This window comes from Vitis riparia, chromosome 15 (assembly GCF_004353265.1).
Source record: "Vitis riparia cultivar Riparia Gloire de Montpellier isolate 1030 chromosome 15, EGFV_Vit.rip_1.0, whole genome shotgun sequence".
In the NCBI taxonomy this organism is placed as follows: Eukaryota; Viridiplantae; Streptophyta; class Magnoliopsida; order Vitales; family Vitaceae; genus Vitis; species Vitis riparia.
In genome coordinates, this window is record NC_048445.1 from 6097622 (window position 1) to 6163013 (window position 65392).

The following is a 65392-nucleotide window of genomic DNA, read 5'->3' on the forward strand; positions in this document are numbered from 1 at the left end:
GCATATCTGTGCTAGACGGTTGAGGTGTCCGAGTTGAAAAAGGGATACGTGGAGGGGAACCCCCCACAATTAAAAAGCAATACTTGAAAAAAAAATTCATACTTTTAATAAAAAATAATTAATATATATATTAATTATTTTTATGTAATTATTTGAATTTTTATTTTTATGAGAGTATATTACAAATAGTATAGAGAATGAAGATAAATGAACCATAGTCCAACAGTAAAGTGCTTGCATGTTATTCATGAATCCCATAGAAAATATGCAATTCATCAACTTCCCCACTCAATCGGGCTGGGGCATATATGGTGCTATGGTTTACTTATGGTCAAAGGCAATAACGATGTTTCAAAAGGCCTGTTTGTTTTCCCAGAAAATATGGCCATGGGGTTGGTGTTTGTGCAGACAAATGGAAACAAAAATAACAAGAAAAGCAAAAGTGAATCAAAAGAGAACCAACGGAATCAATTAAATAAGTACTACCAAAAAACAAATATATGGCTAGTGGATCTGTGTTTCCATCCCAACTCTAGGATTATGGGTCTATTCTACATCCTAATAATTGTTTGTCCACCTCCTCCTTTTTTTTTTTTTTATTAAAAAAAAATATTCTCTGATTTAGAAGGGATTTAAATAGCAAATAAATATACTTAAATATAACACATTTTCAACAAATATTGCTATTAAACATGCCTTTGATTTCATTTTTTTTTTTTTTTTTATGTTTTTAAAAATAAAACATTTGTTGTTTTTATTATCAAATGACTTAAAAAAAATTCTTATTTTTTTATTATATTTATTTAACATATCTCGATTAGAGTTATGTTTATTTTTTTTACTAACTAAAGAAGTTAAAATATTTGATTTTTTTCTATTCAGTTAAAAGTTATTAGTTAATATCAATTAATAAAGTTAAAGTAAACTTATTATCAATAAGTTTAATTTAATTATATTGATTGATATTAATAAATTACTTTTCAATTTAATAAAAATTTGACTTTTTATATTCAGTTAAAAAAAACTAATAGATTTTTAAAATAAATCATTTTCTTACAATTTTTTTCCTATTTCTTTCTTTGTTCCAAGGTAGTAGAAAAGTTTATAATTTAAAATAAACTAAATTTGACTTCATTTAACAAACCCCTAACCTACCCTCTTAATAATGCCACTGAACTTCACCAACCAAATATTTTGAGTTTGGCCTCTTCCTTGGAGTCAACTCCCTTGATCTCATATGATTCCTCTTTTACATTCCATTTACCTCTCCAGATTAATTTCAACTCTCACCTAACCTATTACTGAGATTTTTGTATCTACTAGTATCACCACCCTTCAAACCTTACATGCTTCAAAATTGTATTTTAAAAATATATTTTTAAAAGGAAAAACCGATAAATAAATAAATAAATAAATAAATAAATAAATAAAAATAAAAATAATTAAAGGAAAAAGAAAAAGAAGAAGAAGAGAAGTTGGAGAGGTGGAAAGGCATGAAAAGGTAATTAGAGAAGCATACTTGATTGTAGTGCATCACAAGAAGGATGAAATTATTGAGATTGCAGATATTGCTATCTCAATGATTGGAAAACAAGGCATGCCTCTCAAGTTGCAGCTTCCTTCTATTGCTTGGTTCACCCAAAAGGCAAATTACCAGCAATTTTATTTTCAATCAAAATCTTATTTTAGGGATCAAAAATTGGCAAAAAAAAAAAAAAAAAAAAAAAACCCTTTAATCCTTTCCTTTTCTTCACATGCTTAGCTCTCAATTTTATGAATGATGGGCCTCTACTAACTTTGATAAGACCCCAATTAAAACCCTTAAACTACAAAAATGAATAATAAATGAGAAAAAAATAATAATCTGGGCCTTATTTGAGGTGGGTTTTTTATTTTTATTTTTAATAAAAAAATTAAAACTGAAGTGAAAGTAATAATTTTTAAAAATAATATTAATATTAATTATTTTTGAGTAAATATGAAAATACCTTTAAAAAATGGATGGAAAATGTTAGTGGGATGCCAGTTTTGGAATGCTTAGTTGTCCAAATATTATTGGTCTGTCAGGTTGAACGACAATCAAGCTGTCAAACTGGCGGTATCCTTTATTACCGTTAATGAGAAATCAGAAATCCCTCAAAAAGTCCACCATCGATAAATAAATAAGGAAGGGGAAGCTTAAAAAAAAAAAAAAGAAAGATAGAAAAGAAAAAAAAAAACAAAGGAAAAGTCCACCGAGCCAAACACTCATACCTTCCTTCCAAGACATCCAAAGCCTCTCTCTCTCTCTCTAGAACGCTCTGCATATCACACCGAGCAGTATAGTTCAAGTATTCTCTCTCTACCTCCCTTCTCTTTACACAGCAATTCTTTCTTTCCAATCGTCTCTCTTCTCTTCTCTTCTCTCTCTAATCCGGTCTTATCATAAGAGAGGATATAGATAGATTACAGAGAGCTAACGTTTCGAGAAAGAAGGAAAAGAATGCCTGAGATGGATGGGTCTTCCAAACCTCCACAGATTTCCGAAATGTTTCAGAAATTTGCCCTTGCTTTCAAGTCTAAAACCTTTGAATTCTTTGCCGATGAAGACCCCGCTGGCGCCGGAGCGGCTGCCGACAGCTACGACTCCGACGGGTTTTCCCTCCTTGACTCCGCCGAGGAAGTCATCACCGGTCAGAAAGTAGTCGTCATCAAGCCCGACCAGCCCGCGTTCCCCAAACCCTCTCCGCCGGTTGCGATGGAGAAAACACCTTCGAACCCGGAGACCCAGATCAGACCCATTAATGCCCACTTCTCAGAACCGTTGATTTCGTCGCTGTTCGCTACCATTTCCTCTTTTGAAGCTTCGTATCTCCAATTCCAAACAGCCCATGTCCCTTTTGTCGAAGAAAGCATAAGCGCCGCTGACAGGGCCGCGGTGTCGCACCTCCGGAAACTGTCGGATTTCAAGCAATTGTATAGAGAATTTCGCCAGAATCCGAATTCCAACCTTGATTTTCCAATTGGGTCTTCCTTGGAAGCTCAGGTGGAGGAGAACCAAAGCAAGCTTCGAGCTCTGGAAACAGTCTCTAATCGACTACAGTTGGAAATTGACGATAAAGCTGCTGAGGTTTTGATTCTAAGACACAATTTGGATAAGATTCGAAAACTTAATTTGAAGTTGTCGAAAAGGTTATCTGATTATGAAAATCCATCATCTGAGGTCTTTTTGTCTATTACAGTTTTTGATTCTATATTGCATGATGCTTGTAGATCAATGCATGTTTTTACTAAGATTTTGATTGATTTGATGAAGAAAGCGAAGTGGGACTTGGATTTGGCTGCAAATTCGGTTCATCCTAATATTGATTATGTGAAAAAAGGGCATTATAGGTATGCGTTTCTGTCATATGTTTGTTTGGGGATGTTTCGAGGTTTTGATTCAGAAGGGTTTGGATTGGGTGGGAATGAAGTCACGTGTAATGGCGATGGTGCTAATTTGGTTAAGAATCGTTCTTTGAAGCAATTAATCGAGCATGTATCTGATGGTCCTTTAGAGATCCTTAAGAATCCCAATTCTGAGTTTTCAAAGTTTTGTGAGACAAAATATCAAGAGCTTATTCACCCTACAATGGAATCATCGATTTTTAGCAATTTGGATAAAAATGAAGTTGTATTGAATTCATGGAGGTCCTTGAGCGTATTCTATGAGTCGTTTGTTAACATGGCAAGTTCGATATGGATGCTTCATAAACTGGCCTTTTCATTCAATCCCGTGGTTGAGATCTTTCAAGTTGAGCGAGGCGTAGAATTCTCCATGGTGTATATGGAAGATGTTACGAGGAAGTCTATGTTGCCTGGAAAAGCTAGGGGAAAAGTGGGGTTCACAGTAGTTCCGGGATTTAAAATTGGGAGGACGGTTGTCCAGGCTCAGGTTTATCTAACCAGCATGAAGTGTACAGAGTAGTAATTTGTGTTTCCATGTGTAGAAAACAGAGGAAATGACTACACTCAAGGCTACTCTATTTGGGGATCAGCAAACAACACGGAAAACGGATGAGGATTGTAATGACATCTGGAGAGCTTTGTTTGTTGGTTGATTATACTGATACAAAATAAATATTGAAGTTGGAGTTTCCTAATCCAAAGATGCCTGGTTACCATATTGAAGAAGGAAACTTGGCAAAACGCATGTTAAAAAGTTCAAGTTCCTTGCTGTGGTATGGCAGCTCTGTGATCATCTTGTCATATTACCTATCAATCTATCTGGTTGTGAATTTACTTTCTCTCCTTTTTCTTAGGATTCTCTGTTGAGTTCCATGTAGAGAAATCTGTAAAGCAGTTCTTCAAACTGTCTGTTTTTGGGTTATCTGACACTAAAATAGTGTACCAAATTGTGTATCTAAACCAAGTGTTTGAATATTACAATAGTGTTAACTTCCAATTGAAATAGTTCAATGATTGATTTTGTTATATTTGTGATTCTGTTCATGGTTTCTTGCCGGGTACCATCTTGGAGATTTCTCTGTAAAATGCTTGGAAATGTTGTGTGCCCACTAGTTTATCAATGTACCTATCAACAAAGTTGAAGTGTGAGCTTTTAGTGGTTCTGGGGGTGTGGTTAAAGGGATTCCTTATTGCATTTTATCATCCTTTTGATTATGGAGACCTCATCCATTATATTTGATCGTGAAGTCAGCTCAGAGAATGAATCCATCTTTTGTAGCTCTTGTATGAATCAATTACATTGTGTTTTTCCTCTGCTGATAGTCTGTTTTTAGTCAGGTTGATTTGTGCTCCAACTATACCCTTGACTCCAACTGGTGCTTGTATTTTCCTGGCTTCTACTCTTTGATTTTGTACACTAGGATTCCCTTCTGTACAAGCTCACTCTGATTCAAGGACCAGCATTCATGGAAAAGGATTCTCTGGAGGGAAGTTCCTGGGGGGTCTCCATATCCATCTTGATGAAGGATCCTGAAGTGATGCTTTCCTGCAAACAACGAAATCATCATCATGGAAAAAGCAGACTACTCCTTTATGGTGACTCTAGGCTCTCATCCGGGATTCAATTCTGTTCCAAATAAGTAAAATGTTGTTCGCTCACCAGGCAAAATGATTACTAGGACCTGCACTGTTGGTGGTTTTTTATGCATATGGCATATTTGATGTCTAGAAGGGAATGAGTGAGCCTGCAGAGAGATCATTATACAGCTTGAAAGGTAACTCTTTTAACTTGTATACAGCTTTGAAACAGATCATTATAAAATGGTCTCCTCCTATAAGCTCCTGGGTTGGTTGGCCTGTGATAAAGTGGTTCATTTACTTTGTTTTTCTTTTCCTTATTATTATTCTCATTGGTAACATGGTATCAGAAAACACTCCATGGTGTGTCCTGAGACTCTGTTTTGTGCTCTTGGGCCTTACCAATACTTCCCAGCCATTGTTCCATTGTTTTGCACCCTTTTGGTTCAGCTGATACGGTCTACTTTGCGCTCATAATGTTCATTCAATGCAGATGGTTTGTGAATGCCAACTTCGTCTGAAACATCTGGTTTTAATTTAAGATTCTATATTCCATTTGACTCTTAATCTAACTTCTTACCATGGAGTACTATATCTTGACTTGTCCATCACCCATCTCAGTTTTGAATTGTTTGTACTTTGTTTGGCTTTGAGCTTGTCGTTCATGGGAAACCACCTTTGCATGTCCTACTCGTCTCTCCATCTGTCTTCTACTCTTCAACCTATTCTGGGGATCTTTCTTCCAGGCTTTTTCATGGATTTTTCCCTGTAAATTATCCCAGTTTGGTACTCTTTCTGAGAATGGTTTCAGGGTTATTATTTTTTAATGACTAAATTGGGAAAAATGTATGGGAATAAGTGCCAAAAGGGACGCAACCCAGAAGATATTTTATTGGATTACTGAAAGCTGAAATTTGTAAATTGAATGGGCCCAAAGAAGTTGAAGGTCTGTTAGATGTCAATCACTAGTAGACATATCCTGGAATCAAGCCTATCAAGGTCATGGAGAAGTTCCATTAGGATTTAAAGTGAGGAAATTGCCCCGAACCTAACAACTTGGTATCAAATTCCTTTCTTCAGGCTCTACCGTCACCCAAGATGCTTCGGAGGAAAATAATGTTATTCATAATATGAGTCTGTTTCTACCTGATATCTTTCCCGTTGACTCAATAATCTCATCATTTCCTTCATGTTTTGAGAAATTAAATAAATAAAAAAGGAAAAAAAATGGGGAGAAGATTTCATTTTATAGTAAAAAAAAAAAAAAAGTTCATCCATTCATGAAAAAAAAAAAAAGATGCCATGTGTTGAATTTCAAGTAGGTTTATTCATAGATAAAATATTAAAATTTTGTTTGGTTACTATTTTCAAAAATAGTTTTTTATTTTATAAAATTAAAAAAAAATGAAAATATATTTGACAACTAAAAAGTTGTTTTTTGTTTTTAAAAAACAAAAAACATGGTATTTTCAAATAATATTTTTCAATTGTTTTTCATTATTTTTCGATAATTGTTTTTTTTTAAAAAATTATATAAATGTGAAGAATGATTAAGATAAAACACCACATATAAAAATTATTTTTAAAATACATTTCAAGCCATTAAAGACAACTTAAAAATATTTTATGTTCTCAAATAAACTTCTGATCTACAAAATATTATAGAATAGTTTTAAAAACTTATTCTCAAAAAACGATTACCAAACAAGCTCTAAAATTTTCTTGAATTGCCCAATAACTATTTATAAAATGCTAGAAAATTGTTATTTTTCAAAGAAAATTAGAATAAGTTGTAAAGGCCTAATTCTGACTTTGGAGCCAAAAGGGTTTCTAAAGCCCAAAAAAGATCTTTTAAACACACCTTCCTAAACTTATTACCAAACTTGACTCTTTTGATACCATTTAAGACCCACGTAACTTCCCTTTTTTTTTTCTTTTTTCTTTTGTACTTTTTAAAATTAAGTTGAAACCGCATTTTGAAACTGCTATACTATCCATCAAATAAAATTAGAATAGAGTTCGGAGCCAAAATAGACTCTAAGCCCAAAAAAAGAATTGCGTCACTCCTCCGTACAATATTAAACAGACTAGCTTAATATATATAAACATATGTACATATTTGGGTTGGAGGGTACTTTGGCCCCAAACTCAACTGAGTCATCGGGTGAATATTGGGAGAGCAGTCTACTATATAGTACTGGACTTCACATTTCACCTATGGGGGAGACACATTTTCCCTTGAAGAAGGAGAATCGACTCATCCATCTTGTCATAGGTTTGCTTAGACCTATCAATCGAACTGGCACTTAGGTCCTTCACAACCAGTAGCTAGGCCAATGAGGAACTGATATACGTTTAGGGTATTAAGAAAGTAATTATTTTGGACCTATGAAAAATGAACATTTAAGTAATGCTCGCCGAGTCTGATGCATTATGCGTATGATGGAATGGGATGATATAGAGACGAAAATACATGAAATTTTATCAAGGGAGAAAAGGAAAATGTAAGGATAATGTGAACAACATGCATGCAGAAAGGCCACCAACAGAGAAGAGAGTTGCATCCATCTAAGATGGGGTTTAGGGAAATTAGTAGTTGAACCTCAAAATCATCTCCCACATTCATAACATAAGCAAAGGAAAGCATCCCAAAGTGTCAACACTCCTCTGGAAATTAAAAGAAAAGCTTAAAACAAAAGCCCTAATCACAGGAAAGGAAAGAAAAGAAAAGGAGAGAGAAGAAGAACAAAGAAACCCTAATAGTTTCAGTAGTTAGTAGGGGGAGACACCCACATTGGCAGGAGCAAAGAAACCATCTTTCATGAGCATGTCCTCTCCTTCCTACAAAAACCCAAAACACAGTTTCCAAAACTTATTAAACCCCACTAAGCACTATTCTATGCATTGCAAAATAGAGGAGGATCAGTGGTGAGAGGTCAGAGGTGAGAGGTGACCTAGGGTTTAGTGTACCTGTTGGCGCACGTTAGCTTTCTTCACGGGTTGATCAGGCATGAGACCAAAGTGAATGTGTGGAAAGTGGGCCCACTGAAGGGAAACAAAACAAAATGAACCCACCAAACAAAAAAATAAATAAAAATATCCAAGTTCTTTTAAACCAATAAACCCTAGAGAGCAAAGAAACCCTAGTAGTGAAAAAGGAGTAGAATTTTCTTGGATCTTACATTCTTTGCAGCAGCACTAAAGGCCTCTCTGTGACTTATGCCTGGATTTCCAGCTTTGATACGTTGGATCTCGTCCCTGCAGATTGAAAGATGTCAAGATCATTCATATATGCTTCATGGGTCTACAAAATCTATACAAAATTAATATTATATAGATAGAAAAAAGACACTTTTAATAAATGAGTTGTATGATTATTTAGTTTGGTTATATATATATATATTTACTTACTTGATGAATCGGTTGTAAGCAGATGGGACTCTCTGTCTCTTCTCCGGGGCTGGCAAGCGACAGAAACAGAACAGAAACAGACAGACAGACACATTAAAATCACTTCGCTGACTTTTTGTGGATTTTTCTGCTTTCATTTTTCTATCATCACTTCATCATCATATCTCATCTTTTAACTATCTATCTTTCTATCTATCCATGGATTCTTGCTATCTATATTTCCGGGGGAGAAAAAACTGCACTCTCTTTTTCACACACTCACAAACACACAGCATTTCACATGTTAGGAAGTGAGTTATAAACTTATAGTAAACAGTTAGGGCTAGACAGAGAAAGAAATGGGCCATTTTGAATAAAAATGGGAACTCTTTTCGCAATTATTATATGCTAAAAAAAAAAAAAAGGGTTTTGGGGTTCTTAAGAGGTATCTTGGGGAGGTCATGTTCGAAGGTTCTGGTAGCCTAAACTGGCCTAGTAGAGATCTACATTCTGCCAACCTCTGAAGCACGAAACAACAGTGGTTTTAACCCTTGGTTCTTCTCATTTGAATGCCAAAGTTCGAGACTTCTCAAGGGGAAAACAAAGAAATTGGTCCAATGCCTTTTCTCTCTCCTTGATTTTGATGCAAACGCTCAGATTTCAAGTCTTTCTTTCTGGGTAAGTTAGAGACTTAGAGTTGGGGACCTTTGGGTGTGAGCATAAGATATGGGATGGTGAGCAGTGGACACCAAACTTTACATGGTTCACTTCTTCTTTGAAGCTTATAAAGCTAGCATTTTCAAAAATACATTTCAAAAAAGTCCATGACAGGTTCATGTTAAAGACTGTTGAAAAATAATGCAAAGAAGACAACCGCAGAAACAAAGCTTTAGCTTTTTGGTACAACTTACAAGGAAGAATAAGGGTAGACATGAAAGGACTGATAAATGTTAGTCCCACTTGCAAAGGAACATGAAAACCTAAGACACTATTGAGAAGTAAACACAGGTATCATATGTTTGAACCTTTTTTCAAACTTCTTTCTTAATTGGCTAAGAGACTAATGCATACCCAAAAGGCTAGAGTGCATTTTTCTTCATTAAAACTTCACTTCCTGGGAAGAAAGTGGGTAATTGAAAAACTTAGACACCACACCCAGAAAGTTATGGAAGTTGCTACCAGTACCAGTAAATTAAACCAGAGAAAATAAGAAGACTAAATGTGAAGACTCTCACGTCTGTTAACTACAGGGGGTTTCGGTATCTCATCGACTCCTCGCACCGGCATGACCGCCTCATTCGGGTTGGGCTGATTGATTAACGTATTGGACGGTGGGCTGCGGATCTCCTCCTGATACATACATGTCATCATCGATATAAGAAGAAAATCAACACATAGCATAGAATCATATAAATTAAAGCTGAAAACACAAGAGAAGGCTATGGAAAATAGCATACACTTAAAACCCTAATTTTATCCCTCAGCAGGAAAGATAAAAAGAAAACCCTAATTGTGATGATGATATACCATAAGATTATGAGGAGAGAAGAGAGAGTGTCCCAGGTGAAGCTGATTAGCAGCAGGAAGAAGCAGTCCACGCATGTTGACGGACAAGAGGTTGGTGCAGTGACCGCATCGAACCGTAACAGTCTTGAACAAACTAGTGCAAGGAACGCTCACCTAAAACACCCAAAGGGAGAAAGCCATTACAGAAGATGAAGAAGAAAGGGGAGAAGAAGATGGAAAAGTGGAGGAAAAGAGATAATAGGGAGGAAGGAGGAGGGAGGGAGAGAAAAGTGAAGAAAATGATACCGCGAGGACAGTGTCACAAAAGTTGCAATGGACGTAACAGAGCTGGTCGGAGGTGGGGGAGAGGTGGTCCGGTGAAAAGGCAGATGAGGAGGACATCTTTTTGATTCCTTACTACTTTTGATTTGATTGATTGATTGACTGTTCGACGGAGATTAACCACCTTGGATCTGATCTTCTTTGATTTTTGAGTGAGAAAACCAATTTATAAAAGAGAGAAAGAGCTAGCTAGAGATCCCAGAAGCACAAAGAAACTGGTCACTTCTCCTTGGTCTCCTCTCTCTTTCTCAAACTTGTAAAATGTTTTAGTACTACTCCTCATACTAAGCCTTGTTGATGTATCATAGAGATAGGGGCTTAGTGCAGAGTCTAGAGAGTGTGTGTGTGTGAAAGAGAGAGAGAGAATGAGAAAGAGAAGGAGAGAGAGAGATCTAATACACGGCTGTGCTTTAATGAAAATTAATTAACACAATAAATAAATAAATAAAAATGCATGGTTGGCATTCCCAATGGATGCGAGTGGGAGAGAAAGAGAAAGAGTGAGAGCAGAGGCGGCAGAGGTGGGGGAGAGGAGCAAGATAGGGACGTTTGCATGGAGTGATTAGCTTTGCCTCATTCACCTGTTGTTTTCACAGTTAAGAGGGCTGTGAACACCTTTTCCCTTCTTCCTTTTTCATTTTTTTATTTTTTATTTTTTTATTTTTTATTTTTTATTTTATTTTTTATTTCTTCTCCGTTTCACATTCACAGATTCACTACAGCAATCTATGTTAACTCATCAACACTGTCACCCTATCTGCATATTCAAGCCCCCTAATTGACGGGCACCCATTTTCCTTCAATTCCCTTCTCATCCCCTCTCCCCACGGCACCCTTCTCCTTCATTTTCATGTCCATTCAAGGGTAGTTTGGTCAAACAAAATGTAAAAGGAATATCCTGCTTTCCTGTTGACCCTCATATCTGGTTTAATGACAATGACTGTCATTTGGCATTTAAAGTGGAAAGGTCGACCACTAATTTTTTTTCTAATTATTAGCCACTTTTATTGGTCAAACCTTCCTTTTTTTTTTTTCCTTTTTTTTTACCTTAAAAGTACAGGTTATATTAATTATATTAAAATAAAATTTAATCAAATGACTAAAATAATAACACGTCATCATTTAAGAAAATATAGGTTGTCTTAAAAAATATTATTTTTATCAACAATCACCTGCCACAATAATAAATAATGGGTTAAAAAAAAATTTTGATGATTTGTTGGCATGGTTTTGTATGGGGACGATGAAGTGGCTTCCACATGTAAACGTACGTGCACGTGGTAAAATGCCGTTGACGATTTCAAGGCATTGCAATTAAATGCTGTAGATTTAAGTAGTAAATGGGTGCCACCTACTAGGGCTTGCCTCCATCTCTACTTCCTTTAGTGGTAAATATAAATTTACTTAATTTTTCATAGTAATTTTTGGTGCAAATTCTATTTTGAGCTCATAAGTCGTTAGAGGTTGAATACAAGTTCACTCCACCTTTGATGTGAGTTCTCATCCCATTTTCTATCATGCTATTTAGAAGCAAATAAAAATAATTTTGAAACATATTTATTTTAAAATTTATAATGTTAGAAAGTGTTTCAAAATCCTAATTAGCGTAAATTTCTTTTGTAAAGAAGATTGTACATAATATTTTATAAGTTAATTTATTATTGTAATATTAGATTTTCTTATTGAATAAGAAAAAATTGTTATGAGTATTTATATAAATATTTTAAGTTATGAAGAGAAAAAGTCATAAAATAAAAATGAACCTATATTGATTATACGAGGGGAATAGAGCAATAGAGCAAGGAAGAAGGTGAAGGAAAACGAGAGATACTTGGTGAAGTAAGGAAGCTCGTGGTAGGGTGCTAATACAAGAAGTGGAAAAACATGAGATATTTTGAAAATTTGATTTTATCCTTTATAATATTATTTATGGTATATATGGTATGATGGAAATATTTTAGCTCATCCGTAAATATATATAACATTCAATATAGGCATGATTGTAAAATCAAATCACGTTAAACCTCATTATATTGATTATTTTATCTTTGTGTTCTTAATCTAATACGGTTGATATTAAAGTTTTCGCTGTCACAATAATTTATCATTTTAAAAACACTTCTAAAACTAATTCTAAGCTCATTTCACAATATGGTAGCATAAAAAATATTTTTAAAAACAAATCAATGTTTAATAAAATTTTTAAAACACTTAAAAAAAGTTGTTATAATATTTCTTAAAGAAACACTTCATATATGATTTTTTTTTTTTGAAAAAAAAAAATCATAAAAAAATCTTCCACTAAAATTAATTCAAATAAAAACAATTAAAGGAATTAAAAAAAAAAATCTTTTTAACATTTTTCTCTTTCTTTTAAAACAATTAAAAGAAGTCCTTGAAGCATAAGCAACACAAAACTAAATATAACAAACTATAAAACGATGGTGATGTGGATGCATTTCTTTTTTAAAAAAAAAAAATTATAAATTCCTATATAATATAAGAATTTTTATAAAATAATTAGAGATTGCTTTATGTTTTCCAAAAAATCAAATTAAATTTTAAATTTTGACAAAGTAAATTTTTTTTTACTTTGTCAAATTTAAACATTTTGAAAAGTGTTTTACAAATCATAAGATAAGTCCTAATTCCTTATCTTATAAAAATAATTTCTTTATTTTTATGTAAGAATTTTTCTTTCCTTCAATATTCCCAATGATGAGAGGCTTCAAGCATACAAACATATTGACCCTATAATTAAGGACAAATTACATAGAGTACAGAAGCTTTGTATTTAACGATTTGACCGCTCAGACCCCACACAGGCACTCTCTCTCCCTCTGCTACAGAGATACGTAGTTGTCAGTGACAACAGAAGACACAGATCCTTTTATTTTAATGCATTTTTATCTCTCCTTCGTTTTTTTTCCTCATTTTGACAAACCTTTTAGCTTATACTGTTGAGTTAGGTGTTTACCTACACCACTCACATGGTGGGTTTTTACTTTTGTGCTTCGAAGTAACCCTAACTTTGCTGAAAGAGATGGCTGTCATTTCTCTAACATTTTTGAAAACTATCACCATCCATCTTCATTGCGTTCTCAAGGGTTTCCTCTTCCCCAGAAGTTGCCCTTAAAGGTTAAATTTTTACTCCCTGATCCGTCGGACTACCTGTGGGTCCTTCTGTGCCATCAATCCTTCTCTATGGTTAGCTATAGGGTTTTGCTGGCACGACTGGTTTGGCTTTAAGGGTGTGTTTGTTTCTTCCCACAAAAGTCAACCAAAAAAAAAAAGAAGAGAAAATGCCTGGTGATCAGCACAATCCTTAGACATTATACCTGCATGATCACCACAAAGTTCATCATGCAATGTATTCTGGTAAGAGAGAATTTAACTTTCTGTGTATTTAATCCGGATGAGGGTCAATGGACAATGAGACAATAGAAAATTAGCTAGTATGAAAGGATATGGCTCGCGGCATATTGGCGTTTTCGTACTTGTTCTTCCATGGTGGGACACATTGGGTGGGGTCGAAATTTCAGACCTTTAATTGAATGTATCCTGCGAAGGATACCTTCCGTTATAAAAGCGGATCGACCATGGGCATATGGCATGTCAATCCGTGACCTATTTCACTGTACGTCTACTCTAATTACATTCTGGTACCCAGTTCAATTTTCCCTCCGAATCGCCATCAAAACAATTCTTTCTGTTCCTCCTTGTATCAAAACTGAGAAGGTAATACATACAAGCAACCATTTACCAGCATGGACTTGCTGCAAACCATCAGAAAATCAATCCAAGATTGGTTTTTAGCAAGTAATCAATGAGAAGAGATATCGGTTATGGGTGAAGACGACAGGAAGGCACCGACGTGACAGGAAGACGACACAAAAATGTATGGATATGGAGCTTCAACAGGAGTAAATACATCCGGGCTGCCTTATTAACTAGGGCATTATTTGTTCAAGGTTGGGCAACATTTTCGAGGACCACCTCTAAGATAGCTTTATTGATCACAAGGCATCTATTATTATATTTGGTTTTGTACGTTGACAATTAGTTGGGCTTTAATTAGCAACAGTGACCCACCTCCATCACCACCATAGAATTAACAAGAGGCCTCGCTTCTAACATATATTGCATCCCCCAAATGTTTCCTTGATCCAATTTGGAGCAATAACATCAATTTAATTGGTATGAACCATAGGTTGGAGGACAATATACATCAAAGCTATATATGAGTTCAAATACATACATGATCTCCCATAAGATACGGCTAATATAATATTAAGTTATCGATTAATCTAAACTTTTAAGTTATTCAAAATAACGAGCCAACAATGTGTGTAACAAATTCATATGAGTTGTAATCCATATCGTTAATGCCTTACAAGGGGATTAAGGCATCAAACAAAAAGATGTTGTTAACATGGTCAAACTCATTTTATATACATATCGATTAATCTAGACTACTCAAAACCTATGCAACTTTAAGATCAATGTCCACACAATTTTAAAATGTGTAAAAAAAATTAAGAGATCGAAGTCGTTACATATATTCTGTCAAGGATGTTATTGTTTTAATTTCACTCTAATGTGGATGTTATCAAATTTAAGGTGCATATTATTAACTTTAAAATGCACTATATACTATATGGGGCCGAGCCACATAAAACCTAGACGGGACAAATGCCCTCTAAAATTTGGAAAAAAATGTCTTGACCCATGGGGGTTAATCACTTCCCCTTGATCCACAAGGAAACCTTACTTGTTACATTTGTTGCTCCCTTCTACCCCTTAAAATGAATTATTATTCCTATCCCTTTCTCAACTAATTTTCTAACTCTCTCATTTACAATGTCATAAATTTTATCCTCATATAATATCCATGCATATCATATTTATGTGATTAAGGTGCCAAACAGAAAGACATTACTAATAAGCTCAAACTTATTTTATGTAAATATTATATAACTTGAAAACACGTATATACAATTAAAAGTGGTTATTACATATATAGGAGCAGGAAATTTACCTTTTCTACATACATGATATTTTCATCATATTCTATGAAATTGTATAAATAGATGAATAAACATTCCTTATGGTCAAACATTCACCCCCACATTCAGTCATAGATTAACATTAATACTATTTGTAACGAATTACTTTCTTTCCCCTAGATATTTTTGGTTTAAATGCAAGACCTACACAACTTTAAATGCATTTACATAATTAAAAAGAGTTGTTGAGCTATGGAATCCCGCAATATAAGCCCTTTTATGGGTCTTGGCACTCGACAATGCCAACTCCATTTGGACCTAGTGATTTCCATATTAATGATTTTTTTAACTATTGAATTATAATCAATTAAAAATAAGACAAATCACTAAAACCAATAAGACTTTTTGTCACGATATCTTTGTGACAAAAGGTTGGAATAAGAAGTTTCCTCCAAATAATAACTTTTAGCAATAAATCTCTTCATTGCAAAATTAAACTTTATGAAACAAGTTTTGTACTTCAAAATATCATTTTATGACAAATTCTATTTTAGGTTAGATGATATATTACTGCAAAGAATTTTATATTATAAAAAATATTATTTTTATTGACAAAATTTCTTTTGTATCAAAAAAGTTATCATTGTAATAAATATTGTTTCATGACAAAAAGTTCTATAATTAGTTGGTGTTAGATAAACTAACTTAATAACTTAAAGTGATTTAATAACTTAATTTAAGTCATTAAACAGATTAAATATATTTTATCGAATAATTTAATGATATGCTTTAAAGTAAAAAATAACTTTAAGTAATGAGTAAAATTAAATAATTAACTTTTTTTTTTTAAAGCCTACATCTCCATTTTACTTTTTTACTCAATTTGGCCTAACTTCACGATCTCCTTTACTATTCTACAACTTTCACTATCACTCAATCTTCTTTACCGTAATTATAATTTATGATAATTAATTAAACAACCTTAATACTTAATACTTCAAGTAAGAATTAATTAATTAATAAGTTTTAAATTAACAATTTAAGTATAATTTTGCTTGAAGTCAACTTAAGTTATTAAGTAACAGGTATTAAGGTTTATCAAACACTCCCTTACAACTTATTTTGCAATTTTTTTTTAAAGTTTTGGATTTAGATTTATTTCCAAAGCCATCATGCCATCCCATAACCATTCCAATTCCAGTGGAAGGCATTTTAATCATCATGCCACCCACCACTTTTTAAAAGAGACTTTTATCATATCATCTAAAAGCCAGGTAACGTTCAAAGAAGTAATAAACTAAACTTTTATTGGATTTTCTTTACCATCTTAAAATATATATATATATATATATATATATATATATATATATATATATATAACAGTTACGTAAATTGAAATATAAGGAAAATTGAAATTTCAAGTAAAAAAATATTTGAAAAATATGGTAATTATGTAAATTGGAATAAAAAATTTCGAATTGGAAAAAAACAATTGCATACAACATGAACAAAAAGTTAAGGGCTTGTTTGGGAACATTTTCAAAAATAGTTCTCAAAAAATATTTTTTGAAATCGAAATTAAGAATTCTTATGAATTTTTTTTTTAAATTACTTTCTCTTCTTAAAAACTCTTTTTCAAAATTTTAAAGGGCGGAGGAAGTGATTTTTTTTAAAAAAAAAAAACAAAAATTTTAACAATGTTAAAAGGTGTTTTTTATTAAACTAGACATCTATCTACTTTTTTTTTTAATTCCTATGTTTTAGATAATATTGAAAATATATCAAAACATACACCAGTGATATTTTTTTTACTTAATTATAAATAAAACTTAAGACTAAATAATATTCAATAGTGTTAAGTATTAAGTTATTTATTTTTTGTAATATTTTATTTCTATTAAACATTAAAAAATAAAGAAAACAAACATGTTATTTTTTCTAATTAGAAAAAAGCAAATATTTTAGTTTTTTATTCAATCAAAATTTATAATAAATCATGAAAAAGTAAAAAAAATAAATAAATAAATAATCTAAAATATAAAAGTAAATTGTTTTTCAATAAAAAGATAAAAATAAAAATAAACACCTTTTTAACTTGTACTTCATGCAATAAATAAATTTGTCACAAGGGATTGGTTTTAACCATGAACTTAAAATTTTGTGGTAAAATATCAAATATTTCATATCTTTTATTGAAAGCATTTTGCCATGAAATTTATTTGAAAAGGTAAAGTTTCCCAAGAAAGGAAATTGGGAACTAAAAAGTAATATTTTGTTATGAATAATTTCATGCTAAGTTTATAGCATAATGTCCTAGATTACATAGGAAACCCTCCTCATATTTTTAGTAATAAAAATTAAATTTTATGATTAAAGGTGATATTTTGTCTTCAAATCCATAAAAAATAAATAAATTTATAGATATTTGTCATGAAATTAATTCACATTAAAAAAAAATTGTAACAAAAATTGATATTTATCAAAACAATATTAACCACAACACAAAGTGCATTAACAATTAACAAACCTCTATTGGACATGTTAACAATGGAAAGATCCAAAACAACTGTCAAGTCTCTTAAGTCCTAAGTCTGTGTTGGATGACCAAAATAGAATTCTTTTCTTGCCCATTAAGGAAAAGGAAAGAAAAAATATGAGTAATGAACAAGTATGGATTTGCAGAGAAGACAAACGAGGAGGGAGAGGGTCGTTGTAAGAACATCATGGCCATTATTAGAAAAGTCTAATTCAATTCTGCAGAGAAAGATGATAGAGAGATGGAGAAAAGGGTAGAAATCGGAAAGGTGGAAGGTATGATATGAATGAGGGTGTGGGAAATGAAAGTGTGAAACACAGAGACTTAATCTGAGAAGAAGAAATAAGGTAGGCGTAGTGCAGTGGCTGTGATGAGGTACCACCTCCAGAAAAGCTAAAAATGAAAGAGAATGGTACATCCGTACGGTGCGGTTGGGAAGAGTAGGTCAGCTATCAATCTCTCTCCCCTCCCCGTCCTCCACTGCCTTCACAATTTAAAAAATGGTCATTAACAGAAGTGAGAATAATTTTTTGGAAAGGTTTCCAACCTTTTTCAGCCTTTGAAAATAGTCTTTTTAGCCCTTAGAATTTTTTATTTTATTTTTATAAAAAAAATTTAAATATAAAAACATTAAAAACGTACATTCCCCTAAATTACCATCAAACTTATTCAAAATGTATTTGTTCATCACCCATCAAAAAAATCACTTTAAAAGTAAGTCGTATATTATTATTTTGTATCTAAATTTTATTTATTTTTATTATATATAAAGTCTGGAATCATGTTCTACATATTGATATGATTATGCATATTTATGTCTTTATTTAAATTAAAATTTTCCTACATATTTTTAATGATCTAGATCCAAAGTTCTATAAGCATCGATTTGATATTTTAATATTTTTCTATATAAAAAGTTCCAACAAAAACCTAATTCCTATATTTCGTTAAAAAGTTTTTAAATAATTTGATAAATTAAAAAAATATCACATGCTTAATTTAGTTATTTTTCGTGATCAAATCTATAAAGAGAATTGTTAAATTCCCTTGCCAAATCTCTTTTTATTCCTATTTTTTTAATTAAAATTTTGAAAGAAAAAAAAACACTCAAGTGTGAAAGATGTCGTCATCCTCTTCATTCTAAGCTCCATGGTAACCCTATGTCCGTAACCTTAACTCTCCTTTTTCTCCGATTAGGAAGAAGACGAAGGGGAGACAAGAGAGGTAAAGGAATAAGGAGGAAAGGAAGATAGAAAAAAGAAGTAGGGTTTAAGCGCGTAGCGTAGGTTAGAAGTGACAATGTTTGATATGATTCATCAACACGATATGAATTCAACATGTTTTTCACAAGTTTGAATTGAGTATAAATAGGTTTAGGTCATAGTCGTATCAACCTGCATAACTCATTTAATAAATAGATAATTTTTAAGTTAACTTGCATAAGACAACTTTGATTCGAAATAACTCACATAATAATCTATCTATTAATTTAATTATATTTTAAAACTATTTAACATATGACTCATTTTAAATTTGTTTTTAAATAAATACATCAATTGAATCATAATTATATTGGCTGAAACATTAATCATATAGATAAATACAAGATCTAACTCAATTTAATTATTAAAGAGGAAAACATTATTATTAAATTGGTTAAATAGGTTATACAACATATTACCTGTTAAATAATTAAGTAGTATTTAGATTTATGTTATTTATAATATTATTAGTCATTTCGGGTCTAGATTGAGTTATATAGTAGAATACTTAGGCTTGGACACGACATAAACATAGCCCCTAAATCAAATTATCATGTAAGAGCGGTTTACCATCAAACTAATTATTGTTCATACATTATTACCACACAAAAATTGTTAAAACTTAATTTATCCCGCCTAAAATACTAGTTTTGATACTAGTTTTTATCCAGGTAAAAAACAAATTTTTATCAAATTTATATTACAAAATAATAAATAAAAATTTTAATTATCTTACTTTCAAATTCCATTAAACTACCCATTAAAAATAAAAAAATCATCAATGATAATTTTTCAATGAAATTTTTCAATTTTTTTTACAATAATTAAATATAAAATATATACAAATTTATGAACAAAGTTATAAACATTTTTAATAATCATCATATCAAAAGAACATAAAATATTAATTAATACATATAACGTCATTTTCTTATTTCATTTATATCCTTAAATACACCGATACAACGTCATTTTAGTATTAAATATGTTTTTAGTTTTACATATTATTTTTTAGGGAGAATTGTGTTTTGGGCCCAGCTGGGTCCAAAAATTAACAAAAGGTCCATATAACTCTTCAAATGAGTTGAAGGATATGAAATAGTAATGGACAAATATACCCTTTAAGAACACATAAAATTAAGTTTAAATAATTTTTTTTCAATAATTTTTTTTCAAAAATACTAAATTAAATAAAAGTGGTTTTCAAAATATTAAATTAATTTTTTTTCAAAAATATTAAATTAAATAAATTTATTTTAAAAAATATTAATTAAATAAAAGTATTTTTAAAAAATATTAAATTACATAAAAGTATTTTTTAAAAATATTAAATTTAATCAAAAATATTTTTAAAAAATATTAAATTAAATAAAGTATTTTTTAAAAATATTAAATTAAATAAAAAATATTTTAAAAAAATATTAAATTAAATAAAAGTATTTTTCAAAAATATTAATTTTTTTTTTCAAAATCAACAAATGGCATTTTTGGAAATACTGAAGGATAATATCCTTCAACTCAATTTCCATACTTTCATTGAGTCTTAAACTCAATTTGAAGAGTTACACGGACCTTTTGTTAATTTGGGTGCCCATCTACCCTTAAAACATAATTCTCCTATTTTTTAATGTCACAAATTTTATCTTATAAATAAATATATAGATTGCTTATTCTATTATTTATTTTAAAAAGTAATATTTTTATAAATTTTGATTAATTTCCATCTCAAAAAAAAGAAATTTTGATTTGCCATCCATATTTCCGTAGAATCCAACTATCAATATTTCTCAAATTTGCAATCTCTTTATTAATGAATGGAACTAAAATGGTAGATTAATAAAATACCGGTTATCAGCAAGGATTATGATGCGATGCCAAAGAAGTAGAAGACAAAGGAAGTTGGCCAAAGAATCATATTAGCTTTACAAAGTCTAAAGCATCTCTCCCTGTGCAGAGCTATCAGGTTTGGCCTATAAACTGTCCCTATGGTTGACTCTTTAGCATTTCAGATCAGCAAACCTGAAAAGATTTGAAGCCAACCACTTCAAATTTCAAAACAAGCTCCTGGGGACCTATTACCAAACTGAGTTGTGAAGGATGATTGGATGAAAAGCTAAGGAAGGAAAGTTTACTATGGAGACATGTTTCAGTGAGGAACAAAAAAGAAGATGAAGCCCATTCAGAAAAGTGAAGGTTTGGTTGTGTACCATGGGCACACCCACCATCTAGGACCACAGACAGGACAAGAGTAGAAGACATGGCAAAAGTGACATAACAGCAAGTTAAGTACCTATCACCCACATGTACCACCAACACAGTAAATGTCTCACATGCCAATCATTAACCTAGTTCTTTAGCACCCCCTGTGACACGGTAGAGCTAGAGAGCAAGGAGGATCAGGCTGGTCCGGGGTGGGGCGGATAGCCGTAGCCATAAGAGATATGGTAGTGAAACACTGCTTCAGTTTCAGTGTTCCACTTGCAGATCACTGTCTTCTTTTTTCTCCCTCAAACCATTTTTTTGGTGCAATGTCAGTATACATGATTGAGGAGTTTAGAAGAGTAAATGCTTATGAAACAGAAAGAAATTTGTTGAGCGATGGCACCACAAAAGGGTATCACCAAGTGTTAAAACAGTGAGCTTGATTTGTTATCACAAAACTACAGAAGCAAAATTCCCTAGGAAAGCACAATTGTTATAGTTCCAAAACAATAAATTGCATGTCTGGTCATTTTGAAAGCCAATAGATAATCAAGAACAACGTACAAGCCGCGATCACTGCAGAGAGAATGACAGTATCTCTTGATCGCCGCCTCCTGATTGAACCTGCAAACATGATGTGCAAGATTAATGAAGGAACTTAAGAAGATTGATTTCAGTACACAGATGACTTCAGTAATATACCAAGCAGGCCACGGATTATAGGGAACTTGTCACTTAATAGTTTCACTTTCCCTTGAAAATCCCCAAACAAAGTTCTTTGAGAGTTCAAGGCAGCCCTTGTCGTTTGAGCTTGACTAATCACATCATCTATCTGCACAAAAGTGAACCCAACATCACCACGTGGAAAAAGATTTTCAGCTTTTGGATAAAAGAGGATAGCAAATATCTTATTAGTTAAAAGTCAGTTTCTAGCTACACACCAACATGCTGTTGCTGCAATGGTATTCAGAGAGCTCTCAAGGTTGACCTTATTTTAGAAGGTTGTATTGCTAGATATCCTTACAAGTAACCCTCACAAAAAAAAAAAAAAAAAAAAAAAAAAAGAACAAAACAACATAATAATAATAATAATAATAATAATAATAATAATAATAATAATAATAAAGCTAGTAAATCCAGCTCTACAAAAGGAAATTCAGTGTGAAATGGACCACCCACAAACTGATGTTGTGCTTCAAGCATTCCCTAAGTGGCTTTGTTTTTGTAGCCAATGACAAATAGACTATCATGACAAGGTTATTGCAGTGATAGATTAACCTATTACATCCACCAACATAAGCGTGATAGAATATGAGTGTGCGTATTGAGAGGGAGAGCACAATCATCTCAAAATTTCACCTCTACACAAATGATTAAGAACTTCATATGATCTAAGAATACAAATAATAATGGATTCACTTGAACTTTTCACAAAAATATTATTGCCCTTGCAAGATATAACTTTACAAACAACACGACCATCACATGGCCTGATAATCAAGACAGTGGATGGTTGATGGTTAATCCAAGAGGTTTTCTGAGTTAGCCTTGTGTTCTATAAATCCAGCAAAAATAAGGGGAAAAAAGCCTAATTTTCTCTGACAGATTGTGTAAGAGAGTTCACTTTTAAGAGCCAAGGTTTTGAAGAATAAAAAAATAAACGGACAAAATTCTTGGTAGAGACCATGTATTTTTTTTTGATAAGTAAGCACAGAATAAATTGATAAGAGGCCAAAAAGCCACACGTATACAGGGGGTATACAAATTAGCTAAGCCTCACCACCAAAAAGACAACAAAAAACCCACCAGCCCTTAAGTGGAGGCTATCCACTCCAACGAGCCTATAAGAGACAGCGACCTCTCTCCACTATACATTCTCGCCCAACACCATAAATTACAGATAAAAGAATTTTTAAGTTTCTGAATATCTATCATCCCTCCCCTAAAAGCAAGCCTATTTCTTTCCTTCCAAAGGGTCCAAAAATGTACAACGGTATAGACTTCCATATCTTTTTCCTTTTTTTCCCTACAAAAGAGCCCCTCCAACTTAACAAGACCTCCTTTACAGTTTCTGGAAAGACCCACTGAACACCAACCAAAGCACATATCATATCCCATAGGACTTTTGCCACTATACAATGTATGAGGATGTGATTTACAGTTTCCTCTTCGCAACCACACAAGAAGCACCGATTAGGGAGGTGCCACCCTCTTTCTGAAGCCTATCAAGCGTAAGCACCTTGCCCCAAGTAGCTTCCCAAGCAAAAACAGAATTTTTGTTGGGACTTTATCCACCCAAATGTTGTTCTTCGGAAAATTATTAGCCACGGTATTTACCACCAAGTTGTATGCTTCTTTTACTTTAAACTGTCCGTTTCTCCCCCCTTTCCAAAAAACAGCATCCTCTTCTAAAGTAGGCTTGAACCCTCTCAAAATATGAAGCATATTACCTACCATTTCCAGCTCTCAATCATTGAAACCCCTCACAAATCTTAATTCCCAATCACCATGGCCCACATTCTGATCCCACATTTCTTCTACTGTGCCATTCCTATTAGCAGCCATCCCATAAAGGTGAGGAAACCTTTGGGACAGCACTGTACAACCACACCAAGGATCATTCCAAAAACTGATTTTGGAACCATTCCCATATTAAACGCCATATTTTCCCAACACCAATCTTTTTCCTTCATAATTTCCTTCCAAACCCCTACTCCAAACGTCCCATTAGCCTTTTTGGTCATCCAACCAAGACCCTCTTGCCCGTATTTCGCCAAAAGCACTTGTTTCCACAGATTTTCCTTTTCACAAGCAAACCTCCAAATCCATTTTCCCAACAAAGCCTTATTTAGCGGGTTAGCTTCCTTAGGCCAAGCCCCCCTTTTCCTTCTCCGTACACACAACCTCCCAATTAACAAGGTGCACTTTCCTTTCCAAGTTTCCTCCTCCCCAAAGAAAATCCCTTTGCACTTTTTCAAGCCTTCTCACAACCGACTTGGGCATACGGAAGAGAGACATTTGATACAATGGTATACTAACCATTGTGCTCTTAATAAGAATAAGTCTCCCACCTTTGGAGATATATTGACGCTTCCAATGCGCAAGTCTTCTTCTCATCTTCTCTTCCACCCCATCCCACACGGTAGAGACCATGTATAAGATCTCTATGTCATTGCAACTAGATCATAGATATGTAAAATAGGGAGTTAGCTCGTCCAAAGAATGTCAAGAGACAATATATATAAATAGCAATACAACCACTCTAAAAATAACTCTCCTAGGGTAAAAAGATGTATATAATTTTATATTTGCTAACTAAAAGATTGGTGAAAGAAGTGGAACTAGCAATAAGCAATTTTTGGCAACCATTTAAGAGCCAATTTTCCAGATTTAAAACAATTTTTTTCTGGCCCAGATCAATTTTTTTTTTTTTTTTTTTTGATAAGTAAATGAGATATGCATTAAAAAAGGCTAATCGCCACAAAGCATACAGGGAGTATACAAAACGGCAAACGCCTCAAAAAGAGAAAAGGACCAAAGAGAACAACCTCCCTTAAGTGGAAGCTATCCACTCCAAAAAACCTATAAGGGAGACATACTCCTCACCTAAATACACTTTGGCCCAATTCCACAAATTACAGACAAAAGAATTCTTTAGTTTCTGAATATTCAACTCACCCCCCCTAAAGGCTAACCTATTCCTCTCCTTCCAAACCGTCCAAAAAATACATAACGGAATGGATTTCCAAATCTGTTTCCTTTTCTTCCCTACGAATGAGCCCCTCCAAGAGATAAGAGTCTCCTTTACAGTTTCTGGGAGGACCCACTTAACATCTATCAACCCAAAAATAATGTCCCATAGGGCTCTAGTCACTATACAGTGTAAAAGAATATGATTTACATTCTCTTCTGCACAACCACACAAAAAACAACAGTTTGGGAGTTGCACCCCTCTTAACTGTAGTCTATCCAGAGTAAGCACCTTCCCCATGTAGCCTCCCACGCAAAAAAACATACTTTGGTTGGCACCCTATCCACCCATATTCTCCTTGCGGGAAATATTGTGGCATTAGGCTTGTCTAGCAGCCTGTACGCTTCTTTGACTCTGAACAAACCCTTTCTTCCCTGTTTCCACATAACTGAATCATCCTCCCTGGAGGGCCTATGACCCCTCAAAGTATGAAGCAGCTCCCCAACCATATCCAACTCCCAATCATTGAAGTCTCTCACAAAGACAAGATTCCAATCTCCTTGACCCGAATCCTGATCCCACATCTCCTCAATCGTAGCATCTCTATTCACAGCAAGGACAAAGAGATGATTGAAACATTGGGACAAGGGAGTGTCAGTGCACCAACTATCTTTCCAAAATTTGATTTTGGAGCCCTTTCCAACTATAAAAGCCAAGTTTTCCCAGCACCAATCCGCTTCTTTCATAATCTCCTTCCAGACCCCTACTCCAACCGCCCCAATAGCCCTCTTTGACCTCCAACCATAAACCTCTTGCCCATATTTCGAAATGATTACTTGTTTCCAAAGATAATCCTTTTCACAAGCAAACCGCCAAATCCACTTGCCCAGCAGGGCTCTATTCAAGGTGGCTATTCTCCTTATTCCTAGCCCTCCCTTTGTTTTTCTGTACAGACCGCATCCCATTTAACCAAGTGGACTTTTCCCTCCAAGTTTCCTCCCCCCCATAGGAAATCTCTTTGGGTTTTTCTCCACTCTCTTAGCAACAGACTTCGGCATTCGGAAAATAGACATTTGGTAAATGGCATGCTAGCCAAAGTACTTTTTATGAGAGTGATCCTCCCCCCTTTGGAGATGTACTGTCTTTTCCACAACGCAAGTCTCCTCCTGACCCTCTCCTCTACTCCATCCCACATAGAAGAGGCCCTAGCTGGAACCCCTAGGGGAAGGCCCAAATACTGAGAGGGCAAAGACCCCACCCTGCACCCTAACTCAGCTGCCACCTCAAGAATATCCTCCACCTCTCCAACTGGAATAATCTCGCTTTTGGCTAGGTTGATTCGAAGACCCGAAGCGCTTCAAACCAAAAAAGTATCCAGCTTAGGTGAGAAACTTGCTCTTTGTTTGCCTCACAAAACACAATCGTGTCATCTGCAAAGAATAGGTGGGAAATATTCAAGGAGGTCCTACTACCACCCCGAATGATGCATCCTGAAAGATATCCCCCTCCACCGCTCTCCGTTATAAGGACGTCCAGAACCTCCATTCCCATACAAAAAGGTAAGGAGATAGAGGATCCCCCTGACGAAGTCCTCTAGTACTAGGGAAGAACCCAGCTGGCACTCCATTGACAAGAATTGAGAATTTGGCAGAAGACACGCAGCTCCACATCCATCCCACCCACTTGGTCCCAAATCCCATTTTTTTGGAGGACTTTCATTAAGAAATTCCAATTGATACTGTCATAAGCCTTTTCAATATCCAATTTGCAAATAAGGCCCTTCTCTTTCTCTTCTGCCACGAGTCTATCACCTCATTAGCAATTAAGGACGCATCCAAAATTGTCTTCCCATTACAAAGGCATTCTGAGCATTAGAGACCACCTTGCCAATCACTTTTTGAGCCTATTAGCTAAAACTTTGGCCAAAAGTTTATAGAGCCCCCCCAACAGGCTGATAGGCCTAAAGTCTCCAAGATCCTCAGCCCCGCTTTTCTTAGGTATTAACACCATGAAAGTGTGATTAAGGCTCCTAACAAAGAATTATGCTCATGAAATTCCTTAAACATCTCCATGATCTCCTCTTTGGCAAAATCCCAAACATTTTGCAAAAGGCTACAGTGAAACCATCCGGCCTGGGCTTTGTCCCCATTCATCTCCATCAGTGCCGATGAATCTCATTCTCTGCAAATGGATTCCAGACTCTCTGCTTCTTGCTGGCTGATGCACCCCACCTGAACTCTACCAATATCGCATGCCAGCCCATATCTTCAGTGAGCAACTGCTGAAACGAGTTCACCACTCCTTCTCTCACCTCTTGTTCCTCTTCTAGCCACTCCCCATTAATCTTAATTCTGTCCATAGCGTTGGTTCTTCGATGGGCACTAGCCATTCTATGGAAAAACCCCGTATTTCTATCCCCCTCCCTTAACCAAATCTCCCTTGACTGCTGTCTCCAATGAGCTTCCTCCAACAAGACCCATTTCTTAAAGGAATCTTTAGCTTCCTTTTTTAACTCAGCTTCCTCCATAGTCAAGATTCTCTCATTTTCCACCCGATCCCAAAAATCAACTTGTTGCAAGGCTGAGGCTTTATTAGTTTCCAGCCTCCCAAATACCTCTTTGTTCCACTCCTTCAACTTCTTTTTAATTTCTTTCAATTTAACAGCCAGCCTATAGCTAGCACTGCCCCTAATATCAATTCCCTGCCACCAGTTTCTAACAATATCATTAAACCCCTCAACCTTCAGCCACATGTTTTCGAATCTAAACGGGTTGGACCTCTTCTTATTCCACCCCCCTCCAACACAATCGGAAAATGATCAGAAATTGGCCGAGACAACCTGCCCTGAGTGACTCCACTAAATTGATCCAGCCAGCTTGGGGAAACTAAAAATCTGTCTAGTCTCGCCCACGCCTGATTATTGAGCCCCCCACTCCATGTGAACTCGCCCCCCTGAAGGGGCAGGTCCACCAGCTCAAGATCATCCACAGTCTCTGCAAATCTCCGCATGGCTGAGCTGATTCTTCTCTGGCTGCTCCTTTCTTGCTGAAACAGGGTGATGTTAAAGTCCCCACCGAGACACCAGGGTCCTCCCAAAGGCCTCGTATTGCCCCAAGTTCTTCCCACATACCCTCCCTTTCCACTTTGGTAAAGGGACCATACACTCCCGTAAAAACCCAAATAGCTCCATTTTCTATGGTCTTGAATCTACAAGACAAAGAAACTGACCCTCCTCCCAATCCAAGATATCCAAGACCCGCTTGTCCCAACATATCAGAATGCCACCCGCAGCCCCCTCCGCATTTAGAGCTCTCCAGTCTAAGAATCTCCCTGAACCCAAACTTCTCACAATACCCTCCGTCATCACCTGAATCTTGGTTTCCTGAAAACACATTAGATCCACCCTCTGTTTCCTTATATAATTCTTGATAATTTTCCTCTTAGAGCTGTCATTAGCTCCCCTCACATTCCAACTTATGATCTTCAGCTTCATTGGGAAACTATCAGCTGATTCCCTTTGCCCTGAGAAGGTCCTTTCTGCTTAATCCCCCCCTCATAATTAACAGAGCATTCCAGCCTCTTTAGCTCCCTTTCAAACTTGGACTTTTCCAAAAGCTCTTTGCTGTGAATCTTCTCTCGCCTCTTTCTGATTTAATCAGAAAATTCAATATCTCCTTTTCCAACCCCTCCGTAGAGAATCCCAAGAATTGACTAAATCTTGCTAGGCTACATTCCTCCCATAATTCCTCTTTGTCACTTTCGGTGCCTTGAGAACCAGAGACTCCAGTATTCCCCTCCCTGCCCCTAATCTTGTCCCTGGTTATGTTGTCCTCTCCCAACTTCCATGATTCAGTTTCAGTCTCCACATTCCCTCATAAACTGTTAACCAAGTTGTCATGTCCCCCTTAATTCCTCCACAACTCCCCCTGGGCGATCGAAAGACTCCCCCTCCGGAGCCCGATCAGAATTAGAAAAGAGAAGAAGAGAAGCACCCATAGCCTGTTGATCTTTAGGATAAAACGGGCATACCTTTTAGCTTCCTCTTCCAACTCTTGATCAGTCTTTGATAAATTCTCATTCCTCTGTCCCCTTCTAGGCTCCCCTGGCATCCAGCTCGTCAAGGGTCCTCTGAAATGGGTCCTTTTCTAGAACTAAAACAACCCAGAAGACCATCCTTCTTTGACGGAACAGTTAGGCTCTTCCTTACCAGCCTTCCACCTCACTCTCCTGATAGCAGCCCAAATCAACAGCCCAATTACTTGGCCTGCCTCTGCATCACCAGCCACCTTCAATTTGTTTTTTAACTTTTGGCCCAAAGGCCCATCTGTTTTGGACAGTCCAACCTCTTTCTGCACTTCATTAAGGCCCATACTTGGTCACACATAAACGGCCCAGCCACTCCATCTGGGCAGACCCCATCTCCCATTACCGGCCATGGATCAGGGTCCTGGGCCCTAGACCCGGCCCATTCTCCTGCAAAGCACTCCCATCAGCTGGCAGAGGCAGTTCCTCGTTGCCCACAACTACCAATTCCTTCCCCACGCGCTTCCCACGCGTGAAAGCAACTCACCCCTAACCTCAGTTCTTCTACTGATGTCCGACGCAGAGGATAGCCTTCTCACCATCGGCCTAACCTCCCACCACAATGCCACAGTGTATACCTCTTCCTCAACCTCGATTTCTAACATGCTTGGTCTAAATCTCCTCTGATTTTAACCAAAATTCTGGCCCATTGAATCTCCCCCATCGACCTGGTGCGCTCGTCAAAATCTACAAATCCCCCACACACCTCTCCTATTTTCTTCAAAACCCCCGGGCTCCAAAGCGAAATTGGAAGACCGAAGATTTTAACCCAAGCTTCCTGTTCCATCTCCTTCTCGTCCCGACATCCCATCTTTGGATTCCATGGAACCAGCCCTAAATGGACTCCTCCCATCAGTCTACTCCCCGAGGAGACCACTCGGTGAGCCTCACTGAGATCTTCAAACTCCAGCAGGGCCTTACCTCGTTCCAGCATGGCCAGCCCTAGCTTGCCTTTTAGGCCCCAAGACTTTGCCCAGAGACTTCCCAACCTCTCCAGATCGTCTTCTTCCCTTTTATTGGACCAACTCGCGACAAGACATTGCTCCAACTTCTGTAGATTGCCCGCAATCTCCCCCTTAGAGACCTTCATCCTGACTGCGTTTACGCCATCCCGATTTGATCCCGTAACTGCTTCTACAAATGATTTCGCCGGAGAAAAATTTCCAGCAGTCCTTACCTCCTGCAACTCTGTCCTTCTACCTCAATTTTAATTCAATTTGGGCACCCTACTCAAAATCAAATGAAGCCAAGTTCATGCAACTACTTGGAAATTTTCAAAAAAAAATTATGTAAAAATCCAGTACCTCAACACATCATCATACAAGAACTACAAAATAACTTTACTCCATTGTCCATTAGGTTTCAACAAATACTTATATCCTGCCAGCACAGTGTTGGCTGCATGAACCTTTTTCTGTAATTCAACTTTATCTAAACCCATATCATCTGGTAAATCACTGGTGATTGTGTTTTTTCCTCACTACATGTCATTTTTAACCTATCATGGTCTTTGTAGCAATTTCAATTAGTGCACTAATTTTTTGATAGCCAGAAAAGAAAGATAAAAAGGTTAATAGCGCAGTAATTAGTCTTTGTTGCACATGACATAACCATCCTAGGCAATTTCGTTCACCAATTGAGATATAACCATCCTAGGCAACTTCTTTCATCTTATTCTCAATTGGTGTTACCTCTAAGCTTCAAATAAATGTAGTTATTTCTCCTTTTATCTTCTCTTGTATTGATACTCACCATCTCAAAATCCTGATTTCCTATTCCATTATGTCATATGAAACTGAGAAGAAGGAGACGAAGAAATCCCAGGGGAACTTTTCTTGCTGACATATTTAAGGAGCAAAGAGGAGCAGCATTTAAGTCTTACATGGGATATGCTTCCATGGATAGCAGCCCTCTCTCGTAGTAACTGCATTCTAGGTGACATACTCCCAGATGCCTGCAAGGAAGGAGGATAAAATTGACCAAGTATTGAGAAAATATAACTATATAATAACAGTATGACAATATAATTTTCAATTTTAATCTTGATCACCTTGTATTCACTGATATCATCCCTGACAGAACTCAGAAGCTCTGCATGTTCCCTCATTGAGTTCATGTTTCCCTTGATCCGTCTAAATTCCTACAGAAATATAGAGCATTTATTTCAAAGGAATAGCTGACATAAAGCAATTCATTACACAGTGATAAAATGCCCATTCTAGCGCTAAAACGGTTATGCCGAGGAAGCAAGCAGCAGGGTACAGTTGAGAGTGTCTAATCAGTCAGTTAGAAAACCTAAAAAAAGATGCATTAGACTACCATATCAGTGTCAGTATGACCTAGAAACACCATGCAAAGAAATAAGAACACCAATTCTAAAGCCTCTTAAAATCTGCTAACAGAGCAAAAGAAAATTGCTTTTCAAGATTTTAAGTTGGGTCAATCAAATGCCAAGCAGGGGTGTTCTGAACAGTGTGAAATACAGCTGACAGAATAAAAATCAGTAGTGGAATGAGAAGAAAATGAACATATGGTAATGGTGGATTACAAAAGCAAAAGACTCTTCTTAAACCTCTTCTTTTTCTTTCATGATTCACAACAGAAACAAATTGGAAACTTTGGAAGATTGAGCCTCATGATTAATCAATTTGATGAGAAATCATCTGAACTGCTGACCATCCCTAGAAACATTCTGGAGATTTATGCTTTCAAGATAAAAAAAATAAAAATAAAAATAAAAAAAGTAAAATTACATATGATACCACATATGCATCTAATAGATCAGAATTGTTTTCCTTCCAACTAAGCATTCTTGTATGAACTATGCAAATAAAAATTATAGGGAAAAGTGTGTTTCGGTACACACTTCTGAAAAAAAATGGAAAACAGGAACCCACATTTATAAAATCCAAATATAATATATTCAACTGAAAATAATTAGGATTTCATGCACTTTTAGATCAAAGGTAGTACCGAGGAACTACTTGTTAATGATATAAGTGCTACCATTTACTTGAATGAGTACTACCTTTGACCTGAGAGTACATAAAATATTATTTAAGGCCCTTTTCTATTTTTTTTCCAAAAGCGTATAGCAAAACACATTTTTCCCAAAAGTACATTTTTCAAAATCTGACAAAGAATAGATAATTGATGGTTTTATTGAGTTATATGCTGCATTTTAACTGATTGTAGCTCCCACCTTGTCTCCTTTTTGGATGTGGGACTAGCAGTGCAGCTAAATTAACAGAGCATAATTTTTTTCTTTTTTGACAGGAAAAGATCATATATTTTAACACAGACTAGAGCATAACTCATGTTGTCACCTAACTAAAGCATGAAGACAAAAATATAACTAGCTTTGTTTTGCTAGAAGGAGATCAATTATGAAAATGGGAATCACAAAATCAAATGCTTTCCTCAAAACTTGAGATTCGCAATCGATAACAACCTTGCTGAAACACACCAACCCACCAACCTTGGTTCAACATGACAAAAATAAAGCTCAATTATAAGGCTCATGAACATAGCTGCACCCCAAGGCCCAGTGGACTAGAAGATTTTCTTTGAGTCCAACTCTAAATATCATCCCTAGGTAGCCACCACCATGGCCAACATAACCTATCTAAGAGATTTGTCCCTCCTATTTTCTTCTAAAGAAGTCTAATTTCAGCTGTAAGCATATCTGCATAATTAAATACATAACTATACACGCAATACTTTAGGCTAGGCAGAACACCAGACCATGTTTAAGGCCTATTAAAAGTTAGGACAGATTCTGACTAGCTCAGTCCAAGGTGTGGGTCACTGGATTGAGACCAGAAGAGTTAATTGGGCATCCTACTCCATTGTGATCAGTGCAGGTTTGAGATCCATACAATCAGGGTCGAATCAGATTCAGAGTAAAGATGTTAGAACCAACTCAGTTTCAAGTTGAGTTCAAATCTAGCCAGGTCACTGTCCAGTATTAGGTCTTTAGAAGTTCAAAGGGTTAGTGCCACCAATATAATCCTCTAATATGCTATGGAGGACATACATAGTTCTTTTAAAGTTGGTGTTTATAGCTTTATTGCATTATGATTCATGTGATCTTCCATGCGAAACAGTTAGGTAGATTTGATTAAATGTCTATTCTCTTCTTAATTGACTTTATTAGGATATCCATAGTAGCTGATCTTGTACAACCTAGCCTGAATGGGGTTGTTTGGTTACCTTTTTCTTAACTGATATATGCCCCCCTATTGCCAAGTGATTCTAACTGTACACTGTTATGTCTCTTATACCAAAAATCTCCACAAAGATACATATTTAGATAAGATGAGAGCACAGTGAGATAGTCATTGCCTGTACAGAGGCAAAAAAAAAAGATGCAAGTATATATACTTATATTATGCGTGTCATTGCATCAGAAAAGCCTGACACTTATATTCTAACTGCATTTTTTGAGAAGCTACCTTCAGCTCTTCATAATAAATATAATTGGAAGACAATTATATCAATCATGTTTGCTGTAAAGTATTAAGCATATATGCTATGCTCAAACATACAGCCTTTATATTTCACACTCTCTATATTAAAGAAAGTGTCTTAATTGATAAACAAGAGAAAAGGAGAAAAAAAAAGTATTACAATCTTGAAAAACTAATCCATATATGTAATAATGAGCAGTATATCATAGACACATTTAGGTGAGATTAGTTTTACTTGATTCCTAGACACAGAACTTTCTGATATGCGTAAAGTAACTTAAAATATGACTGCTAGCAACTAAAATCACAGGTTCTAGAAGACAAACCTGGGTAAACTCATGAAGTATGTCTCTATGCCTTGCTAGCTTCTGAGTAACAGAAGTAGTAGGTGCAGCAGATGCAGCACATCGGCTCATAGCATCATTTGTATCAAGTAGCTTCTCAAGCAAGGATTGGATCTCCATTTCCATGGACTTCCATGACCTGCTGGAGCTAACAGTGGGTGATCCAGTGTCCACATATCCTCCTTGGGTGAACCGATAATAATATATCATCAGAAAAGCTTACATTCACCAAACTACTATCCAACTGAACCTTGGAGCTGTCTATGAATATCAATCAATGAGTCATAGTTAAAAAAAATTGATCAGGAAACAAATCTAATACCTATGTTTATTGATAATCCTATAAGAGAAAAAGAGCAGATACACGGAGCACTGAAGTTACAGCTTGTGACATATTGGAAATTACACTTTGATAACACTCCGCAAACTTATATCTACAAAAATGGTTCAGATTTCTGTCTATAAAGTTCAATTGAACCAACAGTCTTTCAACAGGAAAGATTCCGAAGATAACAGTGGGTAAGAAGAAGAACGAAAAAAATGCCTTGAAACGACTTGCCTTAAGGTTCAAAAGACAAAAATCCAAACGGGGTGTTCTATTCCAACTCCCCCACTGGATTATATATACACCTCCACTTCTTCTTTTTAAGTAGAAAGGGGCATGTAGAAAGACCACACTGCCATCTTCTTCAACCTTCATCCACCTCACCCAAAACCCTAACCCTAACTCTTTCCCCTTCCTCTCCATCACTTTTTTCCCTTCCCAACCTTAATCTCATCTTCTTAGTTTTGAAAATAAAAAAAGTAATAGCCAATTCTAGCAAGCCCTTGTCCGCCTGCTTTAAGCTCTATCAAATCCCGACAAAAAAAGTAAAAACTTAAAAAATAAGAAAACTGAACCACAACAAAGGAATTGCCATGAATGGCAACTATGGCTGCTCCAATTGCAACAACCATGAGATTAGGGCTAGGAATGGAAGAAAGTGATAAGAGGAAAGAGTTAGGGTTACAGTTTTGGGTGAGGTGGATGAAGGTTGAATAAGAGTGCAATGCGGTCTTTTCACGTGCTCTTTTCTATTTAGAAAAAGAAAAAAAAAAACAAAAACAAAAAGGCTGGGGATGTATATTTTGTCCAAAGGTGAGAACAAATAGAACTCTCCAGATCATCAAAATGGTATATAAAAGAAGCAAAGCCCCTGATAAACAGAAACAATTACAGGTACATTGAACCGGCCACCATACTCCTCAAACAAAAAATCATAGCAAAAAACAGTGTGAAGACATGGTAATGACACTGTGAGACTGAAAAGTTGGTCAGGTGCAACTGAATAGTGACAATAAATAGTAGAAAATAGCTTCATGTCCAGCATGACAATACTTTGTGAAATGAGCCTCTACATGCTATGGATATTCATGGAAAGAGTTATGATAATAAGAGGGGAAGGGGGAAGAGAGAGAGAGAGAGAGAGAGAGAGAGATGACAATTTTTTTACCGGCAAACATAGCATATGTGGATGATAATTGAACAGGCATATAACATAGCAACTATCTCTACCATTAGATTTATTATTTTGATGAACCAAAGTACAATATGCTGCCTTCCAAACTTGAAAAGAAAGCATTCTACTAGGTGATTGCTTCAAATTCTTCTCAATCTTCAATACATCTCCAAAGTCTCATCAATATCAAGGATAATGAGTCGATATCTGGCAAAATTTTAACTGTAAAGCCTCAATCAAATTTGGAAGGAGATTAAGATGATCTTCAACACCTCTACCATATTTTTACATCACCAAACATGTTTATGCACTTCATCATCATCATGCTTTTGCTCCCTTGACAATAGCAAGCTTTCCCTCATTGCAAATACCAATTTCCACATACATCCACCCCAAATCTAAGCCTGTTTAACCAGATTCAGGGTAGCAAATCAAACTCATCTTTCTATCTGTCACATTGTTTCACTTGTCTCTGAAGTAACAAATCAATTTAAAAATCCTCTTGGTTAACTTTTATATTAAGGGACAACGCTGTTTTTTGATAGGCAAAAGGATTATATATAGAAAGCACCAAAATAAAAAATGCAACAAGGTACGCATAAGCTATACACATGCTTCCAAAAAAGGAAGGGACCACTATTACAGACAATTGTCTCCATGATATCACCAAACATATCTCTTATGAAAGAAAAAAGAATGGTACACTTACAAGATGGAATATGCACTTCCTAATTAAAGCTACAAAAGAAGCTTAATTAAAGCTACAAAAGAAGTTTATTAAAGCTACAAAATAAGCTTAGACACCTAAAAAAGGCCATAAAACCATCAGATCAAGCTAGGCAGTCGTAAAGGAACATGTGCAAAGCCTCAAACTGAAACACCTTGAAGTGTGAGAAAGAAATCATGACTCAGCAAATTAGGCAACTTGCCTCACCTAACTTTATCGGTTCATATATGGATGGCAGGCATCAGAGTCCATTTATAGTGGTGCAATTCACTACAATGTAGATTTGTAGACACGAACATGGGATCTCCAGCAATAATTCCAAACAACCAAAACCTTCGATAGAGCCATACACAGAGTCGGGATGGAGAATGGGAGTTGCAATCAAGATTAACAAAAAGGAAAGTAATGATTCACACATGGAAATGGAAGGAATCAAAATTACAATCATCACTGGAATAATTGCCAAATTATATGGACTTTTTCTTGAATATCATGCCTCCTCCCTTCGCAATTTTTTACTTCCCACTGATACAGGAACAATGATACCATCCCTTCTGGTTGAAATACGATAGAAATTTGGGGAATATGCATCCAAATGCTGAAAGAATTGCATTTCATCATAGCTGTCAATTCCTATCAAACAATGCGTGAGATTGCAAGAGTAAGATCAATACAATATGTGTCTCCTTTGTCAACACCTCAATCAGAGTTATCAAAAGAAGATGCAAAACCAATGCACTCTTCTAGACTATGTCAACAATGATCATATCACCATCAAAACCACTAGTCTGTTGCACCTTCGATTACCCCATTTTTCCTCTTTTATAAATATACCACGCATATGTCCTCATGTGCCCCCTTATGTTGCAATCGTAAATTTCTACATCCTTCTGTTAATTTGACTAGGTCCCACACTTGGAGCTACCGCCAATTTTCAATGTCTATAATTCTATATCCTTCATCGCTTATCCATCAAAACTATTAATCACTTGTAAGCCAGATGAATAAATGGACCTAGATCTAGCTATTTCATTCAACAAGCTTTGCCAGCACAAGCCGTTCAGCGAAAAATTAGAACTTTTTGTATAAACTATGTAATAGACTCCAGTTGTTCACTATTCAAGAGATCTTGTTCCGGGAGTTTATACCATTCATATGTAATACTTTAATCTAAGATTTCATTCCGTCCCTGTAAGGTCCAAAATAAGGAAAAGACAAGTGGTTCCACAACTCTACCACTCCGTGAATTCTATTCCATTTAATCCCTACTTCATGACCACGAATTCCTGCTACTTCCCCTTCATGTTTTCCATCTATTCAAGAATGAACATCATCACAAACCCATTAACATTCGTCAAAGCTCTCAAATTGTCCGAAAATAACGTACCCAACCCCATTTCAGATCAGCAAAATCTCACAATTCTCCATTCCAATCTCATATTTGAATTCCAAGCCACAATTTTCTAACCCAATTTGATTGCTGAAAAGACAGAGGAAAATAAACAAAACCCAAATTCCCAATTCATCAAACAACGACAATCTCACCCAAAACTTCAATCTCACTTATTCCCCATTTTTTTTCAAATCCGGGCCAGTAACCAAAATGCAATGCAAAAACAAACAATCACGTAATCAATTTAAAAAAAAAAAAACAGTAGCATGAGAAAAACGAACCTCCTTGGGTGAACCTAGCACCAAGCTTAGCATAAGAAGATAGCTTGACATCAAGATCCCCCTCGATCTTACGAGCCTCCTTCCTGAGTTCCTCCCAGCCCGATTCCTGCAAATCCAGATTCGGATCCATCATTGGGGTAGAGAATTTCGGATCCGGATCCTCACTTCCTCACTGGGTCTTCTTCCCTTTTTGCCTCTTTGAATGGACGGTTATTACAGTTGGGAATTCTCAATTCAATTCCACACCTGTGTATGCTTCTTCTTCGTTCAGTATTGTACTTGTCTCTGGTTTTTGGGTGAAAGGAAAACTCTACTATAAATCATTTCCTTTTTTTCTTCCTGTGTCTGGACTTTGGAGTGCAAGCATCAACTGATTATATTTCACATCGACTAGAAATCAAATCCTACCCGTCTGTAATAATAATAATAAATTAATTTTATAATAATTATAATAATAATAGTAAGGGATGTACCATTAAAAAAAACAATTATTTTCATAATTAAAAAACAAAACATGTTTAACAACTAAAAAATAAAAAATATTTTTTTATATTAAAAAGAATATTATATATATATATATATATATTTAACTTAAACCCAAAATTTTAAATTATTTATTTAACTAATAGTGAGTTTGTGGGGATGTTAAAGCTAATTATTTTATTTACTTATTATATTATAATTAATTTTTTAAGTAAGAATAAATTAATTTTTATTCGTCTTATGATATTTGTTTAGACTTTAATAACGTCATGCCTATTTTTAAAAAAATCCGATAATAAAAAAATCTTCTATTTTCTTCATTTTTCTCTTTGAAATTTTTTTATTTCAAAATTATATCATTGGATTGATGGGAGGTCTCATGTATCATATATTATATTTTAAAAATTATTTTTAAAAACTATTTTTTAAAAACACTTTTCAAATACAACCATAATCTTCTATAATTAAATAAAAAAACATAAAATTCGTAGTTTTTTCAAAAAAAAAAAAAAATTATAGTTGATGATTTTATTTGAAAAATGATATATTTGAAGTAATTTTCATTTTTTTTAAAAAATTATTCTTTTCAATCATCTTTTAAAAAAATGGTTTTTGCATTTTTTTTTTCCTTTTCTGTGTTTTTTAAAAAAGAAAATTTGGGTGAGGTTGTTGGTTGATCTGCAAATGTAATATAAAGACCAGCGACATACAATCCTTGTTGATACTAAAATAAAATTTAACTTGATTGTATAATGTTAAAATATGTGTCTATAAAAACTAGAGCTGCAAGCTGGCCCAACTTAGCAGCCCAAAAAACTAAGCAGGCTAACCCGCCTTCACTTGAATTGGGCTGAAATTGGAGAAATCACTGGGTTGGGCCGACATCCCAGAATTTTCATTATTGAAGTTTCCGTACAAAAATGGGGTATGGGCCTTATGGATTGCAATACACAAGCCCAATATCATATGGGGTATGGGCCTTACGGATTGCAATACACAAGCCTAATACTCATATGGGGTATGGGCCTTATGGATTGCAGTACACAATTCCTTATGAGTATAATGTCGAACAAAAAAAAATTTAATTTAATGTAACATCTAAACATAATTAATAGTCAACTTGTTTTCAAATGAGATGATTAAAGCATTAAAACAAGTAGCATTAAAGCTAAATCCAGGTTTGAGACATAGATGTGAACCTTAAGGTTATGTTTGGTTTCCGGAAAGTAATAAGGAAAAAAAAATGTTAAAGAAAATGATATTCTTATGTTTAATTTGATCATAGAAAATACAAAATAAAATCATATATAATTAAAATTGCTTTAAAATTTTGATGTTTTTAGAATATTTAATCTTTATATGGAAAACAAAAATAAATAAAATGAGTTTAAAGTAATATATAAAATTAATTTATTAAATTTAAATCTTTTTTTTTCTTTTTATTTTATTTTTATTTTTCTCTCTACTTTCTTTCTTTCAAAATTTCCTATGACCAAACATAAACTAAAAAAATATTTGATAAACCAACTTAATAACTTAAAATAAATTTAAGCATATTTAATAAAATAACTTATTATCACAGCTTAAAGTTAGAATAACTTTAAGTACTAAAATAATTAATTTATTTTTAATTCCAGTTTTTTTTTTTTTTTCTCTTATCTATCCATATCTAATGAGAATATATTTAATAACTATGACTTCACATTCATAATTCATAATAAAAATTTTATTAATAAATATTAATTATAATTAATGGGGATAAATATATCAATTTAGTAACTTAAATAAATTTAAGGTTAATTTTATCGAACAATATTAATACTTAAAGTAAAAAATAAGTAATAAATTTTAACAACAACTTAAAATTATATAAGTCGACTTAAATTATTAAGTAATAAATATTAAGTTTTTTCCAAATACATTAAATATTAAGTTTCACTTAACTTGATCCAACTCGGAGTCAATTAGCTTTTAATTTTTCAGATGCTATTACTTAAAGAGGAGAAATGCTAAAAAAAACAGGGTTAATTGGGATGGGCTGTAAATGTCTCTAAATGGGCCATCATTTCTTGGTAGGCCCCAAAAGCAATAAGCCTTATGGGCATATTGGATCTAAGCCCATGGACAAGTTTACTTTGTACTCTTAACAACTTATGAAAATGACTTAATTTTTTTTTTTTTTCAGAAAAACGAGAAATGAGAAATTTAGGGCTTGACCATGTTTTCTAAAACTTGTTTTTAAAAACAAGTTTCAAAAAAAACATAGTAGAAGTGGACCATGTTTTCCTTTAAAGAAAAATAAAATTGATAAAAAAACTTTTATTTATTATATAAAAAAATGTTTTCTATTTCACTTTATTTTTAAAAACTGTTTTTAAAAAAACAATGGTCAAACAGTATTACAAAAATTTTAAAAACAGTTTTTTTATTTTTAAAAACCAAAAAACCGTTTTTAAATCACATTATTATAAGATTATATGTCACAATTTGTAAACTAACAATTTAAAAATTGGGAACCAATGCCAATAGACCTTAATAAAATGATATGATGCATGACTGTCTCCTTATCTCCCATCGTGATCACAGAAAGCTATGGATTCCAACTTTTGTGATTTGTAAATGGTTAGCATCACTATCCATCGTATTCATAATTAATTCAAGGAAGAAATATCGTTCAGGAATTGGAATTGTCTCATTTGAATGCAATTCGCTAGAAGGGTCTTGATTTCGATTTTGGAAGAGTCTTTCAATTTTCATAGCCTTATTTCAAAGGCACGATGTCAAGTTAAATGTAATTAATGGCTATGAGTTGAACCCATCTGTCATCAACTTTCTTGGGTGATTACTAAGGAAGGTCGTGCATAATTAAATAAAAATGTAGAAAATTAAATTAAATTAAACTTAAAATGAGAGATTTTTTTATCCAATTTTTACAATAAAGTATTGAATTGGATTTTCAACATCTTGTTTGAAAATTAATCGATCAATGATAATGATAGGTCAAACGTTTATGGTCTTTGACTTAGGATAAAAATATCAGTAATTATATATATATAATATCGATTGACCTAAAATTGATCAAAACTTGTGAAAATGTAAAACAAAGTTTTTATAAATGAAATTAGAAGTATAATAGATATTTTAAAGTTGTTTTGTTAAATAAATTTATATATATATAAGTGTATATTGATTATTAAATTATATAAAATATTATTCAATAATAATATTATGATATTTGATTCTAATATATAAAATTTTTAATATTTAATTAATATATTAATGATATTAAAAACTTTTTGCTACTTAATTAAATGAAATTTTTTATTTAATTATAAAATAATTATAATTAATTTATTGTTTAAAATATTGATTTAATATTTCATGTATATGCAAACTTTTTAATATATATATATATATATATATATATATATATATAATATATATATATATATATATATATATATATTAGAACAATTAAGAAGGGCAAATTTGCCCCATTGGTAAGGTGGGTGCCGGCCAACCTTTTGGTTTGGGGTTCTCAACTCCCTCAAGGAGCAAAGAAACAACTCATTTTTTAGCTTTGATCGGGTCAACGCTCTATGTTGACTGTGATGACTTATATTCAAACTTAAAAATGATCAAGAATGATGTTTTGTGGAATATATGACTTGCACTCCTTTAGGTTTTTAAAATTTTGTGGGTGGTGTAGCTATCAAATATTTTACGACATTTAACATTATCAATCATTTAGGAAACTCAATATTATTTCCCAATATGCTCTATTCAAGAAGATTTTTTTTTTATTTTGACATGACATTTACCATCGAGTTCTAGATCTTTTGGGTCAAATATACATTTCTATGAAAAACAAGATAGTAAACAATGAACTAACTAAATAAATAAATATTAATAAAATTATTATTACAATAATAAATTTAATTAATTAGTATAAAAAAATTAATCATCCAAGCATTTGAGCCAATGCAAAAGTTGGATTGGACACCTTTTATTTTGATTTTTGCATCAAGAATCCTCAAGTCCCAAAATTTTGGGTCAAAATTTCACATTTATATTCCTTTTTACATTGGAGATAGGGAATACATTCAAATAGAAAGAGGGAGGGAAGAAAAAAAAAGGAAGGTCAACCATATCAATGTGAATTCTTAAAGTAAACTCAACATGTGATTATAATAAAAAAGCATGCCTTCCACGCTAGTCTCAAAAACATATAAACAATATTATTATTATTATTATTATTATTATTATTGTCAAAAAATTTATATTAGAATTTAATCACATTTGTTTTTCCCTTCATTAGGTTCGAACCTCAACCACATTGTGTCGACCAAGGAAATGTACTATATTTTATTTGAAGATGAAAAACAAATGTAGGCTACCTTAATTTTGTAGTCAATGGCGGATGAGCTCACAAATTAATTAAAAAAAAAACTTTATAATAAAAATGGACACATAATAAATTAATTTTATAAAGCCTTTGGACGGCGCCTCTTGGTCAGGGATGGCAGGTACAGGTTTTGGTACAAATGATTGCGACGTTATATCACAATAAATATCTACAAATGGTGTTTGGAAAACACTTTCCTCTAATATTTTATAAAATAAAATTTATTTAAATTTTAAAATATTTTATATATTTTTAAAAATAATTTATATATCTAATATCTTATTTTTAATTATTTTACATATTTATATAATTAATTTTTTAAATAGTATGAAATTTTGATCTCATGGATGACCATGCATGACGTGGCATTTAGCTAATCAACATTTGGAATCATCCCACAGGCCACATCACATACTCAAACTACATTTTTATTTTGTGAAATTTTGCCAAGTGGGATTGGTGTATTGGCTTTGATTTTCCAATAATGGTATATTGATTATAATGATTAGTCATGGAGTGAGGTGGTGGTATTCACCTAATCATTAAAAGTGAAGTAGATTTCAAAACCCCCCCAACTGCTACAGTTGGTAGTGTATCTTTCTCTCTTGATCATTAATTTCATGGTTCTTGGTCTATAATGCAAGCCTAATCATACTCATATTCCTTCCACTTCAATGGAAAGCTAAGTACAATGATTAAACCCTAGCCATATTCATATTTCTTCAACTTCAATAGAAGCCTAAGCACAATGATTAAAGTGAAAAAAAAAAATTGATTTCTCAACCATCGTTTACATCATAATAACATCATTTAAGTAATGCTTGTTTAGTAAAAATTAAAAATATTTTACAGCATGTTTTACGATGATTTTAGAAAATATTTCTAATATATGGAATACAAAAAATTTTAAAAACACTTCCTAAAATTATTGTTAAACGCATTATAAGAGTCCGTTTGATAATGATTCTAAAAAATGTTTATAATATTTAAAAAATTTTATCATTCAAGTGTTATAAATATTATAAATGCTTTCTAGAAGTACTTCCAAACACACTCTTAAATCCATTTCAAGACTATGTTTGGATTTGCATTTGATTACTAGATTGAATCTGGTGGCTTTTTTTTTTTTTTTTTCCTTGATCCATTTTAAGGCCATTTTTGGTTCTTTCAAAAATGTTGAACCAAAACTTTGACATTGATTTGCTATGTCAAAGCTTTAATACAAAGATGTTAGTTTAATGACATAAAAATAAAAACAATTCATATAAAAATATATAAGGTTTTAACTTGATTGGATTAGCTATGCCTATGTCCATGTATAATAATACAATTATTAAGTTCTCCAAACATCTCATATTTCCCTTATTATTTATATCTACACCTCGAATTACAAGTCTTTACTTTGTTTGATGTTTTCGATTCTTCCTTATATTTCTCTATCTACTTTCTTATATTTACTTTGTCGGATATTTTTAATAACCCTTTTTATTTTATAAAAAAATATAATATTATAATAATATATTAATATATAAAATATTTTATAAAAGAATAATGTCATATTGGAGGTATTGTTTAGTTCACACTATAAGATCTTGCATATTCTATAAAATTTTGATTATATGAACAATTTTATTTTAATCCTGATTTTAATTTATCGTCCATTTTTTTTTTTTTTGTATAAAAGAGATTAAATAATCTAAAATTTATAAATCTAACCTCTCTTATATTTTGACTTGAAAATTAATCAATTTTTAATATAAACATCTTTAATCATTTAATTTATTTACATATAAATTTTAAAGGAAAAAGTTATTTTTACCTAAATATATATACATGAGAGCGTTTTTGCAAATAAAAAGAATTAAAAGGTGAAAAGTTACATTTCCAAATTTGAGTATTTAATGACCTTTTTAATCAAATAACTCAAAATTAAAAGCAAGAAATTAAGGGGTTGTTTTATAATTTAGAAAATATAAATAGTTTTCTTAGAATTTGTTATTAAAATAAAAATAGTATTTTTAGTTATTTTTATAAAGTTTTATAAATAATAATTTAAAAACAGAGAATATTTTGAAAATTTTTATTTTGTATATAAATGTGCATTCCTATAAAATAAGTTAGAAATTTTTTCCTAAAAATTTATTCCCTACAACAATTGAGAATTAATTTTGAATAATATATTTATTTATTTTTATCAAAATTTTAATTTTTATATTACTTATTTTATAAATTGAATTGAATAATAAAAAAAATTATTTCTAAAGTTTAAATATATTAATCATGAATATTTTTAAATTTAAGAGAAATTTTATATTTTTTTAAATAAAAAATATTGGAATATAATATAATTTTTATTTTATACATTAAAAAATAATCTATATTCAATTTTATTTTTTATTCATTCTACAAAATAGATATAAAAAAACATAACATATTGGATATGTTATCTTAGGATATCATATTCATTGGATTTAATATTTAAGGATATCATATCTCATTAAAAATCATATTTTAGAATATGCATTTCTTATTATTGGAGTTAAGTTTGAGTGCCCAAGAGAGTTGACCCAACCCAACAAATGAAAAAAATAAGAAGAACAATTTCTAAGAGTTTTAAAACTACATAGAAACTGTCACTATTAAATAATAATTTTTTTTCTCTTTGAATACAAAAGAAACATATGCTTTTCATTTTTGAAAAAGTCATTTTACAAAGTTTTTCTAATTTTCCTCCGTAAAAAGGAAGGTCAACTTTTGTGCGATAAGAAAAGAAGGATTCACATATTCATAGTTCTATTTATAATGTAACTTGAACCTTATTTTTCATCACTTATAAAATGAAATATGATATAATAAGATATAAATATCTTATCTTATCTCGTCAACCAAATATAGCCTTAAAATATTATCTTTTATAAATTCTGTATTATATAATAAATTTTAAATTATATAAACAATAACATCTTTACAAAGTAGAATGTATTAATACCCCCATCCCCCACAAACAAAAAGAGATTATCACAATCTCACTTTATGCTTAAAGTGAAGATAGAGTTAATAATAATAGATAAAAATAAAAAAATAAAACCCATGACCCCACCTTTTAGGGGGACCAACATATCCCATATATTGTCCTTGTGTCCTTGTGCCCTTTGTGTTTTCCACTTCTCACCCATGCCAATACACTTTTTCCACAACATGGTAAATTAAAAATTAAAATCACTATCTCATTGTCACTTTTGTCAAGATTTGTTTAGCTTTGCTCACTTTAATAGGTCATATGCATATATGCTCTACACATAATTTGTTTGTCCACATTTCAAAAGCTAGGTTTGAAACAATTGAAAAAGTAGCTTGGATGTGGGTTACTAGTGTCAACCAAGTATTGGAATCAAAGTTTTCAACTGGTAGCTCAATTGGTTGGCATATTGAATTTTATCTCCATCTTGAAATGTCTGAGAAAAGGATTAAAAAGAAAAAGTAAGCTTGACTTTAATAATTTCATTAGTAAATAGTTGAACAATTCAAATAATAAAAAATAAATATATTTGATTATTTGTGCCATGCATAATTTTTAGGGTTAAATCCCTTGTTTTACATTTTACCTTATCATATTTAAAACCCGACATTTTGCCCTCAATCACAAACCTTCCATAAAATTATATATAAAAAAAATTGATCATTTTTGTACTTTAATTTGAATATTAGTATAATATTAAGTAAAATCAATTTTAAATTGTTAATCTTAAAGTGAAATTTCTTAAATATAATAATTACCAGTTCTGAATTTTTATTTTAGAGAGATCTTTACATGACTATGTGTAATTTTTACATACAACTAACAATATTGAACTTGGGTAATAAATGTGCATTTTAACAAATTTAGGAAACAAAGTCTTGAGTTTTAAATATGGGAGATAAAGCGTAAAATCCGTCCCAGATTGAGAAGTTAAAATGTATTTAACCTTAAAATTTTTTTATTGATATTAAATTAATATTTCTTCCACTTTTAAGAGACTCCACTTTATATCATTGTATTATTGTTGTTTTAACCAATGAATGTTAAAAGTTGTGATATGATAACTTAAATAAATTAATTTAATTATTTTTTTGGGCCCAACAAATGGGTTAGTCAAATAAAGATAATTCAATATAAAATGTTTTTAAAGTTCCACCACAATCTATGGTGCTAGTAGTTGCCAATTTTGTACCAAACGCCAACCTCCATCATCCACACGCCATACATCTGTCCTTTTGGTCCCCATTTTTCTGCTTTCGGTTTTCCTTCCAATGTCAAAGATTTTGATTTTCAAAGCAAAATTTTGGGTGTTTTGTACTAACCCGAATCACTAGATTTCATGCTGGGACTTGGAAATTGAAGCCTCTGAAAACAACAAAAACATTGATTTGATTTTATTTGTCTTCTGTTTTATTTATTTTCAAAAGCTTTTTCATATTTTCATTTTTCTGGCCGGTTGGGGAAAAGAATAAAGGACAGCCCATGGTCTCCTTCCGGGAAAAAGTGGGCTGGGCCTACCACTTTTGGAAATTGGCATCACCTGGGCCCACATATTTTTCAGCACCGTTTGTAGACGACGTCGTACGGGGCTTGTACGACATGTACGGAAATGAGTATTTAAGGTCAAAGGTGCCGGAGTTCATTTTGATTAATTGATTTATTGAAGGAGATTTTATAGAGTGTTATTCAGGTGCACTGAAGAATGGTCCACACCATTCTGAATTTAAAGTCAAATGTTTATGCTCGTGGAGACACGTAACGGTTTGGAATATTTATTATATTTATTATTTATATAGTAAATATGGATGTTACGCGGATAACCCCTCGTCCGTTTAGATAGATGCGGGTCCCACTGCATTTAATTATTCATTTTGTTTGGAAAATGGGAGCCACGTGTCAGCAGAAAGAAGGAGGTTGCAGAAGATTACTATATTCGTGCAGTACGATAATTATCGGAGACTAGCCTTTTGGTCTTTTGACGCTTTGTCACGTATTTGAAAAGTATACGTCGTTAGGCGTAGAGTTTCTCCGAAATCTCTCTAATTTTCTACTTTGAAACCATTTTCTCTCACTCCAAATGCAAGCCAGGATTCCACGAAGCACGCTGCCGACTGTTTTCAAAATTGATTTTTTTTTGTTTTTTTGTTTTAAATTCAGACTAAATAATATATTTAAAAATATTTTAACATAGAAACTAGTTTAGGAATAATCTAATTTGAAATTCCTATTTTAGGGAATAATTTTTGAAAATCGTTGTAAATTCTAGAAAATAAATTAATATAATTTCATATCTATAAAAGTCAATATCTTTAAAGGAAATTAAAATATTTTTATTAAAAATATTCCAAATAATTAAATAATTCCAACCTTTTTCTATTTCAAGAGATGTAGATGACATATTTTTCTTCCGCCCATTTGAGAAAGTATTCTATGTGTACGGATGAAATTATTCCTTTATGGTTTGTTTTAATTAGATAAGAATTGTAATGGCAGGCTACTCATCTTCGCAGGAACTCGCATCTGGCCGTTACTTCGGCTGACCTTGACTTATTTGATCGTATACTGTTCTAAGTCTCCAACGCGTGCCGACCAAATCACAGCCGTGTGTCTCGCTATAAATCTCTCTACCTTCCTCTTTGTTTCAACTCTCACAATATTCTCCTCTTCCACCGCCACCGCCGCGATAGCCGCAACCTACGCCACCTCCACTGCCAACGTTAAGTGTTGACGGAGAGAAAGGGTTTAAGACAAAAAGGTGTGGCTTACTTTATTTATTACATCTTCATGAGATACTTCTTCTGCGAACCTAGTGATCAGCAACATGTCCAACATCCCACCTCTCTCTCTGAAGTCTGTCTCACTCTCTTCCGTCTCACCATGTCTGTTGCAGATCCATGGCCTTTCTCCTGAGCCAAATACCTTTTCATTTCTTTTGAAAATTCTGGTAATTTATAGTTTCTGAACTTTTCTCTCGCACCAAAGACTTACACCATGAGAAAGATCAGGGGCTTCAAACTAGGAAAACGGGTCGTCAAGTTCTGCGGATGGTTTTTCCGGCGAAGCCGAAACCCATCTGGGTACCACCGTCTCGGGCAATCGACCGGCAAGACCAAGACCATTTCTCGCCTCTGCAACTGGGGTCAACGTCTCAAACCAAAGCCAAGAGGATATGTTCGTTGAACCCGGGTCCGGCTTGTTTCTCCGGTTACCTTCCGGTGGGTAAGGAGATGCCAGCGGCGACGGTTCCGAAAGGTCATCTGGCGGTGTACGTGGGTCAAAAAGACGGCGACTTCCAGCGAGTCCTTGTGCCGGTGATATACTTCAACCACCCATTGTTTGGTGAGTTGCTGAGAGAATCCGAGGAGGAGTATGGGTTTCAGCACCCAGGTGGCATCACCATACCTTGCCGGATATCGGAGTTCGAGAGCGTGCAGACGAGGATCGCCGCCTGTCAGGGCTGCCGAAAAATGACGTGGAGGCGGCACTACTCAGCTGGTTGCCATTATTGACGATGATGATGATGATGATAAACTTATTATTAAGATATTGATTCGCTAGTAATCTTGTTTTAGCCTTTTTTTCTTGATATTTATTTTATTTTCATTTTCTCTTTTTAATACATGATGTAACACTAGTTGTGAGTATATGTAAAGATTTTTTCTTGAACCCTCGCCGTTAATAAATTGATTAGCGATAAGATTAGAATCTGTTTGATAGTAATTATAGAATTTTTTTTTAATATTTTTAATATTTAAAATTTTTCATTATTCAAATATTATAAATATTATAAATACTTTCTAAAATAACTCCCAAATCCACTATTAAGAGATTAATTTTATTTAAATACACGTAGTTTTAATGTTAATTTTATTGTTCATCTATTAGGTTTTTTTAAACCAATGAGAAGTATTGAATTAAAATTATTTAAATTGATTTTTTTTTTCTAAATTTAATTTAAAGTTGAGTAATGTTAAACTTTATGATATAGTTGAAGATGTGTGTGCAATAGTCATGGTGACCACAAGGGTCTTAATCGGGCATAAATGGTGGTGGTAGTGGAGAATCTATGATGGGAATCACTCCTATATGTGAATAGAGGGAGTCCCCACCCACCACTAGTGATTGTTGAAGGTGTGAATGGTTCAATTTTGGGATCTTGATGTGGTACATACCCTATCACCCCTACTCTCAATAAAAATATTTTATTAAAATTATTAAAAAAATTAAATAATGGGATACCCATATTTGAAAAAATAATTTTCATGCATTGAACTTTATTTTAACATTTTTATATCATTAATTTTTTATCCTAAAGTGTTAAAGTTTTTGTCCAAAAGAGTCATGTTTCATAATAAAATATTTATTTTGTTTGCTTAATTAAAGAAAATAAAAATAAAATATTAAAAAAAATGAATATAAATGAAGGTGAATACTTCAGAACTCAAAATATTTTTATTTTTTCCTTATACCAAAGGTAAATTTTAAAAATAAAATTATATAAAATTTTAAACATGAATTAAAATTATCATTTTACTTATCTACCTTTCTTTCTCGTATCTTCACTCAATTTTGTTTTCTATTTGTTATGAATTTAATATAAATTATCCCTATAATATTTAAAGTTCAATATAAAAAAAATATAAAATATAAAAATATAATTAAAATTAGCAATTTTTTTTTTATATTTTTAAATTATTTGATTTTTATATAAAAATTTTAAATTGATAAATAATATTTAAAAATAATTTATTATCTTTAAATTTATTTTTTTCTTTTTCTATATATTTTCTCATTATTTTACTTATCTCTTGTTTTTCTTCAAACTTTCCGAAAACCAAATAAGTTGGATCTTTTAATATTTTATTTCTTTTTTTTCCTTTGAATAATTTCTTCCTCCATCTTATTCCCATTTATGAAAACAAAATTGAAGATATTCCACTGAAAAAATATTAAATAATTTAATAATTTGATAAGATGGTGAGAGTGGAATCTAAGTTCAAGTAAATAATTTTAAAGGATGAGGAGAGTGCCTTTAACCCTTTTCATCATTAAAATTGGAAAGCAAAGAAAAGTTCTATTCCTGCAAGGCTGCAACCAATCAATTCTCTGCTTGTTGGAAAAGTGTTTGGATGGGAGGAAAATGACACTTCTTCTTCAACCTCCCTTACCTCATTATTGATGTACAATGTAGAATGTAACCCCCTCTCTTAAAAAAATGTACGATTTGGATATGCCCAAACCCACCCCACAATCCATGGCTTTAGTTGGTCAAACACGACTCTCTTGTATACATACATGGAAAAACCTTCACGAAACTTTCCATGTTTGTTGGGGGAAAATAAGTGGAAAAATGTGTAGCCTAGAAAATAGAGAGAGAAAGGACAAGAGAAGAAAAATAATTAAAATTATTTTAAATTAAAAAGAGTTTGTCAAAAAATATTTTTAAGAATAATTTTCTATACTTAAAAAAAAAACTTGACTTTTCAAGATTGAAAATGTATTTAATAATTTTTGATAGAAAATAACATTTACCAATTTGTTTTAAAAATAGGGTTTTTTTTTTTGATAATATATTTTAATTATCTTTTAGAGAATATTTTGAATAATAATTATATAAATATAAAAAACGATTTTAGGTGGTGCGTTTCTTAATTAAATAAAAATTATCAAAATATTTGATTTTTTTTATTAAGGTAAAATTAACATATAAATATCAATTAAGATAATTGAAGTGAAATTGTTATTAATAGGTTTAGTTTATTTATTTTGATTGATATTAATATGGTACTTTTAACCGAATATAAAAAGCAAAATATTTTAACTTTTTATATTAAGCCAAAAAAACAAAACACTATCAATTTTTCCTAAATGGAAAAAAGTACTATATTAGTTTTTCTTTCATTTTTAATGTTTAACAGATATAAAATATTATAAAAACAAACTATCTAATACTTAATACTATTAAATAACATTTAGTTTTAAGTTCTATTTAAAATTAATTAAAAACAAATAAACACCCAACACAGATCGGACAAAACTAATATAACAAGTTGCTCTATATTGGACCCATTACAAACAAGGGAAAAAAAAAAAAAAAAACCATTTTCATACCTTATGGACTTGGTTTCATTTGAAGGAAATATCGACTCGCATGCCAAGCCTTCACCACTATGCCCTAGAAAAGAGGGTTGGGCTGGTGGGGGGTTGTGTGAACTAGGAAGGTGGTGTGGTATATTAATGTTTTATTTAATTGGGTGGTTAGGATAATTTGATGAGTTTGGAGCTTGGAAAGAATGTGTCATCTTCCATGGAATAATGGCGAAGAGATAATTATCTTTCCGATATGCCATTTGGGGATGTCTTTGCTCAATCAAGATGTGCAAGTGATGGCTTGTGAAAAGGAGGGCCACTTCAAATTTTGAGAAGTTGAAACTTGAAGGAGTCCACAACCATTCATTGTTTAGGCTTTGTTTGGATGAACCCAAATTTAAACTTGCCTTGAGTTTCATTACCTTATGGGGTGTTTACTAAATTCTAAGAAAATGGCATGGAGGAAAAGGAAAAAAAAAGGCAAAGAAAATAATTGAAATTGAAATTAGAATTAAAATTAAGAATTTGGATTGAAATGTTTATGAATTACGAGGAAAGAGAAAATAATGAAAATGATTGATTTAAGTTATTTAATAATTATAAAGAGTTTGATCATATTACAATTATGAAAAGTCATCGTTTAGAGTTTAGTTCCTCACCGCCTTTTTTGTCAAAAGTTCCTAACTTCTCGACTTTATGTCGAGTAAGGTAAGCGTAAGGGTAAGTTAACTTCATACATATTTTTTTCAAAAATTGCTTAGATTGCATTGCTTTCGTGAGGAAAACCTTGTTATGGGATGTTTACTAAATTATAAGAAAATGAAATGGAGGAAAAAAAAGGAAAAGGAAATAATTGAAATTGAAATTAGAATAAAATTAAGAATTCAATTGAAATATTTATGAAATTATGAGGAAAGAGAAAAAAATGAAAATAATTGATTTTAAGTTATTTAATAATTATAAAGAGTTTGATCATATTACGACTATGAAAAGTCATCGTTCTTCAGAGTTTAGTTCCTCGCCGCCTTTTTTGTCAAAAGTTCCTAACTTCTCGACCTTATATCGAGTAAGGTAAGGGTAAGGGTACGTCAATTTCATATATGGTTTTTCAAAATTTGCTTAAGATTGTGTTGCTTCCGTAAGGAAAACCTCCTTATGGGGTGTTTACTAAATTCTAAGAAAATGAAATGGAGGAAAAAAAAGGAAAAGGAAATAATTGAAATTGAAATTACAATTAAAATTAAGAATTCAATTGAAGTATTTATGAAATTATGAGGAAAGAGAAAAGAATGAAAATAATTGATTTTAAGTTGTTTAATAATTATAAGGAGTTTTGTCATATTATGGCTATGAAAAGTCACAATTCTTTCCTCATTGCCTCTTTCATCAAAAGTTCCTAACTTCCTTAGTCTTATGTCAAGTAAGGTAAGGGTAAGGATACGTCAACTTCATACACGGTTTTTCAAAAATTGCTTAAGATCGTGTTGCTTCCGTAAGGAAAACCTCCTTCTTGTGAAATAGAAAATTATTTTGTTAAATTATTTAGAGAGGAACGAACAATAACATTTTCAACGGTAACAAAAAGAAATATATGTGACTTTTTATTTTGAAAAAAAAAAGAAGATATTTTAGAAAATCATTTTCATTTCCATTGCCATATTCTCCCTTGGATGAAGATGAAAGTATTAAACAATATAATCATGGGTGGATCCACCCCACTCAGTGCGTGCACCGCAAAATTCAAGCCTTTCTAGTCCACCTATTTCATGGGCTGGTCTCCTTAGCCCAGTTAACATTGGGCTGGGCTCAGATACAAAAAGGTCCATTGACCATCTTTACAATCCAAATCATTTGAAGGCCATAAACCCACAGATCCTCACCATGGTTAAAAAGGAATGGTGTTTGTTCATATTTATGACAATATTCTCGAGTGAAAGTACTACTTTTAGAAAAGATGGTATAATAATCCACACACACACACAAGTAGGCCATTGATGACCAACTGGGCCCTTTCTTCTTTGGGAAGGCTCCAATGAAAACTCTTTTTTTAAAAAAGAAGCCCAACCAAACCCAAAATCAAGCAAGAGAAAAAAAAAATTGGATGAGAAGGCTAAAGAAGAAAATGTTGAGAAGCCTTCAACCACACTCTACTGACAATATCTTCATCTTTGCACTCAGACTTTACTCTCTTCTCTTCATCTTCTCCTCCCTCAACAGCCATGGCCGCCTCGTCGACTCCCACATCTTCATCTACGCAGGCTGTTCCAAGAAAAGTACAACCAAACTCAGCCTTTGAAGGCACCTCAATTCTTTACTGGCCTCAGTTGTGAGCTCTGCCCCTCAGACCTCTTACAATAGCTTCGCCATGGGAAATGGCAGCTCAACCTCAACGGAGAGTGCCGTGTATGGTTTGTATCAGTGCAGAGGCGACTTGAAGACGACTGACTGCTCAAGGTGTATTGAGAGTGCAGTTAGCCAAATAAGTCTGGTTTGTCCGTACTCCTATGGGGCTGGTTTGCAGCTGGAAGGCTGTTACGTGAGGTATGAGCATGTGGACTTCTTGGGAGGCTGGATACGAGCCTTATGTACAAGAAGTGTAGTAGAGTGTGAGCAATGATGTGGAGTTCTATAGGCGAAGGGACGATGTTCTTGCTGACTTACAGACTGCAACTGGGTTTCGAGTCAGTAGTTTCAGGGTTAGTAGAAGGTTTTGCCCAGTGTTTAGGGGACTTGAGCTCAGGTGATTGCTCTGCTTGTCTTGCTGAAGCTGTTGGAAAGCTGAAGAATCTGTGTGGATCAGCTTCTGCATCAGATGTGTTCTTGTCACAGTGCTATGCTAGGTACTGGGCTTCTGGCTACTATGATTTCTCTTCAGGTACTCCTCCCCAAAATTTCTTCCCTTGTTTAAAAATTTTTGTAGTATCTACGGTTTAATATCTCATCCAAAAATCAATTGGTTATGGGCATTTTTTCCCCTTATTATACAATTTTTTTGTTAGTATCTAGGGTTTAATCATCTCATCTGTAAACAACTGGTTATTAATGAGGTCAAGCTAATAGTCTTTATGTGGTTCAATCCTGTGGTATATAGTGTGGCTTAACCCATCTCACACATCCCGAGGCTTATATTGATATCGGATTATCTTTGGTCTTACACACTTATCACAAGTCATTTTAATAGGCATTTTTTGTGAGACTGCAGCATTGTTGCATACCTAACAATTTTTCATATTAGCCTTAAACATCTGTCTTAACCTCTTAGGTATTCTCTATCTATCACCTGTGTGAGGGTATAGATGTTTTACAAGGTTAGAAGGAGCAAAAAGAAACAGAAATAAGCCTCTTGATAATGATAAATTAAGAGAAGAAAAAGAAAGGGAAAAAGGGTATGTTTTTTTCCTGTTGAGTGAGTAAAATATGAGGGCATTTGCAGGTTTTGATGCATATAGTGAATTGATAAAGAGGGGCAGAGTTTTTGAGATAGAAAAGGGAGAGCCCATTTGAAAAAATTCAAAGCCCTAAGAGTCAACAAGCAATCTTTTTATAAAGTAAAGCATCATGGGGGGTGGTAATGCACTTTACTTAACTTTCTTTTGGGCACACCTTCATTTTTGCTGACATTAATTCCTCTCTTCCTTTATCTTGTCTCTCTTTTCTTTCTTTTCTTTCTTTTGTTTTCAATCATATCGAGACCAACTGTTTGATGAATCCAGAAAGTGTTGCTTCACTCAACTTAATAATTAAACCATCAACAAGAGTAGGCCAATTAATTCCACACTTCAACAAAGTGATTTGCACCAAGCCATCAATTATTTTTAAGCTTGTTTGGTGGCCAAGAAAATGTAGGAAAAAGGGAAAAGAAAAGATGGAATCTTAGAACAACCATCCCAAAGCCACCAACACAAAATGCAAATCTTAGACCATCCCCATCTTTTATTTCTCATCAAATAGTAAAAGCAAACTTCATCTGCAAACACCTACTTGAACTAAAGAATTGACAAACAAATTGTGGTAGTGGGAGCATTGGTTAGTATCTTGTCAATCTTTATCCACAGTACTAATTCCCATTCCTTTTCCTTTTGTGCTGGTATAGATTCCCCTCCAACCAGGACCAAGTCGGAAAAACAGTAGCAATCATCGTAGGGGTGTTAGCCGGCCTCGCCATTGTCGTCGTTCTTCTCTCATTTTTACGTCGAGCACTAGGTAAATCCTTCAAAATTTTCCTCATGTTTCAAATTTCCCATTTCCATTTTCATCTTAACATGATGAATATTATGATGCAGGTTGAGAAGATGGTGGAGAGAGAATGAGATGTCATCATGGGGTTGATTGGTTTTCTGGAATATTATTGAATGGAGTAAAAGTGTAGGGTTATCCCTCAATGTTTTGGTGTTGTTATTGTTCATAGTGACAGCTTCTGCGTTATCTACTTTGAAAGTTAATACATTAATTAATATGGCAGTGCAGAAAAAGGTGAATGCATGGCTCATCTTTCTAGTATAAAGTGGCTGCTTCCCTATTCTAATCTTGATATATATCCTCTTCAAAAGGGCTGCTCATTCATATTCCCCATTAATGCTGTCCAAACAACACCCACGTCTTCCTTCTTTAATGAGTACTATATACTATTGTTTTAGTAAACTTTTCTCGCACCTTCTTTTTTATTTTTTATTTCTTCAAATTTCAATATTTTTTTCTTTCTCATTTTTCATGGTAATCAAGTAGTGAACATTCTAAGGACTAACTCAATAGACCACTCAAGCCCAACAAACGAAGCCCCCAAGGTAATATTTAAGGTCTAAGGGCCCAAATAAAGGCCCCCTACCAGGCCCAGTCCAAGCTACCAAGGTACCACAGTTGGGGCTTTAACCTCAAGCCTCAAAACCTCTCTCTCTCTCTCTCTCTCTCTCTCTCTCTCTGTGTCAGCACTTTCCTTGACACTTTCTACCAATTGAAAATGTCCCATCTCCAAACTGTTTTATAGGTCATCATATTTCATCCATCCTCATATGTTCACACTCTTGTCAAGTTTCCAAGAGGCTCTCTCTTTCTCTCTCTCCTCTCTCTCTCTCAGCACTTGACACTTTCTACCAATTTGAAAATTTCCCATCTCCAAACTGTTTTATAGGTCATCATATTTCATTAATAATATTCTAATTTTCATCCATCCTCATATATGTTCACACTCTTGTCAAGGTACCAAGAGTCTCTCTCTCTCTCTCTCTCTCTCGCTCTCTCTGTCTCAGCACTTTCCTTGACACTTTCAACCAATTTGAAAATTTGCCATCTCCAAACTGTTTTATAGGTCATCATATTTCATTAATAATATTCTAATTTCATCCATCCTCATATGTTCACACTCTTGTCAAGTTCCCGAGAGGCCCCAACCTAATATTAAATCATTGGATTATGAATGGATTTACGTAAGCAAATTAATACACAAGTTTCTCTACCCGTGTTTGAATTTTTCTCTCTTCTAGATTTAATTCTATGTCACTTTAAGTTTATAAAGTTGATATTTGGACCCAAAATATAAAATACATAGACATAGTCAATGATGTTGCCATCTTAACTAAAATGCCAAGACCAAATTTATTTGGATTTTTTCATATATATCATGCTCCGTCGTGAAAATGGTATGACCTTTAAAAATAAAAAAAAGAAGATTATAATAAAATAATTTCATTAGATATTATGCTTAGAACAATCAACAAAGAATAATGACAACCCATTTGGAGTTGCATTATGGTACATAGATTGATACAATATATTTTCCAATTATTCTTCTAGGGTATTAATTGTTGGGACACCCCACCAACTTATTTTTCTCATGAATGATCCCTTATGATTGAAATGGAGCAATTCAAAGGCCGGAGGTGAAAGGCACGTTGGTTGCCGGCAACCAGAGTTGCCTGCGATGAAGTTTCCAACGGTGAACTTTGACGCTTCCGATGAACTTGTTATAACATGGTAACCAGCCCCAATTTACCCTATTCGATGTCGATGAACCAGGACCGGTGTTCATGTATTCACCATAGTATAGTGTCTTTAGGGCAAAGTTACCACTCCATTCCATCCACCCTGCAGGGTTGATTAGGCTATCGAGGTACGTCTTCATGAAGACGGTCCGTGAGTACTCCTTCCATGGACGTCCAAGGTATGTCTTCACGAGCTTTGGACCGATTTAAGGTCTGAGGCAGCAGAGTACCTTACAATTGTGGATTGAAATTCCGGTATTTGGTTGGGATCGGTCCTTCCTTGGGCAGTGATTGTGTTAGTCTTGTTGGGAGGGTTGCGGGGATAAATGTTACAGTTTTGTAGCACAACTGCAGCATTGCCGAAAATGAAATCTACTGTTCCGTAGATGTCACATTCTCTGTAGAATTGCCTCTCGGAGTGGACGTAGAGAGTGTCTTGGTACCCTTCAAGCTGCCACTGGTAGAACACCGAGAGATCGGACCCCGACCGGAGAGCCACTGCCTGTTGCTTTGCTGCTCCGGCAGTGTTGCGGATCGTTCAGCCCTCGACCGATGAATCCATCTCCAACCGCAGCTGAAAGTTCAAACAAGCGGTTTTAGGGTCAAAGGTTTAAAGTTTTAGGGGATGAATTTGTCAGTTTCACTCCATGCTATATAAGGAATTCAAGAAATTGAAAAAATTAATGGTAGTTAGGACAATGTTTGATCGACACAAGCAATCTCTGTTGTCTAGTTTAACTAATCAAATCAGACACATCAATTTGTATGACTTGTTCTGTTGGTGGACCGGGTCTACGTATAAAAATTGTACAGATTTTGGACTTATCCAATAGGGTTTTAGGGTCCAGGACCATCAAACTATGGTCCCATAAACGGTAAGCCATGTGATGCATCGTCCCTTAGCTGGTTGACCTTATTTGTCTGGACGTTTCTGTGTGTGACGTAAAGCACTTTTTTACTAGAGAATCTCAGCATTAAACTCACCGACTCGACTCAAATTCAACTCGACCCCCATTGGCTGCCATTAGAAAATATTTGACATATTCTATAGTCTTTTGTATTTATTAAATTAATAACATTTACTTTATCAATGAAAATATTATTACCCTCTTGACATTCTGCTATTAATTACTTTTTTTTTAACATACAACTGAAGCCTTTTTGTCAACAATAGAAGCTCAGTGTTCGAATTTCTAGACAGCTTACAAAGACCTACCTAGAATTTCCAACCGTGTTTTAGACTTAGTTTTGAGTTGACAACTCAGCTGGGTGACTCACTAGCGAGTTGGCCTTGCAAACTACTGTCTCCTTGAATGTGAACACTTCATTCATCATATATAATACACTTTTTTAATTTTCTTTGTCTAGTTTTTCTATACCAGTTCCATAAAGTATACTTTTAGACTCTTAGTAGATTCTTCAAATCGCTATTCTCATTTATTTTCTAGGAGACTCAGTATATAATTCTTTGAAATGAATATATGATTTCTAAAAGATTGATATAGGAGCTCGATGCTTACCAACGGTGGCTGAATTGAAGGTGGTGGAGCCTCCTCCGACGCTCTTGCTTCCGGTGATGATGGTCTTTCCGATACCGTCACCCAAGAGCATGATATTCTTCAATTTAGCTCCAATCTCAATATTCTCATTGTATGTCCCTGCCTTCACATATATCACGTACCTTCCAGTCCCCGATCGCTTCGACGCGGCCGATACTGCTGCTGTTATCGTTGTGTAATCACCGGAACCATCCTTTGCCACCACGATATTTGCCTGTGAAGACGGAGAAGATGACTGCAAAAGCTTCCGGTCACCAGGCTTGACCCAAGTTGGGAACCCCTCTTTGTAGCTAGGCTCAGTGTATGGGACCTTGTTGAGTGATAGAGTGTTGCTGATGAGCTTGGAAACGTTGTTGGACATCAAGGGCAAGAGATAGTCCGAGACACCGAGCTCGACGAACCCGGCTTGGCAGGTTTCGAGGTTTGTTAGGGCAGTGCTGAGCCATGTTTGAGAGTCAACTTGGCTGCACTTTGTGTTGGGATCAACAGTTTTGTTAAGCCTAAGAATGGTGTACTCATAGAGCTTAAGACAGTCACTCCATGCAGTCTTTTCGAGCTCGTTTCGGCACTTTGAGCCTAGCGAATAGGTGTTACTTTCGGCCTAAGGGCACGTTCCAATGCCAGCTGCATCGATATTTTGAGAAAGTCGGACTTTTGTTTGATAGGAGAATGGTCAGGTTTATGGCTCAGAAAATACTCACAAGGTTGAGGGTAGGGTGTTTGGCTACACCATGATTTCACGTCTTCCGACTTGTAGCCGGAGACGACAATCGGAGAAAGGAGGAGAGACACAAGTAGAAGCTCTACAACCATGGCTTGATTAGGGTTTATCTGGTTAGGGTTTTCGAAGAGGTGTGTGTGGAGTTGATAGTCACAAATGGGGTGCTTTATATAGAGAGGGTGTCGAGGATGTCCACAAACCCATTCAAATAGTTCTCAAGGTTTGTTCAATCATTTGACAAATAAGTAAATAAAATAATACTATCCTCCACTAAGTAATATCCAAGTTTGATTGTTCAATATTTTCTGGGAACAATGGTTAATTTTCCTGGAAAATATGCAGCATATAATTGGACTTTTCTTACACATACGTATACACAAATTGACTTGAGAAGGAGGGACTAAGGCAGGTTCTGCATGGAACGGGTAATTCATCAATCCTACAGTTATATCCATGCAATATGTGTAAAAAAAAAAAAAAAAAAAAAAAATCATCATGGACCACCCTCTATCTATGTGCTGGACATGAACATATGGACTCCTTGACCACGTCTCATTTAAAACCCCTGTTATACAGCCTGCTGGGCATCTTTATTATTTTAGCTTAATTTCGCATATTTATTAATTAATATTCCACAATTTATTTATTTATTTTTCTCATAAATACACCAACCACACAATGAGAACACATTCGAGAATTAACGTTCAAATCCAATTCAAATCTAAATTTGAAAAGGATATTCAGCTGATGGCATGAATAATTGACTAAGCAAAAGTTGTTTAGTTGAAAGCCGGCATCGCATTATTGGAGCCTTCGTTGTAGAATTATTGAACCAAGGGATGATTATTATCACACGCCAACCTTTTTTTTTTTAAAGGATATTTAAATTAATATAATTTAGTTTATGAAATTATTCTTCTTCTTGCCTTGGGACAAGGGGAAGAATTGGGGTAGGCCAACAGATATATAGAAGGCATCGGTTGTTTCATACCCTAATGATATTTAATTTGGAGGTCGAAAACTATTTGGGAGTTGACTAATAAATGAGCAAATTTGGGGATAAGGTTGGTATGATATATGATTGTTTTTATTATTAATTAGCAACTAAACAAAGTTATCCAATCCGAAAATTTCCAGGGGTTTGACCATTTCTTGGTTTTTATTATTTCTATCAAAAACAAATTTATGAATTTTTACGATGGATATAAATAATATATACATATATAAAGTAATTTTAAAATTTGAATCCGTTTTAAAGTGTTTTTGAAAGGGTATAAAGTGTTTTCAAATAGTTGGAAGCATTTTCTAATAAAAATTTAATATTATACAATATATTATAAAAAATATTATCAAATTTTAATTTATATCTAAAATTAAGTGTTTATTTGAATAATAGTGCATTATTAAGTTTCATTTGAAATAAAAAATTGTAACAACATTTATATAAAATACAATAATTTTTAAAAATATGTACTTTTGTACCGAATATTTTACTTTTATATAAAAGTCTTCAATTTTTTTAAAAAGATTATAGAAAGTGTATTATAGATTTTTTTTAAATGCCTTATTTAAAAAGAAATGTATTGTAAATTCGTTTTAAAAATATTTGAATTGAAACACTATTAATAAAAGTTATACCAATGAAATACTTCAATCGGAATCACTCCTTCAAGTTAGGATGAATATATAAAATACCATTAATTTGAAATGAAATATTTGATAAAATTTTAAATTTAGATGATGAAATGGATTTATCTAATTTTGTTTTTTTTGACAACCCAAGAATCCTTCGTAACCATGCCCTTAGGACTCAATGGGAATCCAAACCCTTGGGGTGTTGACCGTCCCGCAACAATCAGTATTGGGGACCACACTTCCTAATGTATATCATAACTAATTAGATTACGTATTTGATTCAAATCTTAAGGGAAATGGGGGCAAAATTTACCTAATAAATAATTCCCTAAAATTTTTAAATTTCTTTAAATGTCTAATTTTTTATATAAATTTGGAAGTTCTTCTCCACTCACAGAATCATTTGGTCTTAATTTTCTAGAATATTTCTTAATTTTCACTCATGCTACTTATCTGAATCAGTCCATTTGTGACCAATTCATGAAGCAATGTTCAAAAAGCCTGGTCTGAAGCTCAAAAAATGTTCAACAAAATTAAGGTCAACGCTAGGATGCATGAAGTCCAATTCCACGCCAATTGTAATAAGAAGCGTGGGGTGAGAAAAATAAAATAAAAACAGCATGAAAGTGGAATTTGAATAAAATATGGCCTTGGTTAGGTAACTAAACGAAGAAAAAGACAAAGACAAAGACAACGACAAGGACATTTAATATTAATATTAATTATTAAAGGAATGAAAAATCCGTGTGCATATTTTCTGTGTCCCAAGTTTTGTTTATTATTATTATTATTATTTTTTAAATTGAGATGTACTTCATGTTTGTGGTACTATAATTCTATAATATATTTTCATAATAATTAATAAGGACTTCGTTAGCCTATAATTGGAATATTATTGTCCCTAATTAATTAATTAATTTTTTTTATTGATTTTCTGTTTTAAAAAATAAGTTTGAAATAAAAAATAATAAAATAAAGTGTATAATACGATTGAAATTCCTTTACATAATCAATTCCAAATGTTTATTAATTACATAAGAAAATAAAAAAAATTAATAGAGGTTAATTAGTGTGATTTTTCAAAAAAAAGAAAAAAAAGAGAGATATTTTCTTTTAAAAATCATTTTTATAGCATAATAATTGTCAAAATTAATATATATATGTATATATATATATATATATATATATATATATATATATATATTTTTTTTTTTTAATTTATAATTTGGTATTAGCCTTCCCCTACCAAAAAAATAAAAAATAAAAAATCAAGGGTTTGTTTGATAATAGATTTCAAAAAGTTTTTCCCAAAAAATTATGGAAACAAAAAATCAAGTGTATTTTCGGATGATATTTTTTTATTGTTTTATGAAGATTGTTTTAAAAAATAATTATATAAATACATATAATGATAAAAAAAAATAAAGCATTACATATAAATTTTATTTTAAAAAATATTTAAAAATATAAAAATAGGTTAAACAATTTAGGTTTCAAAAAGATATTTATATTATTTTACAAAATATCATAAAATAGTTTTAAAAAACAGTTCTAAAAAATTAGGGTCTGGTCATGTTTTCTAAAACTTGTTTTTAAAACAAGTTTTAGAAAATATGATCAAACAGATCTATATTTTCCTTTTATTTTTAAAAACTAGTGAAAGTAACTTCTACTCATTGGCTAATTTTTTTTATTCCATTTTATTTTTAAAATTATTTCTACAAACCCAACAAACAAACAAAATTTTTTAAATCATACTGCCTATCAGACTCTTCTTTTTCTAAAACCATTTTCGAAAGCAATTACAAATTGGACCAAATTTGTATGTTATTATATATATTTTTTATTTTTCTAATAAAGATATTTTATATATTAGGTGGACCATAGGAAATATTTTCTTGCACTCCTTAAATTCAAATTTGTACATATCATCATAATCAATAACTCACCAAAAGACTTTTTCCACCAAGTGATAACATTTGTGTTACAATCCACCTACTTAACTATTTCCACGAAGCTTACATAAATTTAATTACACAAAATTATAATCATAAAAACTCCATCCACTTGACTTGTTGATGAATTTAAAGAACAAAAGATTAGAATTTCGCTCTCAAAACCAGTAGATATACAATTATTAGAGCATCCATAATAATAAGTCCTCTCTCAACTTGCATGACTAAAATTAAATTATAATTTATTTATTAAATAAATCTTATAAATAGTAAGTCAACATCCATGAAGTGGCATTTTGTGGAATAAATTTTAACCCTAAGAATATTTGAATGTAAAATTTATTTCATGCTGGCCCGTCATAGAATATAAATAAAATTAGCTTATAATAATGGGTTTTTAATACTATAAGTAACCCTATCGGTGGTATGTCATATCATCCTTCAATAATTAAGATTTATTTACCCACTTTTCACTTGATCTTAGTTTGTAAGTACTATTAAATTCTTCTGTTAGCATATTAAAAGGATAGTCATTTACCTCAATCCACTTAGATGGCAACAAATGTTTCTTTTAATGGGGACTATTTGTCCTATATTGTTAGGATCGGGTTAGTGTATTTTTACAATTAGTGAAGATTCTCCGAAGTTAAAATATACGATATTCTTAAACATATGCTAAGTGACAATAGATAGTTACATTTTATAAAAATTTACATACATATATCTCAAATTAAATAATATTTTGTTGTTATTATTAATAAATTTATATATCAGTATACTTTATTTACTAAATATATATATCACATATGGTTAATTTATCATCAAATCACTATTGCAGTATGCTTTATATTTTGTTTGTATTTACTTTTTAAATTTTTAGTAATCACAATAACTCTATATCCATGATTTTTTTTAGGAAATATGTTAAGGTTATTTTTTTTATATCTACGAATACTTTAAATATGAATATTTAATAAAGCAAATTTATTGTTTAAGATTAATGAAAATAAATATTAATTATAATTAATGAAGATAAATATGTCATTTCAATAACTTAAAATAAATTTGAAGTTAATTTTATTAAATAATAAAATTAAGTTAACAATTTAAGTAAAATTTAACTTAAAATTAATTTAAATTATTCAGTAATAAGTATTAAATTTTATCAAATACTTAAATATTTAATATATATATATAACACCAAAACAAAACTTATTAAAGATGGATTAGGTCTTGAAGTTGAGAGAGGACTTATTATCATGGATGCTCTAATCATTGTATATCTACTGGTTTTGAGAGCGAAATTCTAACCTTTGTTCTTTAAATTCATCAACAAGTCAGTGGATGGAGTTTTTATGATTATAATTTTGTGTTAATTAAATTTATGTAAGCTTCGTGGAAATAATTAAGTAGGTGGGATTGTAAACACAATGTTATCACTTAGTGGAAAAAGTCTTAAGTTGGTGAGTTATTGATTATGATGATATGCACAAATTTGAATTTAAGGAGTGCAAGAAATATTTCCTATGGTCCACCTAATATATAAAATATCTTAATTAGAAAAAAAAATAATAATAACATATAAATTTGGCCTAATTTGTAATTGTTTTCGAAAATGGTTTTTAGAAAAAAGAGTTTGATAGGCCGTATGATTTAAAAATTTTTGTTTGTTTGTTGGGCTTTTAGAAATAATTTTTAAAAATAAAGTGGAATAAAGAAAAAAATTTAATGAATAAGTAGAAGTTATTTTCACTAGTTTTTAAAATAAATAAAAGAAAAATATAGATCTGTTTGATCATATTTTCTAAAACT

At 33.0% G+C, this 65392-nt stretch overlaps 4 protein-coding genes and 2 pseudogenes across 4 annotated transcripts; 3 read left to right on the forward strand and 3 right to left on the reverse strand.

The window, feature by feature from the left end:
* The first annotated feature begins 2256 nt into the window (after nt 1-2256).
* Nucleotides 2257-4423, forward strand: LOC117931653 (protein GRAVITROPIC IN THE LIGHT 1-like). Its single transcript, XM_034852652.1, has one exon. The coding sequence runs from the start codon at nt 2483-2485 to the stop codon at nt 3944-3946; it is 1464 nt and encodes a 487-aa protein (XP_034708543.1). The 5' UTR covers nt 2257-2482; the 3' UTR covers nt 3947-4423.
* Nucleotides 4424-7562: 3139 nt separating this feature from the next.
* On the reverse strand, nt 7563-10445 carry LOC117931681 (axial regulator YABBY 1-like). Its single transcript, XM_034852690.1, has 7 exons — nt 10207-10445; nt 9922-10074; nt 9630-9744; nt 8416-8464; nt 8187-8262; nt 7975-8049; nt 7563-7845 (listed from the first exon to the last, which is right to left on the reverse strand). Exons 1-7 carry the CDS (start codon nt 10300-10302, stop codon nt 7777-7779), a joined length of 633 nt encoding a protein of 210 aa, XP_034708581.1. The 5' UTR covers nt 10303-10445; the 3' UTR covers nt 7563-7776.
* Nucleotides 10446-21661: 11216 nt separating this feature from the next.
* Nucleotides 21662-38102, reverse strand: LOC117932371 (Golgi SNAP receptor complex member 1-2-like). Its single transcript, XM_034853610.1, has 6 exons — nt 37736-38102; nt 33818-34014; nt 31073-31162; nt 30905-30976; nt 21951-22080; nt 21662-21872 (listed from the first exon to the last, which is right to left on the reverse strand). Exons 1-6 carry the CDS (start codon nt 37866-37868, stop codon nt 21775-21777), a joined length of 720 nt encoding a protein of 239 aa, XP_034709501.1. The 5' UTR covers nt 37869-38102; the 3' UTR covers nt 21662-21774.
* A 10176-nt stretch (nt 38103-48278) lies between these two features.
* Nucleotides 48279-49349, forward strand: LOC117932359 (auxin-responsive protein SAUR36-like). The gene is given in 2 exon segments (XM_034853589.1): nt 48279-48828; nt 48831-49349. Coding segments are annotated over 2 exon segments (516 nt in total). The 5' UTR covers nt 48279-48633; the 3' UTR covers nt 49152-49349.
* Nucleotides 49350-53829: 4480 nt separating this feature from the next.
* LOC117932492 lies at nt 53830-56145 on the forward strand (annotated as a pseudogene).
* A 1253-nt stretch (nt 56146-57398) lies between these two features.
* Nucleotides 57399-60139, reverse strand: LOC117931698 (annotated as a pseudogene).
* Between the last annotated feature and the right edge of the window lie 5253 nt (nt 60140-65392).

Excerpts from the sequence above, each read along its gene's own strand:
- LOC117931681 (XM_034852690.1), bottom strand. The coding sequence starts at position 10,302 with ATGTCCTCCTCATCTGCCTTTTCACCGGACCACCTCTCCCCCACCTCC. Across the intron at positions 10,075-10,206 it reads TTTGTGACACTGTCCTCGCG|GTGAGCGTTCCTTGCACTAG; the intron begins GTATCATTTTCT and ends TGGGTGTTTTAG. Across the intron at positions 9,745-9,921 it reads TCTCTCCTCATAATCTTATG|GAGGAGATCCGCAGCCCACC; the intron begins GTATATCATCAT and ends TGTATGTATCAG.
- LOC117932371 (XM_034853610.1), bottom strand. The coding sequence starts at position 37,868 with ATGATGGATCCGAATCTGGATTTGCAGGAATCGGGCTGGGAGGAACTC. Across the intron at positions 34,015-37,735 it reads TGCTAGGTTCACCCAAGGAG|GATATGTGGACACTGGATCA; the intron begins GTTCGTTTTTCT and ends TCACCCAAGGAG. Across the intron at positions 21,873-21,950 it reads TATAATCCGTGGCCTGCTTG|GTTCAATCAGGAGGCGGCGA; the intron begins GTATATTACTGA and ends TCATGTTTGCAG.
- LOC117931653 (XM_034852652.1), top strand. The coding sequence starts at position 2,483 with ATGCCTGAGATGGATGGGTCTTCCAAACCTCCACAGATTTCCGAAATG.